The 63685-nt window shown below is 41.9% G+C and overlaps 1 protein-coding gene across 2 annotated transcripts; it reads left to right on the top strand.

Annotated features, from left to right (window-relative positions):
* Positions 1-6087: 6087 nt before the first annotated feature.
* NADK1 (NAD kinase 1) lies at positions 6088-36562 on the top strand. Of its 2 annotated transcripts, XM_087377944.1 has the most exons (11): positions 6091-6501; positions 7086-7266; positions 8705-8842; positions 11868-12061; positions 24864-24977; positions 25319-25413; positions 25653-25759; positions 29222-29295; positions 34408-34486; positions 34629-34954; positions 35929-36562. In XM_087377944.1, the coding sequence occupies exons 1-11, from the start codon at positions 6463-6465 to the stop codon at positions 36247-36249; spliced, it is 1668 nt and encodes a 555-aa protein (XP_087234070.1). In that variant the 5' UTR covers positions 6091-6462; the 3' UTR covers positions 36250-36562. The 2 variants fall into 2 exon arrangements, with proteins under 2 accessions (XP_087234078.1, XP_087234070.1); XM_087377952.1 differs by lacking the exons at positions 34408-34486; positions 34629-34954 and having other exon boundaries at positions 6088-6501.
* Positions 36563-63685: the final 27123 nt, after the last annotated feature.

The raw sequence follows: 63685 nt of genomic DNA, 5'->3' as shown, positions 1-63685 counted from the left end.
GGATTTCTAGCGAGTGCATCTGACTGCAAAGTCCGCAATTGATTCGACCTTTGTAGCTTGAAAATGGTGAAAATATGCGATCGATGGGTAGAAATTAGTGCCTACGTGGTGGTGACTACTGGGCCCAAAATGATGGCAAAAAGATCCAACAAAGTTCTTCTAATATAAATCTTTACATGCGTGAAATTTGGGTTCAAATGGGTGTGATTTGGCCTCTAAACAATCAATATATAGGCCCTCGAAGAAGGGGCAAAATCAGCTATTTCTCAATAAAGGTGCCTTCTCCCTTTAAAAATAAATAAATAAATAAATTGAGAGGGTTGGCTAATCTAACCTAACCTAACGTCCCTAACTATCGTTAGTTAGGATAACTTATGGGCTGCCCTTTTTTTTTAAAGGTGTGATTTATTCAAGCTAGCCTAACCTATGGTCCCTAACTAACTATGGTCAGTTTTTATCCCCTCTCTCTACTCTTGCTACTCTCATTCTCTCTCCTCTCTCTCTCTTCTCTATCTTCTCTCTCCTCTCTCTTTACCGATCGCATGGGGGGTCTTGAGGTGCACAGTGGAGTCAAAATTCACAACAAAGAGCGAAAGCACGATGTGAAAACCAGAATACATCTAGTAGGCAACCGATCGAGGCAAAAGTGGGGGGTTGTCGGATCTCGATGCAGAGAGGGCATTAGCGACTAAGGCACCCTTAGGCACTACCTGTGGGTAGGCACGCCTTGGGCATTGCACCACCGCACAATCGTGCCTCGTGCACATTGAGCCTAGGGCATTGTGCAAGTGCGCACTAGATCGCACGTGCGGGCATGTTGCACCTTAGGCACTATCATCGTGGATGGCCAACACAAGCCGACGAGGGCAGGTTGAGGTGAGAGGGGGTTGAGTGGGGGGAGGGGAGGGTTTAAAGAGAGAGTGGTGTGAAGGGAGAGAATAGAGAGAGAGAGGGTGAGGGAGTTTTAAGGAGAGGAAGATATGAGGGCATAGAGAGAGGGTGGGTGAGTAGTGTGAGGGGGTGTGGAGAGAGGGTATGGGAGTATTTTAGAGAGAGAATGAGGTGATAGAGAGAGTGTGTGAGGAGTGAGGGGACATGGGGAGGTGGGGAGAGAATGGAGGAGGAGGGGAAATGGAAGAGGGTGGTGGAGAGAGGATGGAGGGGGGGGGGGGAATGGATGAGGGGTGAGTAAGGTGGGGGGGGAGAGAGAGAGAGAGGAAAAGAGGTGCAAATGGAGGGAGAGAGTTTATAGCTTGAATGGTGGAGATGGGGGTTGGGAAGTGGGTGGTGGAGATGGGGGGGTTGGAGTTTTAACGAAAAAAATGATGATGGAGGGGATGGAAAAGGTAGACAGAAGGTGGAGGGTGGAAGGAGGAAGATGGACTTAAAAATTGTTGGTGGAGAGGATGAAAATGGCGGACAGAAGGTGGAGCGGAGGGGGAATATGGACAGAAAAAGTGGTGGTGGGGGGATGGACAAGATGGACAGAAGGTGGAGTGGTGGGGGAATATGGACGGAAAAAGTGGTGGTGGGGGGATGGACAAGATGGACAGAAGGTGGAGGATGGAGGGGAGGAGCTTGATGGAAAAAAGTGGTAATGGGGGGATGATCAAGGCGGGCAAAAGGTGGAGGATGGAGGGGAGGAGTTTGATTTTTAAAATCTTGGTGGAGGGGATGAAGAAGGTGGACGAAAGATGGAGGATGGAGGGGAGGAGTTTGATTTTTAAAATCTTGGTGGAGGGGATGAAGAAGGTGGACGAAAGATGGAGGATGGAAAGTGGAGGTGGACGGAAAGTATGGAGGCTTGACAGAACTTGGAGATGAAGGAGAGATGGAAGTGGCTTGCAAAAGTGAGGGGAAAGAAATGAGGGGGGGGGGGGGGAGTAGTGTTGCTTTTCTAGGATGTGGGGGGTTTAAAGGTTAATTTTTGTTATTAGTGGACTGATTTGATTATGTAAGTCAACTTTGTTTAGGATGTAAATCTCGTCCTTTTGCACCAATTGGAAGCTTTGTTGCAATCCTTTGACTTGAGGAAAGTGTCTTGGATGGTTTTTCTAAGGGGGTTCTTTTCCACACATGCAAATGTGTACTCCACTTTCACTAGAGGTGCTAACCTCCTTGGCGACGGCACCAAAATGTTGTCACTTTCTCTCCTAAGTCCAAGTTCAGAGGGTGTTGGTCACCTTTAGTCATGTCATTGCTCGTTGCAGCATAGGTGTTCTCACAAAAATAGCATAGGTCCTCGGGTCATATTCCAATGAGAGGTGTAGGCTAAAGCATGGAAAATAGATATCATACATGCATAGGTGAGAAAGAGGGCTTGATTGCAACGATTGATGGAGGCTCTCGCATCCATGGGAGTTCAAGGGTTTAGAAGGGGGTTGCAGGGTTCAAAAGGGGGATAAGGTTGAGAGAGCTAACTAGGAGTTCCAGAGTTCAAAGTGGGTTGCAGGGCTTAAGAGGAGTTCAGGGTTGAGGAGTGGAGAGCTAGTCTCCTTTGCGACTTCAAGGGGTAAAGGGTTGAGGAGGAGGGACAAGGGAGGGGGAAGCAGAAGGGGGAGGGGAGGAGGAAGGAGGAGGAGGAGGAGGAGGAAGAAGAAGGGGATGGGAGCAAGGAGTATAAGGATATGAAATGCAAGGGTAAGAACACAATAGTGTAATGATGCATGGACGCGATGAGATCAATCACATGAACACCAAACCCCAAAAGTGGGAGCTTCATTCCATTGAGAGACTTATACATGTTGGTCTCTATACAATTCGTAGGTACCTCTAAGGTGGAACCTCTTTTGTAGGGGACCTCTTGGACAAGAGTCCCTCCACTTATTGGGGTGACCTCTTGGGTCTTTACACAAAGTGGGGGAACCTCTTGAGTCCCTCCAAAAAGTGGGGAAATGCCCTGAATCCCTCCACAAAGTGGGGGAACCTCTTGAGTCCCTACACTTTTTGAATGGACCTCAAAAAGTGTAGGCTTTTAGTATTTCTCTCTCTAGTTTTAGTCTCTCTCTACAGATTTTGATTTTGCAAGTATGATTGGATCTTTTCTAGAGAAGATTTTGGTTATCCTCATTCTTGTAGACTCCTCATACCATCTTTCAGGCTCAAGATATTACAAGTAGAGCTTTGCCGCTACTCTACACACACAATGATCTCATTTTCATTGCTCCAGACTACACTTTTGGCCATGTTGCCATAGGGTTAACAACGAACTTTGTGGAGGGACTTAAGAGGTTCCCCTATAAAGTGGGGAAACCTCTTGGGTCCCTACACTTTTTGGGGGGTCCTCAAAAAGTGTATGCCTTTAGTCTTCATCTCTCTAGTTTTAGTATTTTCTCTCTCTAGATCCTCATTTTGCAAGTATGATTGGATCTTTTTTGGACAAAAATTTGGCTATCCTCATCCTTTTTAGATTTATCATACCAACTTTCAAGTTCGAGATATTACAAGTGGAGCTTTACCGCTACTCTACACACACAATAATCTCATCTTCGTTGCTCTAGACTGCACTTTTTGCCCTTGTTGCCATAGGGTTAACAGCTTCAAAGGCTTTGCTTCACTTTGGACATCCAAAACTAGGAAAGTATTAAGCTTCCACAACTCTCATTTTGTAAAACTATGTGTAGTAAAGTTTAAGAGTTGTTGTACACATGTGTGGATGATAGTGTCGATCATGATGTAGAGTACAGCAGCAATCTTTTGATACTGCTGCATTGGAGTTGGTATGCAATCCACTTAGTCTTTGTGCATCTTCTATGCATCATGACTGCTTACTCTGACTTTGATGCTTGACTTGATGCCTCTGTATTATGCTTGGCATGATTCTTTTGGTGGCTGTTCACATGCTGGTGTATGCAGCATTGTTTCGGAGCATCTACTTGAATTTGGATGTTGACAAGCATGGAATTGTCAAACTTTGGGAAATCTTTGCAAAACTATATGTGGCAAAACTGAGTAGTTCCTTTGAAAGTGCATGTGTGGTTTAGTTGATGACGACGTAGAACATAGGAAGATAGGACATTAACAACTTTTGAATTATTGCTGCCTTATGCAAGTGCTCTTTCTTCTCCGATTGGTTGTCTATGCTTGATTTTGTTATTTTGGTCTTTGATGCTTGATTTTGATTTTAATATAGGCATCAGTCCTTGGCTACGAATATCATTTAATATTTTGCTTCATTCATCCAAATGTCTTATCTTCTCTCCATTGTGTGTTCTTTTGGGCAACAAAAATTGTTCATATTGAATTTTGCCAGGCCTAGTGAAGTTTTTCACCTTGTTGCTTTTGGTTAATACAATGAAACCTAGCCTCTCCACTCCATCCTCTTCGTCGACTGCAAGTCATTTCCAAAAGGAGCGCAACCACTTTTTGCTTCATGGACTTTGTGAATTGGAGCTCTATGGACTAAGAAGCAGAGATCAAAGCCATCTACCATTGAGCATGCTTGTATGCCCCCAAGCATCTCCCCAATAAGCATCAAACATCTCTCCTTCAAACAAGAAAAACAAAAAAAAAGCTCATAAAAAAAACACCCCCCATATCAGCACCCTCCCCTCCACACCTAACTGCCTCATAGTCCATGTACTCACACATAGAACCTCCCTCCCTACCTAATTGTGCATAGCCTGGGACGTCTCCCTGTACAAGTACTCATGAGCATTGCTTTAGGTTGTGCGAGATGCAAACAATTGTCAAGATGAATGGATGATTAATTTGCAACACCTATGCTAGAAGTTTGTGAGTAGAACCATTGCAAAGTTTGAATGCTATAATGCAACCTCTTGCAATTGCAAAGCCATTCGCAAACTCTGTGTGTGTGTGTGTGTGTGAGAGAGAGAGAGAGAGAGAGAGAGAGAGAGAGAGAGAGATTTAATCAAAATAGAAAGGGGCCACCTGGGACACTTTGTTTTACAAAAGTGTTAGTATAGGGCTTCCTGGAAGGCATTGCTAACAACTGGTGGTTTTTGGCCTGCCCCCAATGGGTAGGCCTTAGTAATCATTTGGCCTCCAAAGAGAAAAATCACATATTTTCTTATTTGTTATATTCACTTTTTTTTTGGTAGGCGTTGATTGGAGCACCATGTCACTATGCCCTTTTTAGTGGAGGGAGCAAGAATCTTGCATGCAACATCAAATTTGGAAAAGAATTCATATTTTTTGATTGGTGGCCATTAGCTCATTATTCTCTGTTTGTGTAGAGAATTTTATTGCGCACTCTCCGCGTCTTCTACAACCATACTACTTTTGGATTGCAAGATTGCTCTTTTGGATTGCAAGGCTACTCTTCACATGATTCTCTAGCGCTTCATTCAATTTCATGCTTTATCTTTGCTGGTGTATTGTTCGATGCTTGGCGCAAATCTACTGCGAATTGAGCGAATAAGAGTTGAGAGTCGAATTGCTCCCAGAGCATGTGTGGTTCGATTCCGATCGATCTCCCCTTTGTGCCTCAACTCCAAAACTTTGGTCTACTCGACTATGTCGTTCGAGAGGCCCTCAAGGTATTGGATGTAATCATGTTCCGCCTTCTTGAGTTTTTACTTGTATGTCATCTTAGGCCTTGACGGCTTACTCCGTCTATAGTAGTTTAAGTTGGTCACTCTCTTTTTTGGAGGGCATTCCCATGCAAGGGAATTGTATGCCCTAGCTTTGCGGATAGACAAAAAATAGACTAATCGAGAAATTTTTGCCTTAGTCATCGGTTGGGAAGGAGCACCCGTTAACATCGGGAAAAATGGCAACGTTATGCGTGAAAGTAGTAGGGAGTGGATTTCGGGGAGATTTAAACCACTCTCCTACCTTCGTCTTCTTGCAACGCTCCTACAAATGAGGAAAGTTAATACATTTGAGTAGTTTCTAGAACTACTCTCATCATAACATTTAGCCTATTTCTTTGCTCGAGCATGGGAATATCTCTTAGGGGTTCAAAACTTGTGTGAGTCCAACTCCTTTGGATGAGGCATGAGGGCAGGCCTCTTGAATGATTTATATAATTCACGTGGTTGATTGCCAGCCAACCCATGCGAGGGATGACGTGGCAGGCGCCCCATTCACTTTTTACCATTTCTCGGTCGTAGGAGGTGGAAGCGCACAATTGCTGTGTATAACAATTTCACCAAACGGCCCCGCCCTCCTCAAATCATTGCTCCGTCCGGACATTGACTCGCCGCATCGTATGGTTGGACACAGCTCAATCTCGATTCTCTTCAGATCGTGACTTCCAAGATTGCAGAGTGCACGATTGTGATAGAATGTGCCATTGCTAGTGTCCCAAGGGGGAATCGTTCCACAAACAACTGTTTAAGCACCTGCAGTGGCAACGAATTTGCAACATTTCATTCCAAGACGGGGAACGGCGTGATCTACGGAGCACATGAAGTGGGTGTGTCGTCGTACACCTTCGTAGCTCTGTGGTCGCCCGGTTACTGCTGATTCAAGGCAGTAGCTCGCGGCAGCTCGTTCGAAATGAACTCCGCGACGCCGTCTCAACTGTTGAGTGCGCAGGTTTACATCTTTTCATCCTCAGATGTATTCGCCATTGAAAATTGGGCCTTTTGACCTGTATAACCTGTATTTGATGAGGTCATTACGTGGAGTGTTTCCATGGTTAGCACAGGATTCCATGAAAATAAAGTTTCAGTAGGTATTACAAGGGGATTGCTAGTGAAACTACAGATGCCTATCCACGCCTTGATTCAGGGTGTATAGAATTTATCTGCAATTGTTACCATTACTTTAATTTCTTTCGTATCAGCAGACGAGCGTCTTTTGCTTGGCCTTACCTTTGTGCAGGACATGGCATTCTCACGTAGTAATTCTGGTGCGAAATTGTTTGGAAAGGCCGTAGTTCATAGGTCAGCATGCTTATTTGCCAGCTAGAGTTTTAAGGTTGTTGTTTCCTCTCTCAGACCTACCTGCCGCGGGCATAGTGGTATCTTGTTTTTGTCATGGAAGACCGACCAGTGGATGTTACCACGGATTTTTCAGTGCGCAAAGGAGTGATTTAGGCTGTTGTACTATTCAATTCCCTTTTGGAGCAGTGCTTTCGGGAATATTATTTTGATTCCACGTGCTTTTCGTTTGATTAGTCATCCGGAGGAAGGGAAGACGTTCCTGGTCACTCGTCTGTTTCTGAAAGAATCGACAGGACAGCTAGACAAGACGTACGAGCATCTATTCAATCTGAAAGGGCTTTACAAGAGTATCTTCAGGAATCTGCACCTGGATCAACGGATGATCATTTAGTTGAATTCTCAGAAGCATTAAGAAGTAAGTTTTGTGAGAACCTTGTTAAATTTCAATTCCAAGTTCAAGTATAAAGTCATTACTCGATATACAGTTTTGGAACATGAACCGCAGTTACTTCTTTTTCCATTTAAAAAATTATTCTTGCCATGTTTCATGCATTCTTACCATTTTTGGAAGCATCGGGAGGTAGCTTTTTGCAAGTGTTGCTTTTTTGCCTTATTAGTGCACTTGCAAGATCTTTCTTCAAAGCTGCAGCTCATGGTACTAAACTCGATTTTTTCACAGTGGGCTTGCCAAAATGTTGATAATGTGTGTTTTATCAATGGTGGTTTCACGATGGAATCATTGGGACTGCATTTGATTACCCAAGCTTTTATTGGTATTTGATTCATAGCTTTTTGCTGTGTCACAGCTTTCCTTCACAGATTGTCCTAGACAAGATCTTTTTGTATAAAAAAATGTGGTTATACGTTGTGTCAATCACGTGCCCTTCTCTATCCGGAGTGACACAAAAAAAAGGGCTCGTAGAAAAACTGCATATTATTTTGTTTTGGACTATGCACATGTAGAGATTGTCATCCGACTAATCTAGCTACGCCACAATAAGGTTTTCTCAAAATTTTAAAAATTCTGTTGTTATGTGCCAAGGAAGACCTCTTCCATATGTGGGTGAAACCCTTGAGATTTGATACTACGGTATTAGCTCACCTAGTCCATTTACACGTTGTATGTGTTGGAATAATGCTCTCAATGATTTCTCTATTGTTAGTTGTGTCAACACTTGCTTACTTTGGTCAGGAGGACCTAGACTAATGTCTAGCGTCCCATAGCTCTGTATCTAAGTTTAGATAGAAAATCTATATAATATATCTTTGGAGCGTAAGGCATCTTGGGTGTCAAAATGCAATGCGGAATTGAATGGAACACAAATTGAGAAAACATAAAAAGCAAAGATGAGAGGAGCAAAGAGTGACTGAGAGAGAGACCACACAAACGTGTGTGTACAATTCTCTCTTCTACATTATTGACAAAAAGAATAGGTATTGAATATACAACCCCTATTAGGGCTGCCATGATTGATCTAGCATTAGCCACTAATTTGTATCAATCCATATGCACACACTAAGCAAATGCTATATGTATGCATACAACATACCAACATGTATTGATTTCTAACACTCCCTCTTTATGCTGTAGCCGATGTGGAACCTGCCCTAGCATAGATCTAAAGTAGAGAAACTTGTCTCTGCTTATTATCACTTTGAAGATATGGGTAGTTTGATCTTTTGATCCACAGATATAGATCAATCGCCTTGTTTTGAATCTATTCCTGAGTAGAATGGTGGGTGTTTGTGAATGTGCTTTGTATATGCTGCTTTCCACCATCAAAGTCTTTTTTAATTCTCAACTGTTAAAGCACCAGTGACACTTATTTGGTTGTGCATGGTTTTTCTGACAGCTGTTGCAAAGGCATTAAGGCTTGTTGCTGAAGGCAAAGCTCGTGCATTGGAAGAGGCGGCCGAGTGGAAACGAAAGTATGAGCTTGAATGCTTACGTAATATGCAGCAAAATAGAGTGCTCCACAATGCTCCGGAAGGTATTGTCTTCATGAGACAGAATTTGTTGTAATAACCCAAGTCGGGCTGGATCTGGCTTTCTAGTTCAAACAAGTATTCTCTTTGCTGAAAAAGTTTTTTCATGGTTGAAATGTCCTTTATGCTTTGATTAAACATAAATTAGATTGCTATGTACCTTTTCCAAGATGGTGGTCACTCTTGGGGATGGGTTGCAGTGAAATAAGATGCAGGTTTCATTTTTGTTTTTGTTCTGAGTCTATTCTATGGGTCTCACATCAAAATCAATGGCCAAGCACGTGGTCTGATGATGTTTTGGCTAAGTACTGGAGTTATCATGTACAGTTCTGCTTTAGTTGTAACATTTGTGCCTTCCAACCTATACGGCACACGGCATATAATCAAATTAATAAAATTTGCCAAGAAGAGACTTTACCAATGCTATGATTTGTTTAATGTCGGACTTTATATTTGATTTGATTGAAGCTTGTTGAGATGAGAAGACGTCAACTTGGAACAGGGATTGTTGTAGGTTTCGCTTGAGATGGGAGACTGTTATGCATATCTTAAAGCTGGGAAATGGGTTAAGCAGCTGCGATGGTATTTTTTGGGCATTTACGCTGGCTACAACCAGCCCTCCCATAAGGGGGTAAATCAGGTAGAATCCGGATGGCAACTGGATGGACAGAGGAGATCATAAGCATGATAGAGGTCAAACAGGGGTGCTCTTTATCATCGATCTTGTTTGGTCTGTACATTGATGATCTTGAGTCAATCATCGTGGCACTAGGCGGGCAGGCTCACCCTTATTTAGATCCCTCGTCTTGATTCTCCTATAGGCATATGATGTGGCCTTACTCTCCTTCTTCGCTGAGGGTCTCTAGTGATGTTTGGACCCAGTTCAGACTTTTTGTGAGACACATGATCTAAAGGTTAGTCTTGGGAAAAAAACCAAGGTTATGATCTTCAACATGTCACTGAGATCATCTCTTCTATCCACAGTTGGCGTGTAGATTTGGTCCCTCCAGGCAGCTGGCCGACTGTTCCCCTACAAATGGAGCAACTATTTTCCGAAAATGGATAAAATACATGTAAAAATTACACAACGGAAAAGTGTAGTAAACCATCCCATTACTTATTTAAATCAGTGCACCAGATACGCAAGTTTAATGGAGGAGAATGAGAGTGTGATTTAGACACTTTTAGAAACCTCTCTCTTAAAAAAATTAAAAGAAAAGTAAAATCTTTTGGAAGTTATTTTTGTTTTTGAGCAGCCCTAGGTATGATAATGTGCTATGGATTAGATCTTATCTTCTTTTAGTATTCTTTTTTGCTCATGGCAATGAATGCTAATAGTTGTCACTTGGTCTACTTTTTGACTCGAGACCTTGAATACTTTTTTTACTCACTTTCAATTTTGTCTAGAGAAGATATATATCATATGGAACTCATTGACAACTACAAATGGAATGTTTGTGTACGGAGATAGTGCAAAGGAACTCTGAATATGCAAAACAAATGCCTGAATATGCAATGGAGAATGAGAAGTTCTTATATGTTTTGTGCAGCTGCCAAGTATGGGGGCCTTGTCTAGCATTAGAAGCATGGAAGTGAATCCAATCCTTCCAAAGAGGTTCATAGTTGAGGAACTGGGAACCAAAGCACACACTCTTCACCTGACCTTTTTGGCAGGAAATAGGAATGCTCCCTCTAGAAGGAGCAGCACTTGTAGGCTGCCACGAAAGGCTCTTGAAGCAGCGTCGGGAAAGGGTGGTACAAGGAGGGATCCAAATGGGTGGAGAAATGGGGAGTGCATGTACAAGACATACTGAAAGTATTACTAGCAACAAAGGAGTGGATGCAATAGAACAGGATGGATAAAATATGAGCTGAACTGAAAGAGAAAAAGGCCTATAGAAAGGATTTTAACCCCATGATTGTTTATGGAGAACAAAACTAACCAAAATGGAATCTTGAGGCACAAAAAGCAGATGATATGCTAGGGACCTGGTAAGTTTTCATGATCTAGAAGTGGATTGGTTGGTTGAGGAGTATCAGCTAAGAAGAGAGGATCTGCAAGCCATGCACAAGTACATTGATGGAGGATGTGTTAGAAAAGGTTACTGATCCTTATGTGAGCTCCAATATGAGAAGGGGGGTTCAGTTGACCTGGTTATGGTAGAGACTTACCTGGATTATCTGCCATTGTGCAGGTCAGCAGTACTCCAGCAGCAGATTTGTAGTACAGGAGCAGGTCTAGTTATAGGCCTGGCATGTCCTGGGAATAGGTCAGGTATATACAGGTTGTTGGGCCTGGATTTTGGTGGAGTCTAACAGACTAGCCTTAGTTGGCTTAGTTGTAATCCCACAGAAGCCCTTCGTAGAAGGTACACAGGAGCAGAACAGAGTCAGCCTATTTAGCCTGTGGTCTGCTCCAACATACTGAAGGAAGGCGTCCCTGTAGGAAGCAGGAGACTCTGATTCAGGGAGGTCCTGTAGTTTCAGTTTCTGTTTGAGTGTTATACTCAGATAAAAGATTGTCAGGTTATTTTGAAGAAATGCAATGGCTTTTCGCATGCCTATTTTGAACTTGCTGTTTGACCTTGCACTGGAGGGGGAGGGACACCTGCCATTCTCTATGACAGAAAGTTTGTTTATCAATCTGTTTACGAATAAATATGTGGAGAGAATCACAAGGAGTATTTATGCACTTAATGGTTTGTACTCTGTAGTTTCCACTTAAAAAATGAAAGGAAAAGTTTAGTTAAGTTTGCAGGAAACCCAAGAGGATGCACATGCTCATGGGCAACCAAGCAAAATTCCAGGTATCAATGCAGTTCCATTGGAGGAGGAAGTATTCAACAGTGATATCATCATGAGAACTTTTCAATTTGTTTTTACTTGCTTTTCTAATGTGTATGATGGTGCCTTGGGATCCATTTGTGTCCTAGTTTCTTTCCGTTTTCTTAAATTTGCCTTGTTTTGGGGCGGGAAGTGGAGAGGAACCTTTAAATTTATTTAATATAGCAGGCTTGTATGAATTGGCAGTGGCAGTAAAGTCTGAAGAATCGACAGTGATTAAGAGGGATCGTATGGATAAGGCCAGCCAGAAACATTCACTGCATGAAGAGAATGGGAACTGTTGTGGAAAAGATGGCCTGTGCAGCCAGGAGGTGCTAGGAAGACATGGGGTTTTCTTGGATTCAAATTCAATGGAAGAGTTAAAGCCATCTTGCAGTAAGGTCGCGATTTTTTGATTTCACAAGCAGCTCTCTTTCCTTGTAGTCCATTCATGATGTTTTGTGATCTATCTTCTTATGTAGAAAGGATTGCTATTCTTATGTTATCTGAGTCAAGTCAGCCTGTGATTGTTGGAAGTTATCTTTACTTCTTGGAGATCTAATCTCTTGAAGAGAGATCACTGTTTCATATGTTATGTTGAACAAGCAGAAATGGATCAACAAGAGCGTGTGAATGCATGAGGAAGAGTGTAAGATGGAGAGGCACAGTGAGTGCTTCGTTTTATACAGTTGACATTATTTTATCCACACTGTGTGGACTTTATATACAAAGTCCTTAGGATCCATAACCAATAAATGATTGCATTTCTAACACTCCATCTCAATGTTAATTGGAATGGAACCAGCCCTAGTGTAGATCTGAAGTATTGAAATTTATCCCTGCCTAGAGCTTTGGGACGATATCTGTGTTTAATACGACTCTCGTTAGATTGGAGGTGCTCATTGAGATAGACATAGATTTTCTGACATCCATTGTAACTAGATAAACTGCTTTCCGCCATATAGCAAAGTGCAGTTCCATGGATGACAAAGCTACAGTAGGTTGTTTTTTACGGCACCAAGCAATGACTGCTGCGCTTGAAATAAAAACAATAATTCGTTCCTGATTTTGGTCATCCATGTTACCAGCACCGATCTGCATCAAAATATGTTTGTAATAAGGTGCCACCATCCGTGGTTTCCACTCCTTATGGAATTGTAGCTTTGATGTACCACAAGTTCTCTTAGCAGCTGAAAGAGAGATTCCCTTCGTTTCTGCATAAACTCACTGATTATTCCAACTACATATGCAATATCAAGATGTCTATGTGTTAAGTATATCAGAGTTTCTACTAGTGCCTACATAGTCATGCATCCATGGAAATGTCAAACTTGCTTAATCCTGAGCTGTTTTCCTTAGGAGCTCCGTGGGTTTGCTGTTTTGCAACTTTCAGAAGCTCTATTGCATGTCTACTCTAAGATTAAAAAATGCTCTTAGGTCTTTGCCACAGCTCTATGTCCAAGCAACAATGCATCAGCCCTGCATGTTAGACCTGACATACCAAACGACTGTGTTGAATCATACTTGATGTCATCCACCAACGTTTGTTCAGGGTTTATTATTATGAAGGCATTGAATATAGGATAACACACACAAGTCTTTTTTGATGTTTAATTAGATATAAGTTTAATTCCACATCACTTTTGACAAGAACTTTTCGCTGTCTGACCATAGAGTGCCTTTTTAGTTTGCACACAAGATGCTCTTTTCCTTTCTACTTAAAACCTTCTGGTTGACTTTCTTTGGTAGTACACCATTTGGAAAGCCAGTTTGACATACATTTGATGTAGTTTCATCCATAATGGCAGCCGATGCAACTATGTTCTTATGGTCATCCATTTGACAACATAAACAAATGTCTCTTCATATTCAACACCACCTTGTTTTTAATACCCTCTCACAACCAACCTAGCTTTATCTACCAGTTAAGGATTTTTTTTCCCCTTGTGGTAATTTTACCACATCCCTTGGATTCTTCTTCTTGATATGAAGTACTCTCGAGTCCCTCTGCATACATGAAAGCAAGGTTTTCTTGTGATTTTCTTGGTCTTGTGGCAGTAGATTTGCATTAAGGTCTTTCAATGTTTTCAAAAGTCATGTAGGTCTCTTTAGGTTTGTGTATCAAATGTTTAGAGTTTTTAGTAATTTCTCTTTGTCCCTCTTCTCCCCTTTAGGCTCAATGTCATGATGATTATTCTTAGTGTGAGGCATTCAATTAGGTTCATGTTCGTCATCGCCAATAAACAGGATTTATCCAGGTATATATAGTAAGCAGACACTTTTTGACTTCGCATTCCATTTCTTTCCCTTCTCATTAGGAATATGAGCATATGCATTGTGATAAAAATTTGTTAGGCGCGAAACAATAGGTTGCTTCTTCAGGTCTTGTGTAAACTACTCGGTGCTTTCTATCAATTTAGACAACGGATTTTGCAGAGGCACATATACTTGAACTTAAGAGTTTGCAATTAAGCTGGAATTAAGACTTTACAGCTTAAACACAAAATGGAAAATGCAATATGATTGAGGGGCCAAGACGGCCCCCCCCCCCCTTATCCAGGCTCACTTTATTCTTGAAAATGGAGATACAAGACCAAGGTGCAATGCACCTTCCAAACTGATGAACTCAGTGAAAACCTAGGACCTAGATACAAGACTCAAGAGCATATGTACAAGGTAGACAACAAAAAAAAAGACTCCAAGCTCAGTCAACTGTTGGCTTGCCCAATCCACAAGGAAGAAGCCTGCAACAATCACCACTTACATCCAACATTAGAGACAAGCACTAGTTTCTAGAAAGATAGTAGAAACAACATGAAATAGTGCTGTAAATGAGATAAACTTGACAATACAGGCTCCCTTCGTGACTTGACCCTTTTGTAGATGAAGTCCTTGATGCCTCTGAAGCTACCTTGGGTGAGGAGAGTGTGGAAAATGGGGCTGGAATGAGAACAGCTTAGAAAAACAGCCTGTAGGCTAGAGAGAGAAAGCTTTTATGGAGTGATAGCTGTAGAGAGAGAGTGCCAATGCTGATCCCAAGGGAGGAGATGTAAGAGAGGAGCTGCTGCTGTTCCAGAGGTGCACAGAAAAGCAGATTTCTGCAAGGGAAATGGGCTGGAACAGTAGAGAGAGAAATTCTGCAGTAGAGAGAGAAAGACTGCAGCAGGAGAGAGAAAGGGGCTGTGGCTGCTCCAGGCTAGGTGAAGGAGAGAGGATGCTGCTGCTGTTCCAGAAGAGCTGAGAGGGGGCAGATTTCTGGAGAGGAGGGGCTGGAACTGTAGAGAGAGAATGTGCTGTTGTAGAGAGAGAAAGTGCTGCTGAGGTGAGAGAATGGCCTGGGGAGAAGCTGGCTGCACCCAAGGAGCTGGAGAGGTTCTGCTGCATCATCCAAAAGGAGGGAGAAGAAAAGTGACGAAATTTTCATGTGTGGAATGAAGGGGAGAGGCCTTCTTTTATAGGCTCAGCCCCCCCCCTAGGCCTAGAGTGGAAGGTGGACACTTGTCCCAGATTTTTGGTGGGCTGCAGTCCCAAAGAGGACAGCCTACAACCTGCCCCAAATCTACCAGATTTGGGACCAAACACTTGGCCTGCATGCCCTGCCACTTGCCATGCATGCTGCCACATGTGTGGGACAGGTGGACTGACCTGCCAGCTCAGATTCCATGTGGCAGTCTGCCACGTGTCAGCTGCCACGTCACTCCCAAAAATCCTAAAATTTCAAAGTTGTCAGAATTTAATTCTGATCGCACCCACGGGTTCCTAACAGCTTAGACTATCTATTGACGCACTCTAAAGTCATAACTGAGCCATACTGAGCCAGGCCCACACCCAAAGCTCAGGGAACATTCTCTTGAATGATTCCTAAGTCGGTATGCAATCTGTGCATTTGATTGGTCCCATGTTTGGGTACTCAGGTGGGGTATGGTTCCTAGATGTTCCTCTCAAAGAGAGGCCATCACTCTTGTGGGTCACTAATGCCCATAACCTCAAGCAAGGGGGTCCACCCTCAAATGCTAGAACTAGTCCCCATTGTCCGTAACTAAACAGTAGGAAAACATTTCATTTCTTAATAAGCATACTATTGAAAAACGAAAAGAAATAGTACCAAGCAAGTGGATACATGTTGAAGCAGGATGACATTCCCTCTGTCTTTCATTCGGTTGTCCGCAACTGAAATGCTTCCTCATAAGCATCCAGGATTTCAGGACACTCCTGAAATGTAGCTCTGTCCACCCATTGGGCATCGGTGGATGGGAGCCCTCTGAACTTCAAAAGGTACATTTTGCGAGTCATGCCTCGACGTCCCGTAGTGAAGTTATGCAAAATAATTTGCTCTGGGATCAACAAGATCTCAGTGTCCTCTACTTCAGGTGCATCGTCTAGTGTGGGCTCTTGAGGTGGTTCCCCAATGAAGGGTTTCATCAAGCTTACGTGGAAGACATTGTGGATCTTCCAATGCTCTGGAAGTCTCAATCGGACTGAGACATCATTTATTACCTGCAACACTTGAAAAGGACCATAATATCGAAAGGATAGCTTGAAGTAGATGCGCTTTTTGCCCACTTTGGTTTTTAACCGGGCTTTCTCAAATTTCAATAAGACCCATTGGCCTTCTTTCATTGCAAACGCCCTCCGTCTTTTATTTGCAGCTGCTCTTTGTTTCTCCTGTGCCTTTTGAATGGTTGCTCGAACTGTGGCATAAGCAGAGTCATAATCCTCCACGAATTGATCAGCGGCAAAGATTTTCTCTTTTGTTTGCATGAGTGGAGTTGGTAAAGATCTACCATATACAATTTCGAAAGGAGCTTTTCCAGTGGAGGAATGAATTGTGTTGTTATAAGCAAACTCCACAAGAGGAAGGAATTTCTCCCAAAAGGTTTGTTGGTCATGCACATAAAATTTCAGCAAATCCAAGAGTGTACTATTCGTAACTTCAGTTTGGCCATCCGTTTGAGGATGAAAAGCTGAGGAGAAACTTAAAAGAGTTCCAAGGTTCTCAAACAAAGCCTGCTAGAAGTTACTAGTGAACTTTGAGTCTCTATCTGATACTATAGACTTGGGCATGCCGTGGTGTCTAAAGATGTGTCTAATAAATAAATGGGCAACTTCAGGTGCCTTGAGATTCTTTCTGCAAGGAATGAAGTGGGCTTGCTTGCTGAATCGATCTACTATCACCCAAATCATGTCATGATTTTGATTGGTCCTGGGAATTCCTGTAATGAAGTCCATGGTGATGTGTTCCCATGGTTTCTCAGGAATGGGTAGGGGCTGAAGTAAACCCTTGGGTTTTCCTCTCTCATACTTAGCTTTTTGACATGCGAGACAAGCTAAAATGTAGGCAGCAGTGTCCTTTTTCATATTAGGCCAGTACAAAAATTTATCCATGGCTGAAAAAGTGGCCACAATACCCCTATGACCAGCATAGGGTGGGTTATGGCTTTCCTCCATCACTTTAGATCTAAGCTGCTTTGTGATACATAGTTTGTTCTCCATGAATAAATAGCCATCCCTGATGTGGTAGGTATGATGGGTGCCTCCATCTTTTAAATGTCCCCATGGCTGAGCAAAATCAGCAACTCCCTCATAGAATTCTTTGAGGGCTGTTAGCTCATCATGATAGGGAATTGAAATATGGTGAAGCCGTGGTCTACGAGAAAGGGCATCAGCCACTACATTCTCTTTTCTAGGAGTATATTGTATTTGAAAATGAAATGATTGCAGAAAGGTAGACCATTTCATATGTCTCTCTCTAATCAGAGGTTGAGTTAGAAAATATTTAAGACTTTCATGATCAGTTTTTACAAGAAAATCTATCCCTAAAAGATAATGTTTCCAAAGTTTGAGAGCATGAATTACAGCTAAGAGTTCTTTTTCATAGATATCATAATGAAGTTCAGCATCTCTTAGTCGTCGGCTTTCAAAGGCCACAGCATGACCATCCTGGGTAAGAGAAGCCCCAAGGCAATCGCCACTGGCATCAGCTGCTACTAGGAATGGTTTCCTTAAGTCAGGAATGATAAGTACAGGAGCTGTAGTCAGGGCATGCTTTAGAGCATTAAAAGAGTCCTTTTCTTTTTGGGTCCATTTGAACTTCAGATTTTTCTTAGTGAGATCATGTAGAGGGGCTGCAAGTTCAGCAAAATGCCAAATAAACCTTCGGTAATATGAGCATAGGCCTAGAAAAGACCTTACCTCATGGGCATTCTTCAAGTCAGGCCACTCTACAATTGTCTGCATCTTGGCTGGGTCCATACGGACACCTTCTCGTGAGATAATGTGACCAAGATAGTGAATCTCAGGAAGAAAGAACTCACTTTTCTTCTCATTGATGTGAAGAGCATTTTCAGCTAAGATTTGAAATACAATCTTTAGATGTTCCTTATGCTCTTCCTCATTCTTGCTGAAAATGAGGATGTCATCAAAGAAGACGGCAGTGAACTGTCTATAGTCCCTGAACAACCGTTCCATCAGTCGATTGAACGTGGCTGGGGCATTAGTAAGGCCAAATGGCATTACCATATATTCATACAGCCCAAATGTGGTTCGGAAGGCTATTTTATGAATGTCCTCAGGTACAACTCGTACCTGATGGTAGCCACTCTTAAGATCTATACGGCTGAAAATTTCAAATCCTCCTAAACGATCAAAGATATCGTCTATACGAGGAATTGGGAAACGATTCTTAACCGTCTGTTTGTTTAAGGCTCTATAGTCTATGCACATCCTGAAGGTTTTATCCTTCTTTTGGACTAGTAAGACAGGAGAGCAAAAAGAAGAACTACTGGGTTGGATCAATCCCTTGTCCAAGAGTTCTTGGACTTGCTTGAAGATTTCATCTTGTTGAGATTGACTAACTCTATATGGGGGTCTATTTGGAGGTGAAGACCCTGGAACTATGTCAATTTTGTGATCCTCTGGTCTCTCAGGAGGGAGGTGACTAGGAAGTTCCTGAGAGAAGCAACTAGAGAATTCCTGAAGGAAATCTAATCTTTCTTTTGTGAGAGGATCTGACTTTTCTTCACTTGGTTGCTCATCGCGTACAAACACTAGAAAAGAACATACTCCTTTCTTAAGCAAATTGGGAGATCGTGCATGACTTACCATAGGAATGGTGTTTCCTGAAACTCCCGCTGTAATGCTCACATCTCTACTCTTATGTTGGAGGGTTAGAATATTCTTCACATAATCGATTCGAGGGTTGACTTGCTTATGCCAGGGCATGCCGAGAATTACATCTGATCCTTGAAGTGGTGCCACCATGAAGGGTAGATGATCCAAGTACCTCTGGATGTGTACCCGAAGCTTGCCGATGATGGGGTACACCTTCTCTTCTTGGTTCTTGAAGGCTGCAGTTGCTTCCAAGGCTTCTCCTTTATCCTCTGGGGCTATCCCGAGGTTCTGTGCCATCTCATGAGAAATAAAGTTGTGAGCTCCACTATCGAACAAAAACAAAGCGGATTGATCCTTTACCTGACCCCATGTTTTCAACAAACTATGGGTGTCGTTTACAGCTCCCTTTTTTGGAGGTGCTTCCACCTTTTTGACTACCAAAACTGACTTTTTGAGGGCTGCTTCTTTGTTGCTGCTGTTTTTGGCAGCTTGAGGGCATTCGTAGAAGTTGTGGCCTCGATCGCCACACTTGAAACACCGCCCTTCGGAGTAATACTTTTGCTTCTGTTGTGGAGACAATGAGCTGAAAGTGCGGGCTGCTTTCTTCAAATGAGGCTGGCTGGCTGACTTTTGCTCTTTTGGTGCGTCCTTTGCTGTCTCCTTACCCTTTTGTTCCTTGGAAGAGGTTCCCTGGGACTTCCGCTTGTTGTTGCTGACATTCCGCTTGTTGGAGAAAGATTGTTTCTTCTCCACCTTCAAGGCGATGTTGATGGTGTCTTCGAGAGAAGTAGAGTGGCAATGTCCACATCATGCTGAACGATATACCGTAGGCCAGCAAAGAACTTCCTTTGCTGCTCTTTTTTATCCTTCCTACTGAATGCTTGAACTTTTAACAAAGTATCCCAAAAGCGATCAACGTACTCACTGACTTTCTCTTCTTGGCGTTGGCGGAGGATGTCCCACTGCACCATTGTATCTCTCTTAAACTCCTTAGGCAGGAAGTGCCTCATCAAATTCTTCTTGAAGCGCTTCCAGGTGTGGGCTTGCTGTCCAGTGTTGACCATAGCTGCCCACCAGAGTGAAGCACGGTCTTGCATGTGCAGGACAGCAAACCGGATCTTCGCCTTGTCTTCGTACTCGTCCCCCTCAAAGAAATACTCGAGGTCTCGGATCCAGGCCAGCAAGACCTCGGGCTTGTCCTCTCCCTTGTACTTGGTAAACTTGAAGAGCTTATCTCCAAGAGGTACCTTATGCTTTGCATACCTTCGTCTCCGTGGATGTCTCGAAGGAGATGGACTCCGATGACGCCGTCTACCTCGAGGAGGGGAAGAAGAGGATGATCTTCCCTCCTTGTTGGAGTTGGTGTTGTCCGCACGGCCTCTTCCTTGGGATTGGGGCCCTATGTCATGAGTTTCTGCTTGGCTGCTTTCCAGCACTTGAACCTGTTGAGCAATGTTTGCCAAGAGAGCACTCAACTCATGCAGGTTAGGAGAAGGGTCAGGTCCATTGGCTGCCATGATGACAAGATAACTCAATGAAGGAGAGACTCAACAAGAGAAAGCACAGAGTACAGGACCACTGCCTAAGCTCTGATACCATTGTAAACTACTCGGTGCTTTCTATCAATTCAGACAACGGATTTTGCAGAGGCACATATACTTGAACTTAAGAGTTTGCAATTAAGCTGGAATTCAGACTTTACAGCTTAAACACAAAGTGACATCATTGGAAAATGCAATATGATTGAGGGGCCAAGACGGCCCCCCCCCCCCTTATCCAGGCTCACTTTATTCTTGAAAATGGAGATACAAGACCAAGGTGCAATGCACCTTCCAAACTGATGAACTCAGTGAAAACCTAGGACCTAGATACAAGACTCAAGAGCATATGTACAAGGTAGACAACAAAAAAAAAGACTCCAAGCTCAGGTTTCAACTGTTGGCTTGCCCAATCCACAAGGAAGAAGCCTGCAACAATCACCACTTACATCCAACATTAGAGACAAGCACTAGTTTCTAGAAAGATAGTAGAAACAACATGAAATAGTGCTGTAAATGAGATAAACTTGACAATACAGGCTCCCTTCGTGACTTGACCCTTTTGTAGATGAAGTCCTTGATGCCTCTGAAGCTACCTTGGGTGAGGAGAGTGTGGAAAATGGGGCTGGAATGAGAACAGCTTAGAAAAACAGCCTGTAGGCTAGAGAGAGAAAGCTTTTATGGAGTGATAGCTGTAGAGAGAGAGTGCCAATGCTGATCCCAAGGGAGGAGATGTAAGAGAGGAGCTGCTGCTGTTCCAAAGGTGCACAGAAAAGCAGATTTCTGCAAGGGAAATGGGCTGGAACAGTAGAGAGAGAAATTCTGCAGTAGAGAGAGAAAGACTGCAGCAGGAGAGAGAAAGGGGCTGTGGCTGCTCCAGGCTAGGTGAAGGAGAGAGGATGCTGCTGCTGTTCCAGAAGAGCTGAGAGGGGGCAGATTTCTGGAGAGGAGGGGCTGGAACTGTAGAGAGAGAATGTGCTGTTGTAGAGAGAGAAAGTGCTGCTGAGGTGAGAGAATGGCCTGGGGAGAAGCTGGCTGCACCCAAGGAGCTGGAGAGGTTCTGCTGCATCATCCAAAAGGAGGGAGAAGAAAAGTGACGAAATTTTCATGTGTGGAATGAAGGGGAGAGGCCTTCTTTTATAGGCTCAGGCCCCCCCCTAGCCCTAGAGTGGAAGGTGGACACTTGTCCCAGATTTTTGGTGGGCTGCAGTCCCAAAGAGGACAGCCCACAACCTGCCCCAAATCTACCAGATTTGGGGCCAAACACTTGGCCTGCATGCCCTGCCACTTGCCATGCATGCTGCCACATGTGTGGGACAAGTGGACTGACCTGCCAGCTCAGATTCCATGTGGCAGTCTGCCACGTGTCAGCTGCCACGTCACTCCCAAAAATCCTAAAATTTCAAAGTTGTCAGAATTTAATTCTGATCGCACCCACGGGTTCCTAACAGCTTAGACTATCTATTGACGCACTCTAAAGTCATAACTGAGCCATACTGAGCTCATTTGTTTGTCGTCTTATCTTGTATCTCCATTACTCTTGGCATGCTGCCAGGCCCACACCCAAAGCTCAGGGAACGTTCTCTTGAATGATTCCTAGGTCGGTATGCACTCTGTGCATTTGATTGGTCCCATGTTTGGGTACTCAGGTGGGGTGTGGTTCCTAGATGTTCCTCTGAAAGAGAGGCCATCACTCTTGTGGGTCACTAATGCCCATAACCCCCAACAAGGGGGTCCACCCTCAAATGCTAGACCTAGTCCCCATTGTCCGTAACTAAACAGTAGGAAAACATTTCATTTCTTAATAAGCATACTATTGAAAAACGAAAAGAAATAGTACCAAGCAAGTGGATACATGTTGAAGCAGGATGACATCTTGGACCATCTAATGCCTTTGTGGAACACCTATTCAACATAGTTGCTGCCTCTTCCGACCATATATTTGAATATCTGCTTTGCTTCAAGCATAAACTGTGCCTCTTTAAGTGTAGAATGGGTCTTGCTCTCACTAATCCGATTTGGCTGAGATGTCTAGCGAGCAGTTTTTCATTCTTAGATAGCTCCCTGTTTGCACTAGTATTCAAAATTTTGTGATAAAACTCTCCACTGCTAGCTGATTTTTCAGAGTTTTCATTTGTTTGCCAGTCTTTTTTTCAACTACTGCCATCATTCTTTCATCCTGGCAAACACTTGATATTTCTTCACTAAGATGTTTTTCTTTGTGAGTCATACTTGAATATAAGTAAGTAATAAGCTTCCTCTGTTCAATCTAACACCCACATCGCTATGCACAAACTCAAGCAATTCTGTTGCTCTTCTTGCAGTGCCTTGAGGGAGCTTTTCATCTTGCTCCTTACCTTCATACACCCTTCGTAGATCATACGTATCAGTAAGACCTTTAATCAGGTTGCGATCTTTGAAACATCTGTGCTATTTAAGCTTATATGACCAAATATCTAAAACCAAATCCATCCATCATCCATTATTGATGATGCTAGCGCTTTATCGCATGCAACATCATTCAACTTTTAGAGCCTATCACCTGGAACCTAGTTACCATCCGCAACAAGCTTAGCTTCATTTTTTAAGTCTATCACACATCATTTGTCTTGGTTGAACTACACCTTCAGATCTTATAGAAATAAGATCTTTTGCAAGATTGGGCACATATGTACATTGCTAATAGATTTGACCTCACCATTGGGGGCATACAATTGGTGGGCCTTCATGATAGTCTTGCACTTTCATGATAACTTACATGTCACAACACTTAAGGTGTTTGCATGTGCTTCTGCTTATGTGTGTGTGACTCTCTTTACACATGAAATGCACTTTTGCGAGTTAGTTCTTTCTATGGTTTGATCCCACAAGTGCTCTGAGCACTTTCACTGATGCGCATGGCTCTAGTAACTCATCTTTCCAGCAACCAGACAAGCATGTTGTGGCTCGACTCTAGCTGCAAAGATGAACGCCTTACATAGTCAACGAGCCCAGCTTATCACTACCACCAGCTAGCACCCAAACCAGTTTACAGATGGTTGACGACAACTCAGCTCATGAGTAAGCAGCAAACATGAGATGTACTTTGCGTTAGAAAATACCCAACAGAGGGTACACACAGCGGAAGACTTATAGTAATGCCCAGGAGCTCAATCAGTGTGGTGTGGGGTGTGGAATCACAAACTTCTGAACTTATGTGCATAAAATAGGTGTGCAGACTCATCAATAGACAATGAACCAGCCAGATAGAGAAACCACCAAAATAATATATTTCCATCCAAAAGTATGGACACAATACAAAAGAGATAGATCCAGAGTCCCACCAATGGTGTGGTCCTCTGATCTAACCACAAGGTCCTTCTCCTATCTGCTGGCTATCTCTAGACTCGAGCCCGCGTGCTCCACCTCGAGCGTTTGTAGACTTTCCGTCCAATGTGTTCTTCTCCACCTTACTGCCTGTGAATCAGCCTAGGTGGGCAGCCCCTGCCAAGCTTTGTCTGCAGCACACAGGTCCCCTTGTTCCTCCTGAATGTAGGCTCCAAGTTAACTGTTCCACTGCTCCAACCTGCTTGTGAATGGCTGCTCCAGAAGATGATGATCTCAGCACCTTGCTGCCCGAAAATCACTTCAGTGAGCTCTTCAGTCGATGCAACCAACCAAGGCCAAAGCTTACTAGGTAGGCTCAACTGGCCAATGCATTATACACAATGCAATCATAGATACACTCAAAAGGTTTCAAGCTTCTGAAGGAAGCTATTGCATCATATGAGGACATCAGCCCACATCTGACTACCCACTGGATATGTATGAAGCTTAAAAGGTTGAAGCTCCTTGCATATGAGGACCTTAATAGAACCTTAGCAGATGAAACACAGTGCAAGAAAGTACACCAGAGATTTTAAAAGACTCATCAGGTACTCTGGAAGGAACAAATACTTTTTCTTGCAGTGCCCAGAATTCAGGCTGCTAAAATTGAATGAATGCTTGGCTTAAATTAGAGGCATTTTCAAAGGGATCAACTTCATTTGCTAGCTTGACTTGAAGCTAAAGCTTATCGTCAGGGCATGTTTATACAGCAAGCCTGGAAATGGTATCGTTTGCTTGCACATGCTCTGTACCTGTCTATGCTATAATTTATTTGTATTTCCTCTTTTCACTTCAATTGCAGTCTGCGTGCTTTGGGAAACAAGTTTACAGGTTCTTAATCTTATGTCTGTAGCTGTTGGTACCTTGGCCTATTGGAATCTATTCTGTATAGATGACTTGCTTTTTGCTGTATTGTGAATGAAAAGGTGACAGTAATTCGCGCTTTGAATGTGGATGGTGTTTCCCAACAGATAGAAATAGAAATGAGTTTGGTTGGTCATGGCACTTCTGCACGGCTGCTGCAGTTAACGAGAAGTCTCTTTGTTATCACTGTTTCCAGGCACCATTTACCCTTGCATGTGGATGGTGTTTCCCAACAGATAGAAATAGAAATGAGTTTGGTTGGTCAAGGCACTTCTGCACATCTGCTGCAGTTAATGAGAAATCTCTTTGTTATTACTGTTTCCAGGCACCATTTACCCTTGCATGGGGATGCGATGGTGTCAAGAGTCGACGCCACAAGCATGATGTTGTCTTATTTGAAAGTGGAAATATCAAAACTGCTGTACGAAGCAGCAAGCAGGTACTGGATGGATGTGTCGTGATTTTCCCCCAAAATTTTATCCTGAAACCTATTGAGCTTGATAAGTTGATGCGCTTGTCTGGGATCCCTTACATGTGTGATGCGAAGAATTTCCTGCAAGCTATGGCTTGTTGCATCTGAGGTTTCTGTAGCTTCTAGAGAATGAAAGTTTTGTAAGACTAGGGATAGATACCATAATGATTCTCAGTCCAGGCTGGGAGGATGACATTTGTTCTGCTTGTAAGTAAAACAACTGAGAGCGTTGCTTTGGTTTGAGTTGCATTATTTTCAACAGGCTAATGTGCTTTATTCGTTATCTTTTTGGTGTCTGGCATTCTCAGATAGTGTTAGAATGGGATTCACCACCTCAATCTGTTGTAATTCTTACCAAGCCTAACTCGGCTCCTGTGCAAGTTCTTTGTAAGGAGATGATCAAGTATGACACTCTACTTTTTTGAATAAGTAAAATTCTAACTTTGGGTCTGTTGTACTTTTGGGAAATTGCTATACTCAAACTATGTTTATCCTGATGCTGCAAGTGATAATACAACCAGGATATATTGATTCCTTTTGTTGTTGCCTTCTATATTTGTACAATGTTTGGGCCTACTTATTCTAATATGGAAACTATTTTAGTTATGGTATGCATAAATAAGTCATTTTTTGTTTTGACAGATGGCTGAAGGAGGAGAAAGGTATGGCTATCTTTGTAGAGCCTCGTGTGAAGAAGGAGCTTGTTGCAGAGAGTGCCTTCTATAATTTTGTCCAATCCTGGGAAACAGGTTATGACTCAGTACTTGAAGCACGCCGGTGTGGATGCAGATCTATGGCACAAGTCGTTTTTCAATGTTACAACCCATCAGATTTCTAGATGGTTGATTGACTAATTTTTGTCTCTTGGAATGATCAAAGTGGCAGCCTTATGTGTTGCCTTGATCCATAGGTTCGTCATGACTGGGCATGGTAAGATATGTCAGAGTTGCTTTGTCTTGTGGTCACCTATGGTGATCTTAGCTTCTGGACGATCTTTAGGGACTTTAAAAAGTTCGAGGATCAATAGTAAATTCTTTCAGGACCCCACGATGCTTGTCTGTACTGATGAATTGTCCATGATATATTTTCGTGGAGCCATTGTGGGTCCTTGCCTAGGCCTTTTTTGTTTGTGAAATAGCCCTCTCCGTTGTGGGTATTCAAAGTGGACGTAAATGAGCAATGACATTTGGCAAATGGGGGCTTGAATAGTCCCATATGGATTAGTATAACATGTGCAACTGTGAGGGCCACTGAGCCCTGGGAACTTTGAGATGCTCTAGCTTGTGCATGTATGGGGCAAGATGTGGAACCCTTGTACCCACTGCATTCATTGTGGTACATGTGTGCGTTATTGACACATGTACACTGCTTCTCCAACATGGTATCAGAGTTGGTTGTTCTGTGGGCTACACTTGTCTCGTTGACACATGGCAGCTGTTCAGTCTGAGCACAGTCTTGGTGCATTGTGTTGCTGCTCTCCGCCTGCCCGCTGTAGATGTGTGGTAGGTGTTCTGCTTTGAGCAGGCTGTGGACGCATGCCTTATGGCGGCACCCGTGGTTGACGCTGACGACTGACGGTCTTTGATGGCGATCTGGCTCATTCTGTGGTGGTAGATACTAGTGGTGACTATACCTCCTGCTGACAGATTCTGTGCGTTGTGATCATGGCAGTGGTGTACTCTCTTGATGAGTTGACTGGAATGTCACATGGTTTGGCCTATAGGGGTCCGGGGACTTTTGGATGCTTTGGTTTGTCCATGGCTATGGGGTGGCTGTGGGTTCCCTGTACCCAGCCATTCTCGTCCTGCCTCCATTCTTCTGATCTTTATTGATTTCTGTATTCCGAATGGGAAGGAAGTTAGCTTTTACTTTGCTTTCCATGGATAATGAAGAAAATCATACTTTTAAGAGTTTTTGAATTGTGCCCAAGAAGCCCTTGCTGGGATTTCCTGGAGTATGAAGAATGGGCTTTGCTTCAGTTTAGGTGGCAGAGATTTTTGAGAACTCTTTTAAGACCCAGCATATAAAGAGAGGCGTCAAGAATTTGGCATAAGACATGCCAGCAGAGGTCAGCGCTGGAAGGCCTTGAATGCAAGATGACACTCTACAAATGCATGAAGAGTGCATACATGAGTTTTGGGTAGAGCCCCCATTATTATTTGGATATTAGTGGACATTTTCCTTTTCTTTAGTTATATGCACTAGTGATGCATTCTCATTGCTATGGTCTTGTCACCTAATGCTATTTCTAGCATGGAGACCAGAGTACATGCAAGGCATGCATCAAATTTCTACCATTTTGGGCATTATCTTTGAATGGAACTGCCTGCAGGTCATTCATCCTCTGTATTTATAATGAATGGAAGAAGCATAGGAAAGTTTTAGGTTGGCAACTTGAGTTATGCTACCTATATCGGCTGTAGCAGTTTCACATGGTAAAATTGGTAAAGCATGATACTACACTTAATCATATTCTCCACTAGGTTGCTGTGCACAACTGTGCCATAATTTGTGCACCATCTATGATGAGTTTGGTGGAGTCATGTTTGCTATGGCCTCTATGTACCCTTGGGATTATAGAACTGCTTAAGATTAGGAATCCCTGTGGTAATAAGCTTGGCATACTCGTGATATTTCACCTACTAGGGTTTGCATCTTCCAATCCAAGGGAATTGAAACCTAAAATCTAAAACAAGGGGCAAGCCTTTTGTGTGAGAGGTGGAAGGGCTTGTGGGTGGAAATCCTTGAGCACTACACCTTGCTGCCTTTGACTTGAATCCTGGTCCCCCCCTCATTGCTTAAAGCTTTCCTTTTTACCCGTTTTATGTTGTATTAAGTTGAGAGAAGCAGACTTGTGTGCACGACTGTCTGAAGCACATTTACAGGACTCCATTTTTCAGGATCTTTAGCTAACATTGCCTGCTCCAAGCGTTAAGCATGCAAGCATGATTTAAAAAAATTGTGCAACAGTGATGCTTACAACCAAAATATGGACCTTTGTAGACTGCTTATGATAAAAGTATGAGAAATAAAGCTTATTATCTCATTACAAGATTGTGGCCTAGTTTGGTCATGTGCCAGCTCTTGCTGTGAGATTTGACACCTTTATACGTCAGCAACAGAGAAGAACTGCCAACATCTTGCATTAATATTTATTTCAATGTGGAACTTGACGTGGATGTGCTTATAATAGCTATCTGTTCGTTGGATGGGTATTCTGAGGTCCATCTTATGAGCAGGGGATGGTTCTCTCTGGATTTTAGGTGCGAACGCAAGCCTTTGAAGTTTGGAATTTATGTGATATTTTGGGTGCTTTTGAAATGAAACTGTTGCGAAGTCGTGAAGTAGTTTTTTGAGAAGTTTTTTATGTATTTATTTGATTTGATTATTATTATTATTTTTTTTTGGGGGGGGGGGAGATAATTATATGTAACAAGCTATCGTGGTAGCTATTGTTTCTCTATTTCAATTCATGTTTACATGCCTTCGCTCTGATTCTGTCAACAGCTGTGCTCCTATGTATTCTGTTTTTAGAGGATGAGTTTGGGCATGTTTATGTATTCATCTAGATATTCACAGAGATATCTAGATATATGATTTTGCAGAGAAAGGATGCATTAGATTCCTTTATCATGAATCTGTTGTGGTAATGCATATGCCCAGAAGCCTTTCTTTTTTTACCATATTGTTCCTGTGTACTGATCTGGGATACATTCACTCAACACGCAAACAAGAAATATGCCCCCATAAATATGGTGGTTGTCTGATGATAACTTTTTGAAACCATACAATTTTGGCCAGTTTCAAAAATTTCAGCTATCTGTGAGTCACATTTTCATGAAGTGTTATGATGTCATTTGGTTTCTAGTTGAATGCAGTTGTGTGTAAGGAACCTTTGGCAGTAATTTAAGTTGCATTGAACAACTTTCCTGTGTCTTACATTGGTTTCTACTTCCTTTATTTCTGTGCCTATGTACGATGCATCCTTAACTGGACCACATCCTTTTGCACATATAATGAGGTCCTGGAGTCATTAAGCAGTTGGTTCACCATTGTGTAACGTCTTTTTGAACTTTACATCTTGGACCTAGGTGGAGAAGGGGACTAACTCAAAATTGCAATGAAGGCGTTTCAAGAGGGAAGAAACATGTATTTTATATTTGAGTTTAAGGCTTCCTGTATGAAATTACTAATGTAAATTTATGATGCAGATGAGGAGGTTCAAACACTGCATAAAAAGGTTGATCTTGTGATCACCCTTGGTGGAGATGGAACTGTGCTCTGGGTATGTATCATGAACTTTGCTCTAGCATTGATTTTACTTGATTACGGCACTCAAACAGTATTGGTAAGCAGGTTTTGCAAGTCTTTAAAAGCGCTAGTATTACACACAGCCATATGAAAAGGTATTATTCAAGCATCCCCCAATAATATAAACAGCACATTTTGCAAGTTTTTAAAAGTGATACTATTAGACACAAAGCCATGATGAAAAGGGCATTATCCAAGCATCCCTCGTAATGTAAGCTTGCTGTAATGACAGATTCTGTGTCACCCAATGCAAAATGACAAAGGTGATTCTTGCATTTTAATTTCCAATACAAAACAATTGGGGTTCAATATGGCTTGTTGCATGTCAAGTGCCTTGTATACTGTGATATACCATGATTTTGGGGATTGCTTGAGATCATAGAGTGACTTTTTGAGTCTGCATACATGGTCCTTTAGTCCCTTTTACACAAAGCTGGCTAGCTACTTTATAAATGGCTCCTCATCTAAGTTTCAGTTCAAGAATGCAGATTTGACCTCCATTTTGTACAAATCTATCTAGCTACTTAAAAAATTCGTCCTCATCCAAGTCCAGATTCAAAGTGCAGATTTGACAGTCTTGATATCCATTTGCTATGGAGGCCATGAGAAGTGTGCTTCCATAGAAAACATTTTTTTGATGGTATTGGACTCTGCAATTGGTGCAAAAGTGTTTGTGAAATCTACTTCCACTTAATGGGGGTATTTGTTGGCAACCAATCTTGCCTTGTATGGGGATTCTGCATGGTCTCTCTCTCTCTCTCTCTCTCTCTCTCTCTCTCTCTCTCTCTCTCTCTCTCAAGCATACATGGAGATACATGGAGAGAAATCCAGAATATGATTCAATAAAAAGATCTGGAAATGGCTTTGTAGGCAGTTACTCTCTGGAGGCTCAATGTGATTGTCTTTGACTGAAAGTGATATAGCTTGTATGCTTTGTTTGCCTCACTGTATACGATTAAAATGCATTTGCTGGCCTTATCGTCCTGTTTTGGCTCTTTTCCTTTGATATATGAGCATATCAATGGATTAAACACTGTGGGTTGCAACATACTAAGCTTCTTCCTTGTGTATGTCTCTAAAGGTAACCGCCAGACATTGACATAATAGGGAGAAGTTGTGACCACGAGTATCCCTGAGAGTTCTACCTTACGTTTAGTTTACATGAAAGAGTGTCTGCCTTTAGCTCAGCTCGAACAACCACAACTAATGCTTTGTAACTGCATATTCTGCCAACTTGATTGAGCCTATCGTATGCCCATCTTGTTGTTGTAGAACCTTGAGAACCTGTGAAACACCTTTGGCGATCACCTGTTGCTTCTGAATGGGTTACCAGCAATGTTATGACAAATAAAGAAGTGCAACAAAAGTCATGTACATCATACATGACTACTTCAAAACTGCTTTCCCTGTGTCTTATCAGCCCTGCTCCACTTCTAGATTTTCACCAACTGTAATGCTGGTTGTACTTAACTCTTTTTTTAAATATTTTCAACCCTCTGCAATGTAAAATCACTTATCTAGTATCCACGTGAAACTATTCAACAACCCAAACATACACAAATAAGCACTATTGTTGCCATGGCGCCAAGCGAGCACTCCTATATAAGTGCACAGCCCAAATAAGGTTCACATGCCAGTGAATATATATTCTGCGTGTCACATCCCTAGACATAAAATCGTTTTATTGTTGTGGTTTTAGGGGGTCATTCCCATTACTTTTGGCTGTTTATTATTGCTGGTAGTCTAAGAAGCTGATGGCTTGCACTTTGCTATCGACTGCTCATAGCCACTCTTTGCTTAAAGCTTGCATTTTTAGCTTAGGCTAATTTTGAAATTTTGTTTTGATTGCTAGTTTGTCTTGTGAACACTCGCTAGCTTTGCTCACATGTGATTGCCATATCTAGGTATTGCAAAGTGCTGATGTGCGCTACTGGGGCTCTAGATGGACCCCACAAATGATATTCAGAGTCTTGTACCACTCGTGGTTCCCCTTAGACCTCACAACCTATAATCAAATTGTGTTTGACCTTCACATCGAAGCTTGTAGGTATAATCATAGAACAACTCGATTGAAATCACCTATGACGTCTTTTTAGTCCCTTGTTTTTCCTATTGCCTCAGCTATGATACCTTATGCAACAAGCATCACAATTTGGAAGGCTATTGAAGGACTCATCTTGGCCTCCATTGCATGCACCCACAACCTCCAAGAGATATTACCACTGAGATGCACGGCAATTTTGTGCCCCATCGAGAACCTTTGGTAACCTGTCTTGAATGTAGGTTCACCCCCATGTTTCCTTTGGCCTAGTCCTCTTGTTAAACCTCACGAAAGGAAATATAGAGTTGCATGTTTGCATCATTTTGTTGACAAGATATGCAATGCTTTGGATTGCCAACCATGATGCTACGAGGAGTGCTTGCCTCAAAATCACAAAGAGAGATTGTGTGGAAATATTATCATCTTAGAAGAAGCAAGCCAACGTTCCTTTGATATCGAGACAAGCCATTGAATCACTATGATATATTTGAACGATGAAATCTACTCCCAATCTAGCCTCCATGGAGGTGGCATCTTAGGTGCAAGGATGCTTGCACATCTTGGAGAAGGCTCAAGGGGCATCAGCCCAAACCCATCATTTCCAAGCAAATTTATTTTTCTGTCCCCTTGTACATCAAGATATCATAGGATGTACATACTCACCACGGTGTACTTTTGCTATGCAAGTAACCTGTAGTAACTTTGGGCATACATGGTTTGACATTGTCTTTGTTTAGGTCTCCATAGTTTAAGACGTAGCTGTAGTTCACTTAGTGAATTTGCACGAATATCGAAGGCCGAAGAATGCTTGTTAATTAAGATGCATTTGTATCTATGCTTGATTGTTAGGTGCATAGAATTTTTGTGATTTAATGGGAGGATCTCAACTTAAGCACTTGGAATATACATGCGTTAGTTTAGGTGGTCGCCTCCCAATATATATATAGAGAGAGCATGGGGGAGGTGGACCAGTATAGGTTAGGTCCATGTGGCCTGGAAGTGACCCTGCCACATGGCCAGGTCTGACAGGGAAAGAAAGGCTGCCACACTGAGCTGCCATGTGGGAAGCATCATACCTGGCTGTTTGGAAAGGTGTGGATTGTGCAGCAGTCTGGGAGAGGCCGTGGTCATTTGGCATGGCGGGGCAGTCCAGAAAAGGGTCGACTGGAGCAGATACTGGTCTTGGGGCATCAAGTCCGTCTGTGGGCATGGCATTGCATTGGTGTGGCAGGAGTCGAGTATTATGCTCAGAACAGGCCAGGGAACTGCAGGTACATGTGGCGCAGATGTACATGTAGACTGTGCAGGTGTACGGCCTGTGGTAGGACTGAACCAGGTGCAAATGGGCTGGATCAGGTTCAGCATACAGGTGGAACAGCAGGAGCATACCCACAACAGATAGGTGCTGAGGATGGGCCCCTAGATGCAGCCTGGAACTGGGCCAGACAGGTCTGGGTCAGTGGGTGGCTGCCACAGGGCCAGGTGGGACAGTAAAAGGCTGCAGAGCTGGTTGGGATTTACATACTGCCAGGTAGGTAGGTCTGGAAAAGTTGGCCAGTTCAGGGTTGAGAATTTAGCCTATAAAAGGAGCCCCTCCAGGGTTCATTCTCTAGTTCATCCTGGAGTCAGATTGTGGGCAGACCAGCCTGCCCCAAGGTGCCAAGCAAGGACCATTTGGTGCAGCAAGGGAGGTGGCTGTTTGCAGCAATGAGATATCTCAGAAGTCCACAGCAAGGGGTTGCCTTCACAGCAGCAAAGGAAGACGGAACCAAGGGGAGACTTGTGCCTCAGTTGGGGCTGCCTGCATAGCAGCAGGGAGGTCAAGGATCCAAAGCAAGCACTGCCTTAGGATTGGCTGTCGAGAGGAGCAGCACGGAGGCGTGATTGTGGGGCACCAGTAAGATCTAGGAGAGCGATGCAGGCCAAGTGTTTTGGAGGTGCAAAGAAGGTAGGAGAACAGTCTTTTGAGTGTGCAGGGGTACACATGTAGTCAGCACTCGGCTGATAGAGGGTGGCACACTGAACACCTCTTTTGTATATGCTTTGGCCCACACTGGACACATATATTTTGCTGGTTCTACATCTTTCTCTTGTGCATTGTCTATTGACTGTCTGCCCATCTAGTACACACTGAGGAATTGAAGTTGGATTTGAATATACCAGTGTGAATTACTGTGCTGTCTCTCTGTGTTTTAAGCTTCCGCTGCATGCGGGAGCGTTTGCCTAAGCAAACGACCTCTCCCACTTTGTCTTTTCTAACGCCATGCCTTATCTTGAACATCAAAAGAAAAGGTAAAACTTTGGAGCTTTTGCTTGTAAACTGGATTTGCCTCATACCAGTACCAATGTTGTCGGACACTTCGCTGCCCAGACTTGTAGGATTTGAGAGTCTTGTGTCCATGCTTGAGGATGCTACATAATCCTCATCTTTTCCACCTCTGTTTTCTATACCTGGCTAGAGTTTGTATTCTTAAGAGAGGTCAAGGGTCTCTGTATTGGAACAAGTGGCCCCTTCACTAATGTCAATGACGTGTATTCCCATGGCAATTGAATTTGTATGCAACTAATGTTCTTTAGAAGATGATTGGTTTCAAGTTCACCTTGTTTCTTTTTGGAGTTCATTTCCAACTTAGAATTTTTGGAGGCACCACAGGCCTGTTAAGCCTATCTACATGGGTCCACCCTATTTCCTAGGCTCGTAGTATGGTAGTACCTGACTTGTAAGAAAGATGACGCCTTGAGTAAGTCCAAGCAAAATATAAACTCTAACAGTTGTTCCAAAAGATATATCAGGAACAAGTGGAAGCAAGTATCAAGGGACATTCCAGCTTTGTGTTAAGGAATAGCTTTTATGAGTGAGGGTTCAGAACACGTGAGATGACAAGTAGGAGACAGGGAAGAAAGAATATATTTATGGTAGTGCTTGCTTCAAGTCTTTAAACAGTGATTTGTGTGAACCCTACTGTGATCTGTGTGGTCTCTCAAAGTACTGTTTTCTTTGTACTTGAGGATCTGACTTTCCTTAACATTTTGTGATGATATCAGGCTGCATCGATGTTCAAGGGGCCAGTCCCTCCAGTGGTTTCATTCGCCATGGGATCCTTGGGTTTCATGACACCATTCCGTATCTTTGAAATGTGTCATCTTCTTTTTATCACTTTTTGTCTAGGAAATTTTGCTTTTCTTTTGGTTCCTCAAGTGTTAGATGTTTTCTGATTTCTTACAGTGTAGTTTTATGATGTTCTGTAAACCTTAAAACTTTCCAGAAAGTGAGCGATATAAAGATTGCTTACAAACAGTAATGAAGGGCCCCCTGCATATTACACTGCGCCATCGGTTAAACTGTAAAATAGTCCGAGCTGCAGACACTGAGGGACCTGGGGATGCTCAGAGAAAGACGTCAGAGGAATCCCACTTAGTCCTGAATGAGGTGTCGATAGATCGTGGCATGTCATCGTTTCTCACTTTTTTGGAGTGTTACTGTGATAATTCTTTTGTTACCTGTGTTCAAGGGGATGGCTTGATTATTTCAACAACGTCAGGCAGTACTGCATATTCTTTGGCAGCAGGAGGCTCTATGGTCCATCCTCAGGTGCGGTGTTACAGGACAGACCTGCTGTTTAGGCTTACCCTAAAATTTGATGCTTCTCCTCGCTTGCTTTTATTCTGTCAGAGGGATAGAGAATTATTTTGTCACTGTCCTGTGGGACTTTTTCAAATTCAAACACAAATTGGGAGAAAACTTTCTCAAAAGAGTTCTTGCTTGCTTGGAAGTTGGTTAACAATAGTACAGTACAACTCGGTCCTTAAGGGATATGCTTGATTTGGTGCCACATCATTTCCAATACTACAGTAATTAAACCTCTTCAGTTGTTAAGACGCTTGACATTGCCATTCATGTATCCTTGTTCCCATGATGAGTTGGTGTGGCGTATCTTCACTTAAACACTGGCCTTGAATTGATCTGAAGCCAGGGCATTCATATTATCTCTATAGTGCAATTACTTTTCTGGTTCGTAGACAGGTTTGGGTTGCTTGTAATTATGCTACAAGCCACAAGAGGTGTCTGTTCCTCAGTTGTTCATGAATGACGCTGGCTCAGGCTGGCTGTGGACCTCTTCATAGTTATGGTTTGCGAATTTATTGGTGAACTATGTGTCTCACACGCGCAAGTATTTGCTACCTGGGGAAAATTTTAGTGATGAATTCAGTCCAGCACTTACTTCAATGAATGTGAAGGAGCCATTCATATTGTGTTTGTTGTGCAACTACCTACTTGTTTGAAAGATAGGTTTGAACTGCTTGCACCTAGACTACAAGCAGCTTGAGATGCCGGTCTGTCAGTTGTGCATGAATGAAACTGCGTTCCCTCTATAGTCATAGAATTGCATTTATGTTGTGAAATGTTTGTCACTTTATGCAAATATTTATTACCTAGAAAAGAAAACGTTTGAAGTTCTCTCTTTCTTGCACAAATGAATTGCATTTATTTTAGTCACTTCTTGAGGTTGTAGATTTCACATGTTGACCTGTTACAAATGAGATTTGTGCCCTGTTTTGTTGCAGGTACCTGGAATTCTTTTCACTCCTATTTGTCCCCATTCTCTTTCCTTCAGACCTCTCATCTTGCCAGAATACGTCACAATAAGAGTCCAAGTACCCTTTAATAGCAGGGGACAAGCATGGGCATCGTTTGATGGCAAAGATCGACAACAGCTGCAGGCAGGGGATGCACTATTATGCAATATGTCTCTATGGCCTGTTCCTACGTCATGTGAAGTAGAGTCTACACATGATTTTTTGCGCAGCGTAAGAGAAGGCTTACACTGGAATATGAGGAAAGCTCAGTCTACTGATGGTCCACGAGATGGACAGGTTTTAGTTTGAAGCTCATGGATCCTTTGAAATGATGGAAAATATAGAAATATGGAGTATTTCATTGTAAGCTATGTAGGTGACATTGTTCAAAGCAATTGGATCCTACGGAATGAAGGGAAATATAGAGCATGGCATTGGTAAGCTATGTATGTGACATTGTTCCAGGTCCTTATTGAAGTGGAGAGGTTGAACCTTACAGTGCAAATCTATGTATATATCTACGTTGTCCAGTTCCACATTAGATGTATTCTCGGATCTCAGTAACCACAATGCCACCTTGCCATTTTCTTCGTTTTTAATTTCTAAAAAGACATTGTGTTAAGCATATTCCATGTTACTGCTTGAAAGCATTTAGTAAGTGCTTAACCTATGCACACTGCAAGTAAGTGAGTTTACAACGCTGGTACACAGAGATGATGGATGAAAGTTTTTATGGACAATTTTAATTGTGAGGTATGACTTGGGTATATCATGCCAATATTTTATTTGGGCCGTTGTGCAGTGACTCAGTTTCAATTTATAGTCCATGAGATTCTCCGTGGGGAGGTATCCCAAAGGATCTTTCATTGGCCTCACCTGTTGTTCCTGTAAGGAAAAGAATGCTGGTATATTAAATTTTTTGTCTCACATAGCAAGCAAGTGTGATATTGATGCCTGTAATAAACAGTATTGCTCGAGGGGAATTCACAGGTCTCTATTAGTGATAGTTTTGGATGAGATGATTTGAGTATAAAAAATTGCTGCTTGCAAGTCTTGAGCTTGCTTCTGGAGTTTAAACCCTGGCATGACAATGATCGGGCCTAGTAGCTTAGATTATGCTATAAGAGCAAGAGCCTTTGATTCCTTTGTCTGAAAGCACACACAAGCAATTGCTCATTCTCTATTGATAGTGCGAAGGTGACAGGGCAATCACTGGATCTTCCAGCTTGAATTATGCTCAATGGGCAAGTCCCTTCACGTTCTTGGCATGGAAACAAGTGTCATGAAAAAGTGATATATATTTGGATTGTATACGAGGGTCTCTTGGACAACCATTTTCAGAAGACTTTTGACAAGGTTGATGTCTTTAATCTTATTTGTGGTGTTGTAAACGATCATTCCAACATGGACCTTGAAAGTTTAGCAGCTACATTCAATAGTAAAAGATTATTGTAATTACAACATGGACCTTGAAAGTTTAGTAGCTCTAATTAGATTAGATTATTGTAATTACAACATGGACCTTGAAACTTACAATTAGAGCAGCTCTAATTACAGCAATCCTTTATCAATATGGATTAAGTTCCTAAGCCTGCCAAGGGTTAACAATCATGAGATTAGAAACTCTTGATACATGATTTGTGAAGAACTAAAAATCTTTGTACATGTATTGTGTAGAGCTAGAAAATGGATGATTGGGAAATATAGAAGTCAAAAGTGGGTTAACAATCATGAGATTAGAAACTCTTGATACATGATTTATGAAGAACTAAAAATCTTTGTACATGTATTGTGTAGAGCTAGAAAATGGATGATTGGGAAATATAGAAGTCAAAAGTGGGTTGATGAGAGAGAAGAGGGTCGCATGGCTTCGTTGTTGACTAACAATTATAGAGGAGCTGTAGGGAGAATAGATGATGATTGTGGACATACTAGGATCATCATGAAAAGCAACTCATAGAAAGGTGATGGCACCATCACACAAGTGGAACGTTGGTACTTAAAGCTAGACATACACAAGCAGTGTAAGATTTGTAAGTTGGAGCTAGGACAAGTGCATCGGACTTGAGTACAATCAAAGGTGATGGGAAAGCAAGCTATAATGTAGTATGTATGCAACACTATTTATGTGATATCCAACCAATTGAAGCCCTCGTGGAGACAAGTTGAAAGAAAGGCTATGAAGAAATAGATTTGGTTGGATGGCTTGAAAAGAGAGGACGAGCTACATTCTTCATTGAGTGTTTTCAAGATACGGATTCTCTCCTTTTGCAGGGTTTCGTATAAGCTTGGCTAGATCTTCAAATCGGTAGGTGGTGACCTCTAGCCCATTGAGGGTTTATTGTAAAAAGCATGTCTATGGCACATATTCAACTTCGAACACACATTTTCTAACGATGTTGGATTTGTAGTGTTGCAACCTTGCAACTGTGATAGTAATCTTGCCTCGTTTAATTCTCCCAAATGGACGCGTGAATGAATGTAGAATTAGACCTTTGCTTTTGCTCTAGGCACAAGATGTTATGGCTTTGTGGCTTCACTTTTTTCAATATACTAGTGGTGTTTTTTTAGTGCTTTTTTCTTGAGTAATGTTTGTGAGAGTTTCTTTGGGTTCATATATAGTTTATTTGTTTTACTATGGGAGCCCATGAAGAATAAAAGGCAATAAAAGTCCATGGATGAGAACAATGAAGGGATGGCATAGTATCTTTAGCTCTGTGTGCTCTTTTATTTTTGTACAAGTTCTTTTCTTGAGTATCATCTATGAGAGTTTATTTGTTTTCATAGATGTACAAGTTGGAGTTGGTTGGCATCAAAGAAGAGGAAAAGGGTAGTGGTATCTTTAGCTAGAATCTAGTGGAGTCTCGTAGTTACTCATAACAGTTGCGCCATTTGTCATGGCTTGGGGACGAATCTAAACTTCTGAACCATAGGGTCTAATGAATTTGGAGGCACTAAAGATCATGCTTTCTTTTGCAACATTGGTGCTTTGGTCTCTTACTTTTCCTTTTTTGTTGTGGCCCCTTGCTTTTCATGTTGCCTTTCTACCTTAGCCCTCTACACGACCTTTTCCTTATCTACTGCCTCCTTTCCCTTTGCATGTAGTTGTAAATAGTACAAAGCCATCTTGCTTGAGGATGCCTCCATGAAGTCGATTTAGTTGTGAGCTCATCTCCCATTTTCTTTTGATACTTTGCATGGGCATATGCAAAAAACATTGAGATTGCCAAGACTTCCATGTAATTGGCATCCTTGCATTTGCTATGGTGTTCAATTGCATTTCCAAGGCTACCATCTACCACACGTTGTTGTGCTTCTACTTGTGCTTACCATTGATTGGTGAATACCATTTGCAACTTGTCTATCATCATTAATTTGAATGAAGATATGTTTCAACGATGCACATCATTTGTAGGGGGGAAATGTTGGTACTTCCAAAACAAACCTTTATCTTATCCTTTTTAAATTAAAGACTTTGATAAACTATGCTGGCCAATCTTGTTTTGAATACACATTAGGGAAAAAGGGAACTCATTTTGGGGCCCTGTAAGAAATTCACTATTTTTTTATTTATTTCTCTCCTAAAAGACCTCAAAAATAGTAAAATACGGAAACGTGGCTCAGAACTGTCAGTAAGGACTACAGAACTGTCAATTCAAAAAGGAATAAGATAATCTTTTGTCTGACTAACACGATTTTGCATTAAATATCCTCTTAGATTTTTTTTTGTTTACCAAAGATTCTGCATCTCTTTGGCCGACGTGTGCAGGCCTTTCATAAAGAGTCCATCACTGAACTTAGTGATTGCAAGTTTTCAAAATATTCACATGGATACCGCCACACTTCCACGATTCATGTTACAAAACGACTATGAGATTGAAAAACAAACCTCGCAACCTGAGAAGCACAAAAAATGGCCGATACTAGTGAGTCACTATCTCAGAAGAAGCGATTACACCATCTTCACATCGACTTAGAAGAACAATATGCTCCAGCACAAAAAAGACGAAAGGATACGGTGCTGAATGCTCAACAGCGGGAAAATATGAGAAGAGAAGGGCTTCAACATATTGACTTATGTGCGATGGAAGCATATATCCAAAATGTCAATTAAAAAACTCTACACCTCCATTTGTCAATCCCACCACATTACTGAGGTTTGCCGGCGATGGACAAAATGGACTTCTTGGTTATATTTCAGCGCAGTCTGCATTTGCGAAAACGTATAAAATGATGTACCTACAAGAAAAGGAGGCCAAGATGCAGGAGATAGCCATTCGTGCAAAATTGGAGCAACAGTTGCAGAATGAAATTGAGGAGCATTCAAAGAGTAAAAAAGAGTTGACAAGAGCAAGAAAGAAGAGAACCGTGCTTGGAGACAGACTACGTAGCAGGAAGATTAAAAACATTGCAAATTTGAAGGCTGGGACTGGTGGATGCAAGCGACGAATTCAGAAAGCAAGGTTAGATTGAAATTTATCATTTTGTATACTCAAAAAGGCTCTCTTCCAGACTATATCTATTTCGTCGATTGTCGCAAAATAAGAATGGAGGTGCTGAATGATATAGTCATATTGTGTTGTTACTACAGGAAATTATTGGAGCCTGCAAAAGAAAATATGGACCCGAACCTTCTTCCTGTTAAACAAATGAAAGGATTGCTTTCTTGCGGTGTAGCAAAAGGTTTGATTGAGGAAAAAAAATACAAAACAGTCAAACGCAATGTTGTAGAGGACTTTGTATCCAATAATCAAGTTGATGGCACTATAATCCAAGAGGCTCTTGATGTTAGTGGAGTTAGCAGGAAGGGATATAGTTCGATTTTCCATGCGATATCCTCAACTTTGAAAGATCAAAGGATTAAACGAGTTTTACTGCCAAATCCAGCAACCGTGTGGAGGATAAGAGGTCATTTGAATGAAAGTATAGATGAATTTATTGGGCAATATATCCATATTGAAGAAATATTTCATGGTGTTAAAGGAACCACTGTGTATGATCCTTGGAACAATATATTTTTAGATCTGCAACAACTTCAAAAAAGAATGGTCGAGTTTTATGGAATAACATTTGAGGAGTGCAAAGGCATTTTGAAATTTGTTATCAAACTGGATGAGTGTGAGGTTGTAAAGGAAAAGAAAATGGAAAGAGTTACTATTACATTGATGAATGGAGCAATTGATACATCATTGACTGAAGTGAGTTCGAAGTATTTTAGTGTGCAGTCAGAGAAACACATATGGTGGTTAGGCTCGTTCCAGGTATGATCATTTTTTGTTTTATACTTGATTTTGGTCATTGTTTTCAAATCTGATATAGTAATACTTTTGTTTTCTATAATCTCGCAGGTGAAGACCGAAGACCATGAAACACTAGATTGGGTGTTTCACCACACGGAAATACCAAGAATAATCAAAAGACAAGTGCAAGGCGAGAATCTCCATGTTGCAGGAAAAGGTGATTTTCAAGTAGAGTGGCACATGGCCGGGGATCTTAAAACACTTAAGTGCATGTATAACATTAGTAAAGGAGGCAACTCAAAGTCTCCTTGTCTTTACTGCAAAGAATCAGCTCAAGTAATGGATTCAAAATGGTGGAAGAGAGCACCTAATAGAGATAAAGTCGACCCTGACTTCAAGGCCATTCTGGACATTCCACTATGTAATGTTCACATCTGCACATTGCATGGTCTATGTCGAATTATTGAGAAATTGGTATTTTTATATATTGGATTTTCTTGGAAACTCCGTCCCGAAAAAAATAGAAAGGATGCTCTTCAAGCATTGGAAAAAGTGTTATCCGATATAGGTCTGCATGGAGGAGATGTTCATATCACAAAGGATTTTAAAAAGTCTACCAATGGCAAGGAGGTACCAATCAAGCCCTCTATTGGTGGTGTTAAGGCAAGAAGATTCTTGTCTCGACCCAAACACAGTAAGCAAGTAAGGCAAGGTAGAACAGTTTCAAAGATTAATTATGGATTGTGGAAGCAAGTCCATAATGCTGTGAAAGATCATGAGGCAGATGGGGAAGCACGAAATAGGAAGGCAGAGGTGTGGAGGTCTCTTGATCAACTCTTCATGTTCTGTGACAAAGTAACATGGACAAAGAGTGATTACAAGAACTTTAAGGAGGCAATTAAACATTTCGGAAAGTCAATGAAAGACGCGTGGACAGCCTGCAATATAACTCACTACATGGTAAGGTTATGTCTTTTTCTTTTACTTAAGTGTGATCCTCTTTTTTTTAATTACTTACTATGCATTCTTATGTTTTACAGCATATCATATACAACCACCTTCCCTATTTTGTCAAAAAGTATGGATGCCCAGCTATTTGGTCTACCCAAGGCATGGAGAAGTCTCACTACATGGCATGTAATGCATTTTTTAGACACACACAACACATTTTGGAGGGAGTCAGAAGGCAAATAGTCTAAAGGAAGTCTTCCAATGGTTTTACCGAGGCATACTACAGAGGCTGCATGCTAAAAGAAAAGTTGCTAGCTCCAAAATCAAGCTTGCTTTTCTTCTAGCCCAAAAGCAAAGACAAAGACAAGCTCTAGACAATTCAATTGCAGAGCAGAGAGACATAGACAATGGAGGGAATCGAAGATATTTAGAAACCATAAATGGACAAGTAAACATGAATAGGACTCATTTGTAACTTATTGGTGTTATGTCCACATGTTTTCAAACTCATTCAATAGAAATTTTTTTAGTGGAACAAGTGACTCTTGGTGTTATGCATGAAAAGTATTTCTTTTGTGAAATATATGATCTAAACTTAATACAATTTGTTTACAATTTCAATATATTGTTCATTTAATATTTAACGACACCACTCTATGTAAATGTACAAATCATTTCATCATCAACTTATTAATCATTTATACAAGATCATACCAGATATCAAAGACTTTATACAAATCAGTTCAAATTTAATATAATGTTTGTGCTATATTCGGATAACTAAATCCTATTCCTCCCAGGGCCTGCCGATCGGAACTCTCTTTTTTATCTTGATTGGAGTCTTTTTCTTCTTTATTGGCTTGATGTCGACTGTCTCTTTATCTTTTCTTCAGCTCTCTCCACCTGTTCCTCTTCTTGGACTGTGTGGCTTGATGCAATCATGGGTGGCTCTCGAAACCTTACGAGTTGGTGTTTTCCATAGCCCTCCAGATATTTGGGCTCCTTAACACCACATGCTAATGCATAAGAAGTGTAAGACAAAAAGTAAGCGGCCCTAGAGGCCTGCTTATTCACATAATCTCCAAATATATCTATGGCAGACAACCTCTCTATCAAAATGATCTTTTCCTTTTTGCCATGAAAGAACATGTCCACCTGAAGCCCTGGACAAACATTTTAGGAAGTAAACAATGGCTTCTCCATTGTTGCTCAACTGCCTATGGTAAATCAAGATCTTGGCACTGCCTAGATCATGAATATAATGAGTTAGGCCTGACATTTTGCAAAACCCAACCTGCCTGCTTCCACTTGATCTCTGGAGGAATATGTCATCCTCAATTTGTAGCTGCCACATATCAAAGGATTGGAGTGAGACAATACACAACCTACAAAAACAAAGTTAAGCAGAAGTCAAAGTATTTGATTTGAAGTACCTTCTCATTTTCATCAGCAACAAGTAGTTCATCTTTCCAAAGATTTATCCCTCTCCCCTCTTGTCCAGCCTCTTCTTTAGGCTTTTCTGTGTATAGTGCTGAGAGATTCATAGCTTCCTGTGTGAGCTGGAAGGCAGCTTCATCTGGCTCTTGGAACTTTTCAGCCTCTTTGAAACAAAATGAAAGGGCCTCTACAGGATCAAACATTGTTTCCAAAGCCAGTAGTGAATGGTCATCCTCTATGCCAACCTCCTTGTCAAGCCTTGAAGCCTGGGCAATAAGGGAAATGGCATAGTCCTCCCTCAAATCGAACATACACTCTATATCATGGAGGAAAACATAATCCTTTCCACCAATCAACACACCTGGAAGCATGGGCACTGCATAGTTGCTACTCTGAACATCAAAATCTTCAACTGGCTCGGCTCCCCTCAGAGTTTTTGTCCTCAGTTGAACAAGGTCAAGAGCAGCCACTTGCAGCCCCTCATCCTGAAGGTTGATATCTTCTTCTTGCTCTGCCATTTCTGTGACCAAAGAAACATCCTCCTTTTCCTCTGCTTCAAATGTGTCTTTTTCTTCTATTTCCTGCCCTTGTTCATCCAAAGACTCCTGACTGAAGACAATGTACATAAGAAATGCCATGCTCTCCTCCAGCACCCTGCACTTTCTGGTGTGCAAAGTACAATTGAATTTATAGTGATCAGGCAAGCTGTCAAATCTTCTGTTCACATGGTACCTCAGCCTGTCATTGGAGGCAATATGATTTATGTGCACAAAAACCTTTTCTCCTTCCACAATTCTTCCTGCCTCTGTCAGTTCTTTGAAGGTATCCCAATAGTCTGAAAGAAAATCTTTGTGCTGCTCCAGTACAGAGCTCATTGTGAACTCCATGTTGAAAATACTGTGGTATATATGGAAGTTACTCTGAGCCTTGCATTTGTGAAGAAACTCAAATAGGAGCAAATCTGGAGAATTGTCCTCTTCTGGTTCCATTTGTTTTTTGATGGAAGAATCAACACTCTGCTCCAGTCTCTTCTTTTTGCCTGTTCAAAAACTTATATACTATGAATTCTATATGCTGACATATGCAATCAGTGAATGCATTGTATATCACTAGATAATTCCTTCATGACATCTCATGACTCACCTGGTGATTGCTATGGTCTAATAATAGCAGCAGAAAAGTCCAGCTTCCTCTTGAAAGGTGGGGCCTGGGAGCCAGCTGTTCCAAAACAAAAACATTTCTCATCATCAAGGAAGATTTCCACAGGGCTAAAGATAGCAAATTAATGAGGTAGAAGTGAGAACCAAATCAGACACAGGAATTTGCAGCAAAATGCGATATGGGCTGTTTAGAGAATTATAAACCACTCTCCTCGCATTTTGTTGCAAATTCTCAAGTTCTGTTCATGTGCATGTCAAATCAAGCACTTGGTTCATCTCAGTGATTCCTGGACACTATGATCTCATATGCAAGAGAAATAATGGAATGAGTGAAACTTTTCATGAGGAATGTGTCAACAACAGGAATTTGCAGCAAAATGCGATATGGGCTATTTAGAGAATTATAAACCACTCTCCTCGCATTTTGTTGCAAATTCTCAAGTTCTGTTCATGTGCATGTCAAATCAAGCACTTGGTTCATCTCAGTGATTCCTAGACATTCCTAGACACTATGATCTCATATGCAAGAGAAATAATGGAATGAGTGAAACTATTCATGAGGAATGTGTCAACAACAGGAATTTGCAGCAAAATGCGATATGGACTGTTTAGAGAATTATAAACCACTCTCCTCGCATTTTGTTGCAAATTCTCAAGTTCTGTTCATGTGCATGTCAAATCAAGCACTTGGTTCATCTCAGTGATTCCTGGACACTATGATCTCATATGCAAGAGAAATAATGGAATGAGTGAAACTTTTCATGAGGAATGTGTCAACAACAGGAATTTGCAGCAAAATGCGATATGGGCCGTTTAGAGAATTATAAACCACTCTCCTCGCATTTTGTTGCAAATTTCTAGTTTCTATTCATATCCAACTCCAATCTAATTTCTGGGTGATTTACCACATTCTTGAACAGTATAAATTGAAAATGTAACAAGAAGGATGGAGCTGAGTGAAGACATTGGGACATCAAAAATCCAATGGATGGAAGAAATAAATGTTAAAAAACATTGAAACCAATCTAGAATTCTGACCTTTTTTTTCCTTTTCCATGCTGATGGAGTTGCATTGGTAAATCTCCTGCTCTTTCTCTAGCTTGAACTTTGCACTCTAGGTAACCTGGAGATCTGGCAGTAGTAGTAGTTCAGGCAGGTTGCAGTCTGGATGGAGTGTGCTAGGTAGGAAAGGATCAGAGAGAAGGAAATGGAAGATGCAAGGGTCGTGGCAGGGATGAAAGATTGGGAGACAGGGGAGGGAAAAGTGGTTGTGGTATTGATGATGAAATCATGAATGGCACAAGTTCCAAGGCATAAAGTGTACTTTCACACGTGCCAAATTTCAAACTCCAAGAGATCTGGGTCCCATCCACACATGTGAAAAACGACTACATTCCACACGTGTGGGATTTAGAGATTCTTTATTTCTATTTGCACTTATTTGTGGTATCCTGTTTTAGACCTCTTGCCCTCCAGTCTCTGCTCTCTTGCCTCCCTACCTCCATACTCTGCAACATCAGCATCCTGTCCAGCAGCACAGGTTCTCATCCTCAGCACAGGTTACTCATCAGCAGCACAACACATCCACAGATAGATTCCAGGTCAGTAACAATGGGTTCTCCCCTTAGTCTCTGCAATCTTCTTGCCTACAATAGAAAAAATCCATCCTGCATGGAAATGCATAGACTCAAGTCAAGACAGAGAAATCACTGTAGGAATGCAGATCTTCAAGTGTGATATTTGCATGTGAGGGTAAAACTGTACTTATGGTTCTCCCTTCAGTCTGTGCACACTTCTTGCCTTCCATAGACTCAATCCATCCTGTATGGTTATGCAAACACCTTCAAATGACTGAAGGCATATTCCAGCATGCTGCCTCATGAATTTGCAGCAAAATGCAAGGAGAAGGCCTTAGGAATTTCAAACAGTTGAAATCGCGTTTTGTTGCAAATATTGAAATATTGCTTCATCAACCCCTGTCATTCTGGTTTTGTGACTTCCATAGCTGTAATCTTCTTGCATAAACTCCATTCATACTGTATTTAGTTGGAGAGACATAGAAATCACTGTAGGAGTGCACCAGCATGTCATTTCAAAAATTTGCAGCAAAATGTGATGTGGACCTGTTTGAAATTCCAAACTGCTCATATCGCATATTACTGCAAATTTCTCTATATGGCTTCATCCACCCCTGTGATTGCCTTTTCTTTGTTAGAACATGTTCTCCATGTCTGTGATCTCTTTCCAATGCTTTGTATGTAGTTTTTCAGAGTGATGGCAAGAACTAAGTCAACTGCAAGGAAAGTTGGCAAAGGGCCAGGGCTTGTAGCAACAGCAGCTGGGGCAGGTACCAAGAAATTTAGTGTGCCTCCAAAGGGAAGAGCTGCACATGGCAGGAAGGGTAAGCCAATGAGCTTGCTCAAGCAAAAGGCCAAAAGATTGAATCATGGTGCAGGTGTGCTAAGGGAGATCAGGAGGCAACAGAAAGCTATAGGCTTTGCAATACCCAAAGCACCCTTTCAAAGACTGGTGAGAGAAATTTGTGACAGTTGGAACCTTGGGTTCAGGTGGAATAGAACTGCCATTCTTTCCTTACAGGAAATGGCAGAGGATTACTTGGAGAAATATTTTGAAGATGCAATGCTTGTAGCAACCCATGCTCACAGGGTGACTTTGATGGCCAAAGACTTCAACACTTTGTCCAGAGTGAGATGGAGGTATGACAAGCTTGTTCATCCTGTGGAATGACAGGACATCAAAATGAGAGACATATTGCTAATTCCACCTACAAGGAAGTTGAAGGTTGATGAGGTAAAGGTTGTTGAGGTAACACACTCAAAGAACACCAGAGGGAAGGCTGCTTATGAGGACTCACTGAAGCAGCAAATAAAAGAAACAAAATCTATTATAGATGTGGAGACTGGAAAGAAGGAGCTACAGATACATAGAAGGTTGAAGGAGCTGGGCCCTGATGTAGTTGTTCATATTGAGGATGAAGTTTCAGTGAATGATTTTGACTTGACAAAACAATGCTTAGCAGCATTGGCTCATAAGAATGAGTATTGCTCAGATACTATCATTCTTGCAATGCTCTAGTAAGTGTCTATAAATTTTACATTTTTTGCAAATCAATCCTCCTTGTACCTCCTTTATAACCTACCCTAATTATTTTCTGATCCTATGCAGCATGATGAGAAGTTGGCTTCACCCCTCTGTACAGCATACAGTCCATATTGTTGATCCAACCATTTCTTCTAAATTAAGAGATGCAAAGGAGACTCCCATGAGTATTTCCAGCTGGTTCAAACATTGCAATTTTGAAGTAATTGATGTTTTGCTACTTCCATACCATAGCAGGTATGTGGGTGACTACTTCTTTTAAGATTCTTCTTTAAGATTGGGAACTCTTGTAGCCTTTGATTTTCTTATGCTTTTTTCCTTATGCAGTGACCACTGAAGTTTTGTTTCTATTGACATCCAGCAGAAGCAATGCTTTCTATTCAACTCTCTAAAAGCACACACAGAGAGCTGAAATTGTAAGTGCTGTGTGTGCTTTTTGAACTTAAAACTTCATTATTTTGATATCATACTAACTAAATTATACATATTGCAGTTGTATTAGAAGGCTTTTAGATGCATTGGATCACTGTCCTCCAAATGTCTCTCTTTTGGATTCAATAGAGCCAATAAGTCTAGAGGTAAAAAGTCTATTAAATGCTATGTCTTTGAACTTATTGAATAATTTTGTTTTGTGCTGATGCTAACAGTTTCTAACATATCTTTCTAACTGTACAGACACCACAACAAAATGATTCAAGTAGCTGTGGATGGAGAGTGCTGATCAATGCAAAATATATAATTTCAAGCTACTTTGAGAAGGAACAGCCAGACCTGGTAAGGAAAAATACTTTTCATTTAGCTTGAAGATAATTCATAATGATACAAAGTGTTCTAAATTATCCTCTGCCATTGCAGATGAAAGAGGATAGCTTCAGCTCCAACTATGTACATAATTTTAGAGCTCATACAATTTGGAGGTTTTTGAGCTATGCCTCCCCCAAACCTATTGTACCAGCTACTGTGGAGCTGGGTGAAAGCTCTAAAGTACAAGAAGGTGTCATACACCTTGATCCCACAAATGAAGCACCTAATGCTGAGAACCAGAAGCCACAGGAGCAATCACATAGTGCTGAGGAGGAGCAAACACAGGAGCAAAGACCTACTGCTGATGTTGAGGAGAAGGTGGAGAAGCAGCAAAGAGAGGCTCCTGGGGCAGTGGAGGAGACAGGATGGAGCACGGACAGGATGGAGCAGCAGAGAAAAGATCCTCCAGAAAATGTAGAGCAGCCTCTAGATCAAGCTGTACATAAATAGAAAATGGATGTCAGAAATATGTTCTACATATTTAGCTAAACAGTTCTGTACAAAATCTTACTTGATTGAATACAAAACCTTTGTTTATGGAGTTTGTGTTATCTCAATTTTTAAATTTTCGATGTCTTTGCATTTTATTGAGCTCTCTCTTCTACGAAAGGCGGCACAACATTTGAAAGTTCAAAGGAAGGTGGAAGCGGGAAGGATCTTGTCAGATAAAATGTCAGTTTAGATTCTATCTTCTTGTCCAAAGATCTTCTGAGAATAAAAAACCAATCTCCACATTAATGTAGCACCCTTGTACTTACATAAAGTATTGTTTCTTTTTTCTATTTTCTCTTATTTTCGTGAATTTTCAACGTTACGTTGGCCTTCTATTGATTGGTTGAGAGCTTATTTTTCCAAACCGTAAAAGGCCCCAAAATGAGCTCCCTTTTCTCCTAATGTCCTTCCTACGTTCTTGGACATCCACAAGTGTGTTTGACTTTTGAAACAAGTTTTGAAGGGTTGGCATACCCACAATGAGAGGTTGCAACGTGTGGCCAATATAAGATCGCATCTAAGCCCATTTCATCGGCCCCTCCCAATTCCCTTGAACTATTTGGACCCTCCCAATTCTCATGCAACATTGGAATCAATATGTGCAGAGGGGCTATGCACATGATTGGGGACAGGATTAACATGTGCAACATCATATGATTAATCGTTACGAATGATGATTCAGACCAATCTTGTTTTGAATACATCCTTCCTACGTTCTTGGACATCCACAAGTGTGTTTGACTTTTGAAACAAGTTTTGAAGGGTTGGTATACCCACAATGAGAGGTTGCAACGTGTGGCCAATATAAGACTGCATCCAAGACCATTTCGTTGGCCCCTCCCAATTCCCTTTAACTATTTGGACTCTCCCAATTCTCATGCAACATTGGAATCAATATGTGCAAAGGGGCTATGCACACGATTGGGGACAGAATTAACATGTGCAACATCATATGATTAATTGTTACGAATGATGATTCAGACAAAGTTCAAGTTGCCCAATTCGGAGGGGGCTATGCACATGATTGGGGAAATGCATATAGGTGCATTGCAAACCCCTGGCTCATGGGAGACCATTGAAATCATAATATACAAACCCTTCATAGATGAAGTGGATGAATATGGAAAACTTAAAAAAGTAATGGACCTCAGAAGCAACCTATAGCAAGTATTTGTGCCTCATTTTTTTAACCATCATTAGTGCTTTTTTTTTTGGGGTTGAGGTAGATGTGTAAGAAGCAATATTGAGTTTCAGGTCTTAGAAGCTTGGTTTGTACTTTGAGCCATTAGGATGGAGATACTTTAAGGTAGAGGACAACTAGGCTTAGGGATCTAATAAGATGAGGCTAAACTTAAGTAATGTAATAATTGTAAAATTGTTACAATAAAACTTGCTTGAATATAAATTGGATAACCCTCAACCTTGACTTGGACCTACCACCAAAATACTAAGATTGCAAAGGAACCATAGAAGCCACAAGTAAGGTCTTTGGCATGGACCAAGTCTAATAGACACTGACATCCATGAAGACAACTGCACCCTCCAAAAGGGAGGCCTCAACCTAGCTACCAACCTCCTATCCTAATGCACCCTCCACAAGGGATGCCTCAAACTAGCTTGCAACCATTTATCCTAATGACCAAGACTTGCAAGCAATCATCCCCACATATAAAACCTCAGGCTTCATTGTAAATACCAAGAAGCCCTTTCGAGCCTGGGTGACCTCTCAGTCCAAATGGTAGACTTTATCTTCGTTCTTCAAGAAGAATCTATTGGAATGGTTTCTTGTTGTGAGAAGTTACGCTCATGAAGTCATAAGTTCTACCCACGGACGAGTTTGGTAATCAATAAGACACACATATGTCACTAAGATTGTGGAATCATTTTTTATTTTTAATGTAGTGGAGCTTTGGAGGGTGGAGGGAAATGGTCATGATACTTGTGGAGTGCGACATTTATATATGTCATTGCTGTGAGCAACATCCCCTAATCTCCTTTTGGCTCTGCCAATTCTGGTGCCATGGACCCATTGTGAAGCCTCGATAGCCTTCTCGTAGCATCACATGAGCCTAATCGTAGAGCTTGTGATGTCAAAAAAAGTGAGGTTCTCAACATTTTGTTAGGTGAGGAGGTTTGCTGCCGAATGGGGCTCGAGAAGGATGGATCCTTGTGAGCTGCTAACATCCTTTGCTCTGCAGTAGCCGCTCGAAATTCACGTTGCATCCTCCTAGCTTGGGCTTCTGCACCAGAGGGGAGACTGGACTCGACAGAGGAGGGGTTTATCTCGAGGCTTGCTTATCTTCGCTTCAGTCACATGCTACAAGCTCATGTGAAAAGCTTTCTAGAGCTCTTTGTCATCCGGCTCCCCCATTGAGAGTAAGCTTGCGATTCTGATGGGTCTATCAACAAGAGCATCACATTTTGATTTTTTCGAGAGGCATGGTGGTGCTCATCGGGGGATCATCATCGGGAGAGACTACGATGAACAAGCTGTGGGAGGCGGATGACGACGACAATGATTACCAAAAGAAAGCCTGTGATTGGGAGAATGAAGAAAGATTTGGAGCGAGGGTGAGAATTAAGGAACAGAGCCAGCGGAGACGAGATGTCAAATGGATCTTGTAGAGCCAGCGGAGAGGAAGCAAGAGAGGAAGAGAGGGAGCAGAGAGCGTGATCCTGATAACCTTTTGGCTTGCCCCTGCTAAGCAGCCAAATTCCCATTTATGGCCCCATCATCGTCTCTCTCTCTCTCTTCTTTTTGTTGGAAATTCTGCTTTTCAATGTAAAAATCCACCTTAGCAAGTCCGCTTAGGATTCCCAAAAGGGCAACTTTCTTGTTGCTATAGGTTGCATATATGAATGATACTCTACGCACCCAAATAGGGCAATGAGCGAGAAAAAGCTGAAGGGGAGGCGCGCACATAGAATTAAGGTAAGGCAAGTAAAGAAATTAAGGAGGCGCGATTGACGTAAATGAATTGTGAAAAGGTCCCCCAATGAACTCGAGAAGGTTCGAAGATCCAGAAGGTTCTTAACTGCCCTTAGCGAGTATATGAAGGGGAGGGGGGGGGGAACTTAGAGAGAGGGAGAGGGGGAGGGAGAGGGAGAGGGACACGGAGGGAGAAGGGAGGGAACAAAGGGAGGGCTGAGTGGAGGTGAGGGCCGAGTGGAGGGAGGGGAGAGAGGGAGCGTTGAGAGAAGACGGGAGGGGAAGAGGGGGGGCGCAGGGAGAGGAAGAGAAGGGGCATAGTAGGCAGAGAGAGCAGGGAGGGGGAGGAGAGGTAAGGATGCATCGCATGGGGGGACGTAGTGCAAGTGGAGGAAAAAAGCAAGACGACCCTTAAAATCACATCTACTCTCTTATATACATGGCCTTTTGATAGGGTACTACCCACCCACATTTACATTCGTGCACACCTACTTGTTATAAGAACAGCCCAGAGCTTGGCCTTCACCCCCACTCTCAAAGTCCACTAACGCAGCGGCAACAGACTACACTCGACTTCTAAGGCTATCTCTAAGCTCTACTACAGCACAGTCAAGCAAGGAAGCATCAAATACTCGACGTACAGTGAGGCACATTGCAAAACATCTACAACAATCTACACTCGCGACCTACACGACTGCTCTAAGGCCTTCACAACGCAATAACCCACGACTCAAGCGCCTCACAACACCCTGCAAGTAACAACCTATAAATCACCCTGGCAGCAGACTCACAACCGATTGCTCCAATGAGCTCCTAACTCCAGCCGGCTTCTACAACAAGACCTACGCAAATGCAAGCAAAGACGCCATCGACCAATTCTCCTATGGACTAGTCCAGCACTCCAGCTCAGCAGTGCCAAGCAACAAGGCTTCAATGCCTTCACCGCAAAGTCCACACGCCAAGCTCTAGCCCACGGCTCAACTTTGAAATGCCTCCACGAAGTGTCGACCTCAGCCCACAAAAGCTTACCAGGCCACCAACACCAAAGGTCTACTCCACCAGCAAAGGCTAGCTTTAGGGAGACTAGCAGCACACGATGCCAGCAACATCAACGAAGCCAATGTACCTCTACTCCTCAGCGCATCATGAAGGCTTGGGTTTGGTGGCTCAAACTTAGACTAGCACCTCAGTAATGCTTCCAACGATGCCCTCAACTGACTAGCACCTAGCATCTCTAGCCATGAGTTTCGTTCCAACACAACGACCTGTGAAGGCAACTACAAGAAACGCCAACTGAGTGCCACACAAGCTCCAGCCTCCCAGCAAACACACAAGCAGATCAGCGTGCCACAACATCAACTCTGTGACCCACGGCCTCCATGCACAATCAGCTCCAACAGCAATGTTTTTTTAGCCTATGATGGACTCTTTCTAAAATTTGTTGGATATTTTGATTCCGGTGATAGCCGAGGTAGTGACACGTGGCTAGTTAGTAACCCACACATAGGCTTGATCAGGGCCTTGCCATGTGGCACCCTACCTTATCTCTACCACATCAATAGCTTATTCATAGTGCCACATCATTGCATATGTCATCATCAACACATCAGCAATCCCAACTAGCCTATTGCCATGTCACCACGCTTATGCCATGTCATTAGCAGTGTCAGTTGCCATGTCATTTGCCCAATTAGCATACTACCATGTTAGCAGTACACGTCTGGCTGAAGGTTTGCTTTTGCTAGTCAATCTATCAATCTGGCTGGAGGTTTGCTTTCCCTAGTAGACCGTCTGAGTTGCTGTGGCTCTTCTTGGGGTGCTTCTGGCAATTCTTGCTCTTCTTTATCAACCTTTTCTGTAAGTGACTGAGTAATCGATGGGTCTATCTCCTATGTATTTGAGGTTTTCCATTCTGATTCCTCATCAAATATTACATCCCTAGAGATAATGACCTTTCGGTTGATGGGATCATACAACTTGTATGCTTTGCTCTTTTTATTATAGTCAACCATGATGCATTTACGTGACTTCACATCCAATTTCCTCCGATGATCGTCATGTTTGTGGGCATATGCTATGCAACCAAATATGTGAAGATGCCCAATACATGGCTTGTGTCCAATGAATGCCTCATTAGGTGTTATACCTTGTATCGATTCGAGTGGAAGCTAATTAAGCAAGTGGCTATCGCCTCTTCCCAATACTGATTCGGAAGATGCTTCTTATCACTAAGCATTACTCTGGCACTGTCTGCTAAAGTACCATTAGGTGTCATACCTTGTATCGATTTGAGTGGAAGCCAATTAAGCAAGTAGCTTGTCGTGGCTATTGCCTCTTTCCAATACTGTCTGCTAAAATACCATTAGGTGTCATACCTTGTATTGATTCGAGCGGAAGCCAATTAAGCAAGTAGCTTGTAGTGGCTATTGCCTCTTTCCAATACTAATTTAGAAGATAAGCATTGCTTTAGCACTGTCTGCTAAAGTATCATTCTTCCTTTTAGCTCTTGCATTCTGCTGAGGAGTATCTGCACATGTAAATTGCCTTCAAATGCTGTGACTTCTACAAAAGTTCATGAATGCTGAAGACATGTATTCACCTCCTCTATCTGATCTCATGACTTTGATCTTTCTGCCTGTCTGGTTTTCTACCATGGCTTTGAATTCTTGAAATCTAAAAAACACTTCAGATTTCTCTTTCAGAAAGTAGATGCAACAATATCTACTGCAGTCGTCGATGAAAGTCAAGTAGTAAAGTGAACCATTGATGCTACGGGTTTGGGCATAACCCCATACATCTGTATGAATCAAATCAAGAATACCTCTTACTCGAGAGTTACTTCTGCCAAAGTTGGTTCACTTTGTTTACCGAAGTAGCATGCTTCGCAAACTTTTCCAAGAAATTGAAGCTTAGGAATTCCAATTGCCATATTTGGATTTTTGAGCTCTATCAAGGTTTTGAAATTGATATGTCCATATCTCTTGTGCCATTTTGTGGAAAGTGGCATCTGTTGCAGTTGACTGACATGGCATGCAAATCTGGTACTGAAGCTAGCATTCTGAACAAGCGTCCTTCCTTGATTGATTTTCCTACTAGCTGATATCCTCTGGATTTGTCTCTTATAATGTATTCATGTCCATCAAAGATGACTCAGTAGTTGTGTTCCGTCATTTGACCAACTGATAAGAGGTTCTTGCTGAGTTTCGAAACATAGAGTACATCTTTCACCAATCCTTTCGTACCAATGAAATTGTTCATAGGGACAATGCCTTTCCCTTGAACTAGATTCGGTGTATTATCTGATGTGTAGATTACATTCTTTTGTCCTTCTAATGGTTTCATTTCTAAGAACCATTCTTGATGCTTTGTCATACGAGATGATGCACTGCTATCGATGTACCATGGATCTTGATCTACTTGGTCGACTTGATAACCGAATTCTCATTTTGAATTGCAATAAGGAACATATTTACAAGTTCATTGGCATAATGACTGTGACTAGAATGTCTACCATGATGATTTCCTCTTTCTCAAAAATTCCCTCAATTGCTATTGGATTGACCACCTTGGTCGTACTGCTTCTTGCGAAAATCTCTTTCAGTGTCCAAACTTATTATAGTAGTTGCACTGAATGTTTGACACATTGGTGGATACATTCCCTCATCCTTGGAATCTTCCTCTATTGGAATGATTTTCTCTTTGTTAATGCTGATGTTGCTGAGGATGATGCTGATGCTGATTTTATTGTTTGATGATGACCAATTTGTTGGAATGATCTACCTCTGCCTCTGCTTCTATTTGAGATTGTGAATGCTTGATCATTGGGAGGACCTTTGCATGCATGAATGGATTGCATCCGGAGTTCTTCACTAAGTAAAACTGATTGGAGCTCTTCAAGTGTTAAAATTTGCCTCTGGACTAGATTCTCGTATCCCTCTCCCAGTCCATTCAAGATGATGTGAACCATTTCTATAGGATTCATGGTCTCTCCTGTTACTATGAGTTGATTGTTGTAATCCTTGATCTTGAGTACATAAGCATAATTGGCTTCACTCCTATTGCAAAAACTCTAGTTTATTTGGTTTCTTAGTGTGAGAATCCTGGAAGTGTTCTTGGACTCATGAAGAGCTACGAACATATCCCATGCTTCTTTTAATGTCTTGAGGTGTTGAGGTGTCTTAGCATGACATCTTGCACATTCTGCTTGATCAAATGATATGCATACTTGTCTTTCTTGTCCCATTCTATGTGTGCTTAGGCAATGGTAGGATCTACTACTGATGCAATCACTATTGGTGTAGCTGTTGATTCCATTGTAAATCCTACTGTTGCTGGTGGTGTGCCAACAAGTGGAGTAGAGCTACTACTGGCTGGATCGTCCATGGTCTAGGTGTAAACCCATCGACATACTCCCATGTCTTTAAGTACAAGAATGGTCTCCATTCGATATTTCCATGTGCCCTAATTGGAGTTTTCTAGCTTAGCAAATGCCTCCAAATTGAGGTTGCTAGTCATAGACAAGGTGCAAGAAATGTTAAAGTGTTTGTGAAATCACTGTTTGAATCAAGTGCAAAACATTGACGGTATCATGACATGTGTGTGTGAAATCAAATCATGTGCTATCTGTCCACACTATCTGTCCACACTGAACAATTGGTCAATGCCTCTGAACACTCTGAATTCTGCTCACTGAACTATGAGACGTTAGGTTTTAGGTAATGTGATGATGTGAAACCACATGTGAGTCAAGGGACTGACTCTGAGTAGGAACTATTCAGGAATTTTTCAGCATGGCTTCGATTGGCTGCTTTGGAGTTCTCTCTGCTATGCATGATCTAATCTACTCTGATCTAGATCTAGACCAACCGTCGAGCGATGAAAAAGCAGCAAATAATTCATTTTCTTTGTTCATTTGGGTGTTGGGTCAAATGCGTCGATGTAGAGGCTGATGTACATGCAAGAAGCGGATTTGTCCGGCGAGGCTCAAAAGTGTGTGATACTTATGTCACAATTTGCACATGATGTGACAAGCATGTAGTGCACAAAAAGTTGAGTGTTTGTCCTTTTTGGAGCGCCCTCAAATTCTTCCTGGATTAAGAGATAAGGCTTGATCTAGGTGGAGGGACAAAAAAGGGCGAAAGTTCTCAGCGATGATGTGGCAATCAGTGTCACATGCAAAGATTGTGCCTAGCAAGGGGTATGTCTGTGAAGCCCTGTGCTAAGACGGTAGGTGTGGTCACATGCAAGACGCACAGGGTGCTAGTGAAGGGGCAATTGTGCTTGAGTGCCATGTAGTAGATGAGGTGTCACTTTGACTTTGATTTGATGATGCATCACCGTGGATAGGGCTGCTGACATGACAACTGATGTGCACATGCTGATTGGGCATGCCTAAGTGGCATGATGATGTGGCACTCGAGGTGCTGACATGGCAGGGAGGCCTACGTGTCAGATAGGGATAAGGTGCCACGTGGTATCTTTTTAACCAAGCCTTAGATGGTGACCCTAGGGTAAATTTTTTGCCACGTGTATGATTTGAGGCCAAGCTTGATGACCCATAGGATAGGGTAGACGCCACGTGTAGGTTAAAACCACAACCCCATATTGATAAGATGATAAATTCTTTTATAAGACAATGTGACTAACTTTTTTGGCACTTTACCTCCTTAGTTTTATTGAGGTTCTCATATGTATGCTTGATATTCCTATACTTTATACCATGCTTTAAAAAAAATGTTACTTTAACTAACCCCAAATCAAAAAAATATATCACCTCTAGAGTAAAATCCAAATCTAGGTCTTTGACCTTTGAAAGAGTAGTTTTGATGCAAGTTGAGTACTTTACATGTAGCTTGACTAATGAGCAAAAAAAATTTGACGAGAATAAAATATCAACTTGACACTAAAGATCCCAAGTATGGCTGCTACTAATATCCTTTGGTGTAGTCAAGGCCAGCCCCTTTTAGTGGTGGATAACCTTACTAGCTAAAGGGTTTCTTTGACTACCACAACTCATCAATTCCTAGCACTCACATTATCATATTTTGCACCCTTCGAGGATTTCATTGGACGTTCCCCTTGCTATATAATGGCTTATACCTTGTATGACTTCCAAACCTCCCTATGCTTCTATAACTACCTACTTGTTCTTGTGTAGCTCGATGGCGGTGAATCCATGTGTTGTAGGGATCTTGGAGGAATGCTAATGGAGATTCCACTCATGATCAACCCCTTGTGAGAGCCTTGCAAGAACGAGCCTAACACTTGTCTCATTCAAGTGTCCATGAAAGAGGAGTGTATCTAGGTTGTGTGCAATAAGTGGGTGCTCAAAATTATTATCTTGCTAGATGGAGGTGACAGAGATGGTATGGAGGAATGAGTTGAAGGTGTCTTCAACTATGAGGTGAGTGAAACTTAGTGAAGAGGCACATGTGGAAGCATTCAACAGTCACTCATGGAGGTTGTCAAGGTCTTGCTGAGGAGGCGTAGATGTGCGAGCCATCTTGAGATCCTCTTGGAGGCATATAATATATTATTACCTTTGTTAGATGAGCATGTGGAGCCACTTGATTTGTTGGGCCTATTGTGCCACTCTTGCTTCTAGTGCCACCTTCTTCTCCTGCACTCATGTGTACTGCTGCTGTTGATCCAGAGTTGCCTGTCTCTGTAGAGCATCATAGTAAGGGCTTGGAGAATATCATTCTGGGAGTGCTCAGTTGCAAGGATCTCCTCTGTCTGTTGTAGCTTGAGTTCCAACTGTTTGCCTATTTCCATTACCTTGTAGCCAATTGCTTCTACCATCAGCCCATGAGGTGGTCTGAGGGAGCACAAAGCAAAAGCACTTTCACAAGAAGAGATGTGCAAAAAATGGGCAAATTTTTGTAGTGAGCTTGACAGATTGATGAGCATATAGATGAGATCACCAGCGAGCTGCAGTAGTGGATGGACGATACTGAGAGAAAGCAAGATCTAACCCTACTCTCTCTCCATGTGCCATAACCAAGCCATGACCTCACCCTCCCAACTCTCATTCCTATCCTCCACCTCACCCACCTACCAAATCATCTTGCCCCACCCTCCACACAATCCACTTATCCACTCTAAGCTCATCTAACCCCTACCATATACTCCTCATTCCACATAGCCCCCTTTCTTATTTGCCCACCTTACACTCCCTCCACTCATTCATCCACCCCTTACAATCTTAATCATCCCCCCTCTTTTCCCCATCCACCCCTTTAAAATTTTAAACTCCCCTCTTTTTTTCTTTCTTTCTCACCCATTACGCCCTTCCCTTTTATAATTTCGCTCTTTCTCCTTTATCCACCTTTTTTCATTCACAATCTTTTTCATAGGAGCTTGTACTCCTAGATCATGTATATTCTTACACATGGAGATGCACCACCTTGCTCATGATATTCTTTATGTTCCACCTCCCATCATTGATGTATGCCTCACATGCTACATCTATCGCATGACACTCCCCTTATTAGCTACATATCATTGTTCCTTCATAGCTACATATCATTGTTCCTTTGTACCTACATATCACTATTCCTTCATAGCTACATATCATTGTTCCTTCGTAGCTACAATGATTTGTGGGGGTCAATACCATTTCTTAAGTGCGCATGTGATGTGCTTTGTGACACACTTTAGGATCCATGGACTGCATATCATGATGCCATGTTTTGATAATCCTTACTCATGATGGAACTCCAAGGTTGGCCACAATTCTTGCCACTATTATAGGATCATCTCAACTTCTTTCACCCAGAACTTCATTGGGATCCTGGGGCGCCAACTCAATATTTAATATGTTACTACCCTCATCTAAAATCTAGGGTCTGGGGGTCCATATATAATATGCATGAATTTCCTTTAAAATTTTCAAATATGTAAGGAAAAAATATGAAAATTTCATGTCCCCCCACCTCAAAATATAAGGTATATACCTTGAAAAATATGCAAGATTTTAAGATTTGTACATATTTTTCATAATATGTGAGGCCCAAGGGGGGGGTCTTTTGGATGAGGGGGGGTAAAACAAAAAATACACTAGAATATGAAAACCCATCTCCTTTCAAATTAATGTAACTTTTTCATGTGTTACCCAAATTTCAATGTGTGAGGACGTATTTGAAGCTCTTTGTGTAGAACACAACCATGTTAATTTGAATAATTTCTACTCATGGCATATTGCTAAATTCATCTCGTACTCAAAATTTAATGAGTTTTCTTACTAAAGGGAGTTGGCACACCAGGATTGGGATATCTTGCTATTATGATGCTTCATTGATCAAAACCCCATGTTCATCTACAAGCACCACTCCATTGCATGATGCTTCTCCTATTTATTTTCGAGTAATATTGAACGGCAAGGTTATAAGTGAAGAATCTCATCTCAAGGAATTGGGGCATGTTCCATTCGATGGTTTCGGTGGTTTAAGATTGGTTTCCCTAATAGCTGAAGGTTCTTCGAAGTATGAAAAGCTAGAGGGCTTTGTACCATCCATTTGAATGTGGTTGAATTCCATTCACCCTTCTTATTGCCACATCATTTGAGGGGGTTTCTCTTTCTTCATCAATGGGCACTTCATCGACACATCTAGACAACTCTTTGTCGATCCCTAAGGTAGTAGAGACTTCTGTCCCTCTCATTTCGCCACATCATATAGATTCCTTCATCCATGAGCACTTCATTGATAGATCTAGAGGTGCTAGCTCCATCATCCCCACTTTTGAGCCTTGTACTTTTTTATTCATACTTATAGCCACGTCGACAGTTGCTAGAGCACCTACTCTTAGCATCTATTTGTGGGATTCTGGCATGTACCCTAGAGGCTCTACTTGTGCTTCATCAACACCATCTACATCGATTAGTGCTTCATTGACATCATCTTTAGTGACCACTGGGAGTTATGCACCTTCACTTGGGGAGCCATTTGACTTCCCTATTTTCATTTGGGACCCAGGTGGAGTAGTGTGTACTTCAGAGGTGGGGGAGCCTCCCTCATCCCAGTCATCATCCACATGGATCGTGCACTTCATTGACATATCCTCATCAGCCATCATTTCCTCCTTGAGCCATTATTTTCTACTCCCTATATTTTGCACTTGCATTGATGTACTTTTCACATTCACAATTTGAGGATGGCATGTACTTTAGAGGTGAGGGCATGTTAACCCATTTTCAGGGGTACCTTGTTGTCCATCCATGTCACATTCTAGTTAGGAATATGTACACATTTTGCACTATATTTGTATTACATTCAGATTGTAGTGCACATGTCATATGGTTAGGACCATAGGGTAATATGATTAGATCCACCTCCACATCCTATTGATTGCAATCCATTCAGCCTCCCTTCTATGACATATGACATAGGGGTTATCCTCTTTTATCTATAAATTAAGGGCATGGTGGGGGGAGTCCTCATTCCGCTAGCCCTAGTTTGGAATCCACTAATGTTTGTTCTCCTTGAGTGCTTGTCTCCTTCTTTTATGAGTCTTGTGTATGTGAGTTTCTTTGAATGTGAGAGACGTGAGGTTGCTTACATGCATCAAGCCTTGGGTGAGGATCCTCTCTTGATGCAATACATTCTTGTGTGTGAGCTAGAGTATAAGTGTGTCTTATGAGTTAGAGTATAAGTGTGTCTTGTAATCACTAGGGTGGCATTCCTATCTCCTTCTTGTCTTAGAGGTTCTTCATGTGTGGCACCGCACGTGGATGGCATACCTTGATTCCCCCCTTCTTCGAGACTTGATTTACCCCATTCTGCATATGCTTGCCTTATGATTTCCACTCCCTTCCCTTCACTCTTTCCCCTTCCCTTCCCTTCCCTATCCCCTCTCCCCTCCTACCTTCCCTTCTTCCCTCTCTTCCCCCTTCACTCTCATGGAATCACATTGACACAATCTGCTAGACACTTGAGTGACACAAGTGTTGGGCTCGTGCTTGCAAAGCTCTCACAAGGAGTTTCTTGAGAGTGGAGTCTCTATCAGCATTCCTCCAAGATCCCTACAATGCATGGAGTCACCACCGAGCTACACATTTTTTGTGCCAATTTGCCAGGGAGTTTGAGGTATGCCTTTGCTATGCATAAGCCTCCTATCACCAAGAACCACCCATTGCACAATGCTTCATAGCTTAACCAAGAGTGTTGTTAGTGGAGAATTGGATTGGTTTGAGAGGAAAAACAATGTGTTTGGAGTGGAAAAACTGGAAACTATCATTTCTGTCCATAGAGTGATTTTGATGCATTTGAGCTTGTTTTGCAATATCTTTTGTTGTCATAGGAGTAGTAAGTTTGAGTGATTGCTAAGGTGTGTGTAGTGTCAAATCTCACTAAAACGTTGAAAAATGGACTTTGAATTAGATTTGGATGAGGTATGAGTGAGTTTCCAACCACCCCCTTGGAAAATTTCTCATTTGTCACTTTTAAGTTATTATTTTTTGTGATTTTTTTATTTGAGTAGGTAGATTAGGTAGGATAGCACCCCTCAATGCTCACAAACCCTGCATTAAAACAACAAAATTCATAAGGATCACCAAAAACTAGTGGGTGACATTGCCAAACTGTGTGTCACTATGTTAAGCTTAACGTAGTGACTGCATGAGTCACTGCATTATAATGTAGTGACCACATGAGTCACTACGTTATAACGCAGTCTAATTGACCATGTTATTTCATAGCTAGTCAACCACCCCCACCAACCTCACCTAAATGGCATGTGGTATTAAATGAACTCATAACTATCACATCAAAAGTCAACCATTGCTTTAAGGCTAATGCAACGACTTTGAGGTTGCTGCGATAAGGAGTCATTGCCATATTCAACCATTGTGTTAGAATCTATTGCATTAAGAGGTTGGAGCTTTACTAGTCATTGCGTTATTGAACCCACTACACTAAGAGTCACTGATTTTAGAAACGTCATGTCAAGGAGGCTACTTTAAGGCTAATGTAATGACCTGATAATGTAGTGACTCAAGAAGTCATTGCTTTAAGGCTAATGCAATGACTATTGCTTTAAGGCCAAAGAGACACGATGATGACTGGAGTAGCAAGGCTGAGTGAGCAACACATGCATCTAAGGTTTGAAAGGGTGATAGGAATTGACCCAGAGCCAGAACACAATGCTTCAAATAACATTCTATAGCTAGCCCATCATACATTGCATTGTCAATTCCATTCGGGATCTTGAATTTAAGCCCTAATTCATTGCACATTCTTGTACACATAAAGTCCTTAAGCTCAAAGGATGCAATGAGATTTGATGCCATAATGGGGGAAAACTTGAATCCTAGGGCCAACATGGCTCCTAATTCTAGCTCGATCAGGCCCCCCAATCCCCCACACCTCCAACCACAGTCCCACGATTGAGAGAATCATTCTCCAATTTCATGGATGTCCAGCTTGTCCGACCCAAATTTGATCAACTCCTCTACCAGGAAAACTAGAGTGTGAGAGAAGTGGTAGAACCCTCTACCAACATCTACAATAGATAGTGCTACAAGTAACTAAATGCCTATCTTGATTGGACTTCCTATGGGGCCTCATGTTTAATTCTATGAAGGCGAGCCACCCTTTACCAGAACCTCTAAGTCT

Source organism: Dipteris shenzhenensis, chromosome 1, assembly GCF_047967505.1.
Source record: "Dipteris shenzhenensis isolate YYH24624 ecotype China chromosome 1, Dip_SZ_1.0, whole genome shotgun sequence".
NCBI classification, from domain to species: Eukaryota; Viridiplantae; Streptophyta; class Polypodiopsida; order Gleicheniales; family Dipteridaceae; genus Dipteris; species Dipteris shenzhenensis.
Note: the sequence above shows the minus strand (reverse complement) of the source record. Positions and strands in the feature narration are given on the sequence as shown.

Excerpts from the sequence above, each read along its gene's own strand:
- NADK1 (XM_087377944.1), top strand. The coding sequence starts at position 6,463 with ATGAACTCCGCGACGCCGTCTCAACTGTTGAGTGCGCAG. Across the intron at positions 6,502-7,085 it reads CTCAACTGTTGAGTGCGCAG|TCATCCGGAGGAAGGGAAGA; the intron begins GTTTACATCTTT and ends TCGTTTGATTAG. Across the intron at positions 34,955-35,928 it reads GCTCTATGGTCCATCCTCAG|GTACCTGGAATTCTTTTCAC; the intron begins GTGCGGTGTTAC and ends GTTTTGTTGCAG.